Source organism: Emys orbicularis, chromosome 3 (assembly GCF_028017835.1).
Source record: "Emys orbicularis isolate rEmyOrb1 chromosome 3, rEmyOrb1.hap1, whole genome shotgun sequence".
In the NCBI taxonomy this organism is placed as follows: Eukaryota; Metazoa; Chordata; order Testudines; family Emydidae; genus Emys; species Emys orbicularis.
This window is the reverse complement of record NC_088685.1, coordinates 52813854-52881573: the sequence shown is the minus strand read 5'-3', so window position 1 is coordinate 52881573 and position 67720 is coordinate 52813854. Positions and strand designations below refer to the sequence as shown.

At 44.0% G+C, this 67720-nt stretch overlaps 2 protein-coding genes across 4 annotated transcripts; both read right to left on the bottom strand.

Moving 5' to 3' along the window:
- Window positions 1–28791: 28791 nt before the first annotated feature.
- Window positions 28792–39050, bottom strand: PTP4A1 (protein tyrosine phosphatase 4A1). 2 transcript variants are annotated; one of them, XM_065400538.1, is made up of 5 exons: window positions 38939–39050; window positions 36343–36435; window positions 34101–34231; window positions 31789–31863; window positions 28792–30182 (listed from the first exon to the last, which is right to left on the bottom strand). In XM_065400538.1, the coding sequence occupies exons 1-5, from the start codon at window positions 39041–39043 to the stop codon at window positions 29936–29938; spliced, it is 651 nt and encodes a 216-aa protein (XP_065256610.1). In that variant the 5' UTR covers window positions 39044–39050; the 3' UTR covers window positions 28792–29935. The 2 variants fall into 2 exon arrangements, with proteins under 2 accessions (XP_065256610.1, XP_065256609.1); XM_065400537.1 differs by having other exon boundaries at window positions 29983–30186.
- A 342-nt stretch (window positions 39051–39392) lies between these two features.
- On the bottom strand, window positions 39393–50624 carry LOC135875601 (uncharacterized). 2 transcript variants are annotated; one of them, XM_065400539.1, is made up of 2 exons: window positions 50378–50624; window positions 39393–39488 (listed from the first exon to the last, which is right to left on the bottom strand). In XM_065400539.1, exons 1-2 carry the CDS (start codon window positions 50414–50416, stop codon window positions 39393–39395), a joined length of 135 nt encoding a protein of 44 aa, XP_065256611.1. In that variant the 5' UTR covers window positions 50417–50624. The 2 variants fall into 2 exon arrangements, with proteins under 2 accessions (XP_065256611.1, XP_065256612.1); XM_065400540.1 differs by having other exon boundaries at window positions 39393–39485.
- Between the last annotated feature and the right edge of the window lie 17096 nt (window positions 50625–67720).

The following is a 67720-nucleotide window of genomic DNA, read 5'->3' as shown; positions in this document are numbered from 1 at the left end:
TGAATTGGTTCCCCTGCACACCACACACTGTGAATGGTGAGGGGAATGGATGATACTTAGTTTGACATAAATGACTATTAAGACATTAAAACCAAAATCTTTCCCATGTCTATTAAAATTGCAATATAATAATGTAATTTCAGCAGAATTAGAAATGGAGAAATCGTATTGTTCATTTCTGTATGCTTTCTGACTCCCTTTTGGGGAAGTCATGTATTTTTAAGTATGTCATTCCTGTCCTGAATGGTTCTACAGCTGTGTTAAAGGAAGGTCACATAATAATGGAAAATTTCCCTCTGTCCCTTTATTGATTTTCTATAGCTCTTTTTTCATACAGTCGTTATTTAGCTTTGTTACAATGACCAGTATAGTGCAAAGTGAAGATGGATTGAAAGGCTTGTCCTACCTGTCTGGACATATCTTGCTCATCGCTGTGGTATCTGAGCATCATGGTACCTGGTTTTCTTCAGGTACACTTTGAAACTGTTCTACTTCGCATCAGAAATTACAGCAGGTTATTTGATCTGTTGGCACTGTCCTTATCTTTTCTTGTCAGGCTATAACCTTTTAACCATCATTGCCTCATGAAGATATTTCCCACTGATAAGTAATGTGTTGCTATTATTGAGCTATCCAAAATGTAATGGTTGTCAGTACATTCTCCCCTCAGCGCACATGAATAACGATCAGCATTAATGGTAGTTATGCATGCATCCCTGAAAAGGAAAAAGATAACTCTGCTTGATTTATCTGCCTGTATCATAAATTTGAAATTAACAAAATCAAATTGTTATATCAAAATTTTAAAGCATAATAACTTTAAAAACTCTCTTCACCTGATCTTTTAAAGCAATGCCTCAAAACAGCTTCAGTCCATGACACAACCCATAAAAATCATTTCAATACTTGATTTAAAATTTGCAAATGATAATTACTAATTATTATTTTATTACAATAGTAACTCCAGTGGGGATCCATATTCCATTGCACTAAACACTTACAAATACATTTGGAGACCTGGCCCTACCCCAAACAGCTTACCATCTGATACATTTCTTTTAAACCTAAAATATTTAAACAGTCAAAGAAAGTGCTTGTTTAAATATGAAATGAGTCCTCCATCAGTTTCACTCTTCTAAAATACTTCCTTTTGCTAATCAAAAGGTTAATATTGTCACTCAATAACTATTTAAAACAACCTAACCTATGTTTATATTACACACACAAAAACTATGTTAAAAGAACAATACTATGGTGAAGTGCTCAAAAGTTAGAAAATGCTTGTGCAATCTTAATTCACCCCCTTTTGAGTTTTCTTTATTTATATGATCACACAGTATTTTTTCCACAGGCTCCCTACCTCATTCAGTGCACTGGATGAACAGTGCTCCTTTAATAAGCAGCTATTCAATATTTTATTTTCTTGTTCAATGATTGGCCCCTATGCTTTATTTACACTATTAATATTTTCCTCTGAATGCAAATTATTAATTTCCTCATTGGCTTTTCTACTGTGTTCATCAATACAGTATCTCAGTGCTTTACAACAGTGGTTCTCAAAGCCGGTCCGCCGCTTGTTCAGGGAAAGCTCCTGGCGGGCCGGGCCACTTTGTTTACCTGCCGCGTCCTCAGGTTCGGCCGATCGCGGCTCCAACTGGCTGCGGTTCCCCGCTCCAGGCCAATGGGGGCTGCGGGAAGCAGCGCGGGCCGAGAGATGTGCTGGCCAGTGGGAGCCACAATCGGCCGAACCTGCGGACGCAGCAGGTAAACAAACCAGCCTGGCCCGCCAGGGGCTTTCCCTGAACAAGCGGCGGACCGGCTTTGAGAACCACTGCTTTACAACATTAATTATTTTATCTTCACAACACCCCTGTTAAGTGAAGGTTTGGTATTATCCCCATTTTACATATAGGGAACTGAGGCACAGAGATTTATGTCAAAAGTGTCCTCTAATTTTTGACACCCAATTTGAGACAACTGAGACCTGATTTTTCAGAGTGCTTAGCATTCTATAGCATTTTCCATGTTCGAAGAACAGCTCCCATTGACTTCAGCTGCAGCTCTGATTGCTAAGTATTTCTGTAGAGCCAATCCTAGAGTCTCAAGTTGGGCACCTAGAAAATGAGGAACAAACAGCTAGTGACCACCTGTGAAAAGTTTGGTTAAAGCAACTTGCCCGCAATCACATAGGAACTCTGTGGCAGAGAATCTAATTCTCTAGGGCATTAACCAGAAGAGCATCCTCTCTCTTCAGAGACAACAGCCTCCTTTACTATACAACCCCTATTCATCCCCAGAGCAAGTCCATGCTATGCACTGGATGAGGCATGCATTAAACAGATATTGCAGCATGTGGCATCAGATTGATATCCACCTAGTTCACCAGCAGAATTGGAATCTTTAGATCCACCATCCAGACCTCAGTTCAATTGAACTATCAGAGTAAATGTAGGTTGTCATCATTAAGGCTGTGAGTTTGTCACGGAGGTCATGGAAGTCATGGATTCCGTGACTTTCCGTGACCTCCGTGACTTCTGCAGTGGCCAGTGCGCCTGGCTCGGGGGCAGTCTCGGGCCACCGTACCCCCAACAGCAGAGTTTGGGTGTGGGAGGGGGAAGGGGATTGGGGCATGGGACGGGGTGAGTCGGGCTCTGAGCTGCTCCCCAGAAGTGGAGACATCCCCCTTGCTCAACAGCTAGGCAGAGGCGTGGCCAGGCAGCTCTGCACGCTGCCTCCGCCCAGAGTGTTGGCTTCGCAGCTCCCATTGGCCAGGAACCGCGGCCAATGGGAGCTTCGGGGGTGGTACCTACAGGCAGAGGCAGCACGCAAAGCTGCCTGACCACGCCTCCGCCTTGGACAAGGGGGATGTTGCCACTTTCGGGGAGCCCCCCAGCCAGGTAAGTACCGCCCAGATCCCACCTCACCCCGTCCCGTGCTCCAAACCTCTGCCCCCTCTCACACCCAAACTCTGCTGCTGGGGGGAGGCGCGGAGGCAGGTAGGGAGCCTACTGGCTCTGTCTCCCCCCTCCCAGCACCAGCGGGGGTCCCAGGCCGCGTGCCGCTGCTGCCACCCCCCTTCCAGCACCAGCAGGGGTCCCAGGCCATGCACCACTATCCGCCCTCCCCCAGCACCCGGGCTGCCCTTCCCCAGCACCCATGGGTGCCCTGGGCAGCCCTGCCCCCCCAAGTTTTAGTCACAGGTATTTTTAATAAAAGTCAGGGACAGGTCATGGGCCATGAATTTTTGTTCACTGCCCATGACCTGTCCATGACTTTTACTAAAAATACCTGTGACTAAAACGTAGCCTTAGTCATCATCTGTGTGAACCAGCATTAGAGGGGGATGAAACACATACTTCGCCAATGGGTTTCACAGATAGTTCCTGACAGCAGAGGAATGGTGAAACTCAGGTCTGGTCTACACTGCTGCTTAAGTCAATGTAAGTTACATCACTCGGGTGTGAAAAAATCACACACACACACCCCCAAGCAACATAGCTTACATCGACCTAACACGGTATCTATCCCATGCTATGTCAGTGGGAGATGCTCTCCCGCTGACTTACCTTTTGCCTCTTTGGGGAGGTGGAGTACTAAAGCTGACGGGAGAGCGCTTTCCGAACTACTTATTGGGTCTTTACCAGAACCACTAAATAGATGCTGCTGCATCAATTGCAGCAGTAGTGATTTAGTGGGCCAGTGTAGACAAGCCCGTGGGAAGCTTGGGTTCCGTTTTAAGTTCTGGAGGGGGTGTTCTCTAGCAGTCACAGATCATTTCTACCTGATCCCTGCAAGCATGGCCCCTCCAACCTATCCTTCTCCTAGTCCTGTCTCTTACCCACAACTGGCTCTTTGTTCCATTTCCATTCTCCTCACCTAACCAGTCCCAGAGTGCACTCCTCAAGCTTCTCATACCAGTCCCAGTCTTCTTGCCCAACCAGCCCTTGTCTCCCAGTCTGGGCTCTCCCTCCAAGTCCCACTTTCCCCCCACTCCCAGTTCCCCACCCACATTGACTCCTTGCACAGCCAGTCCCAGCTCCCCTCTGCTCATTTGATCTGTCTCTCCCCTTCCCACTTCAACCTCCAGTCATCCCCCCATTACCCCTCTTCCAGGGCCCCTTGTCGTTAGTCTCTTTGCCCAGACAGTCTCTGTTTTCCCCTCACACCCCAGCTCCTAGTCAGATCTGTCTCTATATCCCCTGCTCATCCCTACTGCTTCCCAGTCTTCCCCCTTCCCCGGCCTAGCTCCTTGTCTGACCGCAGTGTCTTTCCCCCATAATCCAGCTCCCAGTCTTCCCACAGACTCCCAGTCCTAGTCTTCTTGCCCAGCCAGTTCCAGCTTTCCCAGTCCTCTTTCCCAACCAGTCCCAGGCTCTCCTTCCCCACGACCGCCAGGTCCCAAGCCTTGTCCAGCCAGTCACAGCCCCTCTTCCCATCCTAGGTTACCACTCCCAGATTCCTTCAGCCAATCTCAGTCTTCCCCCAACAGCTCCCAGTGCCAGTCATACAAGGGTGCTTGTCCCAATCTACCCTTTTCTTTCTGTCCCAGTTCAGCTCTTGTTCCCCTCTATTCAAATCAGTTTGATTCCTCCTCCACACTGCCTGGCCACCAGCGAGGGAGGAGAGAGGCAAAGGCAGGAGTGCTGGAACAATTTGTATAGTGGAGTTCTGAGAGCCACAGAACTAAACTGTAAACCTTGTATATGATGGAAACCACTTCAAGCCAGGGGTGAGGCAACACCTCCAGCACATCTAGTTCCAGCCCCTTTGAACACAGGAGCACAGTTTATTGCTCTGTGTTCTGGTGCCCAGCCTCACCATGGCAGCCATTACAGGGAAAGTCCTTCTGAGCCCCAGTAGCCCTGGACTGGAGTATGCACAATCTAGTCAGCATTAGGAGCTGTGAGAGATTGTGACTGCTCCAGCCCAAGGCTACACTGGCTCAGAAGGACTTTCCCAGGGTAGACAAGGCCACAGTGTAGACAAGGCTTTTATGTAGCTGCTAGACTAACTCCAGGCAGTAAACACAGCAAACAGCGACCTGCCTAAGTTAGCACTGACTTGACATCATGGGCGACGGATTCATCCTAAAAAGGGGAGGGAGGGGCAAGGCCCCACCCCCTCTGTGGCCCCTCCCCTACCCCTCCTTATGCCCCCGAGACCCTGCCCCCTTGCTAAGCCAGAAGCTGGAGCCACTCCACCTGCCCGGGTCTGGGGGACCCGAGAACAGCCCCTAGCCCATGTCCCTGCCCCCTAGGCCCTCTACCCATGGCAGGTGGAGGGTCCACAGCTCCCCACAACTGCCTGCACGGCTCTTACCCAGACCCGGTTCCGGCTTCTGGCCTGGCCTGGGGTGGGGCCTCGGGCGTCGAAAAGCCACAGCCGGGTCATGGATATGAGCCACCCGGGCAGCTCTGGGGAGCCACAGACCCTCCATCTGCCCTGGGCAGGGACGATGGGTGGCGGGGACAGGGGCTGAGGGCTGCTCTTGGACTCTCCCACCCTAGGCAGGTGGAGGGTGCACGGTCGGGGCCTTGGGAGGAAGAGGAGGGGCAGGGGGCAAGTGGATGCTCCAGGCCTGTTCACTTTCAAAAGTGGGAGGACCATGGCTCCTTCCCTCTCCCTCCCCCTCCCCCCCCCCGCCCATTCCAGTGCCCCTGCTTGGCATACCCAGTGAGGATGGAATCTTCAGATATTTTAAGTGGCTGAACTCTAGGAAATCTCTACTGAGCATGTGTAAACTGTGGTTTTTCAAAGGCTTGTTACCTGGGCAAATTTGGGTGAATTTTCACAGTCACATCACTGAAATTAAGACACTCTCTTGGCAAATTTCAAGTCCCTGCTCCAAAGTACAGGGGAGCTACAGCGTCTCAAAAATTAAAAAAAAGTCTCAAGATTTTTTTAACATGAGCAAAACAATACTTTTTTTCCTTGCCTCATTTTCAGAAATGGCTGAACTGTTTTGGGTGAAGTTTTCCACATACAAAAATTCAGCATAAGGCAGACACCTGGAATGGAAAAATCTCAGCCCAAGCCATGATAAGGAACTGAATAGTGGGTCTTATAGTGTTACCTTCACACTCCAGGGCACCCCCCTTTACCCAGTTCCTAGGGCTCAAGGGGTAACCCGGTTGATTTAGGCACCCACACCCTTTCCCAGTTCCTAGGACTCCGTGAGAAAGGCACCTACCCTTACCCAGTTCCTAGGGCTCAGGGAGTAATCTGGTTAATTTAAGTACTCACCCGTACCCAGTTCCTAGGGCTCAGGGCGTACTCTTCTGCGGGTTTGCAGGATCTTTTTACCAGTGAAAGAGCCTTACACAGTAATATCCTTATCCTCTATTTATTAACAATTACCAAGCAAAATACATACGCTAAGCATACAATGCCAAGCTCACTAATCCTGATCATGCAGGCAGACTTTCCCTGTTGTCCAGGCAAGGTTGTTCTCATCTGGGTTCTGGTTGCTGCACATCACAGTTGTGCAGAGGATTCTTAAAGCCGCTCTGATTTTAGGCTGTGTCTTAGGTGGGTGAGTTCTTCTTCCTTCAGGTCTTTCCTTCTTCTTATTATTCTTTTTCCTTTTCCTTTCTTTTTCCTTCCCAGCTGGTCTCCTCCTTGACCTTAGTTTATATAGTGAAACTTGAGTCCTGCTTAGCTATACCTTGACCAATCATTTTACTAAGATATTACAAAATAATTCTTTGACCAATTCTAACATACTGTAAAATAATTCTTTACCCAATCACCTTAGTTGATTTAAATCTTGTAAAATTAATTATGCAACAGACAGAAACAATCAAAGAATCAGACAGAGACCATAAAGGTAAAACAATAAAGAAGTAGAGATTTCACACCCACAACTGTTGGTAAGTTATTCCTTACCAGATGGAATGCTGTCAAACAAAGTTTTCTTTAAACATCTTAAGATCTGATTTTTTATCTGGTGATGGTGGGTACTGTTAGGAGGGGCACTTCTTAACAGCCCGATATTACATTGTTTTGATATAATTTAGAAGGAATGTGAGGATGTGACTTTCTGCTTCTTGGCTCATGGCTGTAGCTCATAGAATATCAGGGTTGGAAGGGACCTCAGGAGGTCATCTAGTCCAACCCCCTGCTCAAAGCAGGACCAATCCCCAACTAAATCATCCCAGCCAGGGCTTTGTCAAGCCTGGCCTTAAAAACCTCTAAGGAAGGAGATTCCACTACCTCCCTAGGTAACCCATTCCAGTGCTTCACCACCCTCCTAGTGAAAAAGTTTTTCCTAATATCCAACCTAAACCTCCCCCACTGCAACTTGAGACCATTACTTCTTGTTCTGTCATCTGGTACCACTGAGAACAGTCTAGATCCATCCTCTTTGGAACCCCCTTTCAGGTAGTTGAAAGCAGCTATTAAATCCCCCCTCATTCTTCTCTTCTGCAGACTAAATAATCCTAGTTCCATCAGCCTCTCCTCATAAATCATGTGCTCCAGCTCCCTAATCATTTTTGTTGCCCTCCACTGGACTCTTTCCAATTTTTCCACATCCTTCTTGTAGCGTGGGACCCAAAACTGGACACACTCCAGATGAGGCCTCACCAATGCCGAACAGAGGGGAATGATCACGTCCCTCGATCTGCTGGCAATGCTCCTACTTATACGGCCCAAAAGGTCATTAGCTTCTTGGCAACAAGGGCACACTGTTGACTCATATCCAGCTTCTCGTCCACTGTAACGCCTATGTCCTTTTCTGCAGAACTGCTGCCTAGCCACTCGGTCCCTAGTCTGTAGCAGTGCATGGGATTCTTCTGTCCTAAGTGCAGGACTCTGCACTTGTCCTTGTTGAACCTCATCAGATTTCTTTTGGCCCAATCCTCTAATTTGTCTAGGTCCCTCTGTATCCTATCCCTACCTTCCAGCGTATCTACCACTCCTCCCAGTTTAGTGTCATCTGCAAACCTGCTGAGAGTGCAGTCCACGCCATCCTCCAGATCATTAATGAAAATATTGAACAAAACCAGCCCCAAGACCGACCCTTGGGGCACTCCGCTTGATACCGGCTGCCAACTAGACGTGGAGCCATTGATCACTATCCGTTGAGCCCGACGATCTAGCCAGCTTTCTATCCACCTTATAGTCCATTCATCCAGCCCATACTTCTTTAACTTGCCGGCAAGAATACTGTGGGAGACCGTATCAAAAGCTTTATACACCTTTGAATGTAATAGTTACAGGGGAGTCGTTTCTTACGCAGGGGTTAGGTTCTGAAGTCAGCGCATAAGGCGAAAATCGCGTATAGTCAAAAGCCATTGATCACTACCCATTGAGCCCGATGATCTAGCCAGCTTTCTATCCACCTTATAGTCCTTTCATCCAGCATGTATTTCTTTAACTTGCTGGCAAAAATATTGTGGGAGACCATATCAAAAGCTTTGCTAAAGTCAAGGAATAACACGTCCACTGCTTTCCCCTCATCCACAGAGCCAGTTATCTCATCCTAATATGATTGCAGAAAAAGACCTCAGACCTTACAATACTGGGAAGTATTGGGCATCTTTAATAATAGGTGGTCCTACCAGCCCCATCTACATGATTATTTGTATTCTCTCACACTCTATCACCCCCGCCCCCTTTAATTTCTCACTCTTACTTTCTCCCACATTACACACACTCAACATCAATCTCTACAGCAGGGACCTGGCTGATTTCTGCATGCAAATGAAACAGACATTGTTGTATAAAAATCTCATAAGACTACAAACTTCTGACAGCAAAAGTTTCAAATGAAAATTAAGGTTAAAAATGAAGAAAATAGCAAGCTTACTCTGATTGCATGTTATGTTGCTACCAGGGCTGTCGATTAATCGCAGTTAACTCATGCAATTAACTCAAAAAATTAATTGCGATTTATCACAGTTTTAATAGTACTGTTAAACAATACCAATTGAAATTTATTAAATATTTTTGGATGCTTTTCTATATTTTCAAACATATTGATTTCTATTACAACACAGAATACAAAGTGTACACTGCTCATTTTATATTGTTTTTTATTACAAATATTTGCACTGTAAAAATGATAAACAAAAGAAATAGTATTTTTTAATTTACCTCATACAAGTACCATAATGCAATTTCTTTATCGTGAATGTGCAAATGTAGATTTTTTCTGTTACATAACTGCACTCAAAAACAAAACAATGTAAAACTTTAGAGCCTACAAAGTCCACTCAGTCTTACTTCTTATTCAGCCAATTGCTAAGACAAACAAGTTTGTTTACATTTATGGGAGATAATGCTGCCCTCGTCTTATTTACAATGTCACCTGAAACTGAGAACAGGCATTCACATGACACTTTTGTAATCAGCATTGCAAAGTATTTACGTGTCAGATATACTAAACATTCTTATGCTCCTTCATGCTTCAGCCACCATTCCAAAGGACATGCTTCCATGCTGATGATGCTCATTAGAAAAATAATGTGTTAATTAAATTTTGACTGAACTCCTTGGGGGAGAATAGTATGTCTCCTGCTCTGTTTTACCTGCATTCTGCCATGTATTTCATGTTATAGCAGTCTCGGATGATGACCCAGCACATGTTGTTTGTTTTAAGAATACTTTCACTGCAGATTTGACAAAATGCAAAGAAGGTACCAATGTGAGATTTCTATAGATAGCTATAGCACTTGACCCTAGGTTTAAGAATCTGACGTGCCTTCCAAAATCTGAGCAAGACGAGGTGTGGAGCATGCTTTCAGAAGTCTTAAAAGAGCAACAGTCTGATGCGGAAACTACAGAACCTAAACCACCAAAAAAGAAAATCAACCTTCTGCTGGTGGCATCTGACTCAGATGATGAAAGTGCACATGCATTGGTCTGCACTGCTTTGGATTGTTATTGAGCAGAACCCGTCATCAGCATGGACGCATGTCCTCTGGAATGGTGGTTGAAGCATGAAGGGACATATGAATCTTTAGCACATCTGGTACCATAGCTCCGGGGCTGGAGCACCCAGTGGGAAAAATTGCTGGGTGCTCTGCAACCACTGGCAGCTCCCCGCCCCAGCTCACCTCTGCCTCCACTCCGCCTCCTCCCCTGAGCACACCACGTGCCCGCTTTTTCCCCCTGGCTCCCAGCACTTGCGCCGCAAAACAGCTGTTTTGCGCGGCAAGCGTGGGAGGGATGGGGGAGGAGAGGGAACGTGACGCGCTTGGGGAAGAGGCGGGGCCAGGGCGGGGATTTGGGGAAGGAGTCCAATAGGGGCAGGGAGTTGGGGCGAGGACTTTGGGGAAGGGGTTGGAATGGGGGTGTGGCAGGGGCAGGGAAAGGGTGGAGTCGGGGCGGGGCCAGGGGGTGCGAGCACCCACCGGCACCGGGGAAAGTTGGCGCCTATGTCTGGTATGTAAATATCTTGCGATGCCAGCTACAACAGTGACATGCGAACGCCTGTTCTCACTTTCAGGTGACACTGTAAACAAGAAGCGGGCAGCATTATCTCCTGCAAATGTAAACAAACTTGTTTGTCTGAGTGACTGACTGGCTGAACAAGAAGTAGGACTGAGTAGACCTGTAGATTCTAAAGTTTTACATTGTTTTATTTTTAAATGCAGTTATTTTTGTACATAATTCTACATTTGTAAGTTCAACATTCATGATAAAGAGATCTCATTATAGTACTTTTATGAGGTGAATTGAAAAATAGTATTTCCTTGTTTTTACAGCACAAATAAAAAATATACTTTGTATTCTGTGTTGTAATTGAAATCAATATATTTGAAAATACAGAAAACATCCAAAATATTTAAGTAAATGGTATTCTATTATTGTTTAACAGTGCAACTTGATTGACAGCCCTAGTTTCTACATAAAACCATGTCTATTTCATCCCCATTATCACCTTTTTATCTAAAAGTTGAATAAAATTATGAAGGATAAAGGCAACAAAAGAAAAGAGAAATTTACTCTTTCTATTCCCCAGGAATGCGCTTAACAGTTCAGAGGCTTGTTTGTTTTCAAATGGTTGTTCTGGTTGGGGAAAGGCTTTTTTGAAAAGGTGTGTCTTACATTTCAGTTCAAATACAATCCAGCTCAGTCTAGTCTTTTCTAGCATAGAGTTCCAAAGCTGGGGTCAAGCTGCTGAGAATGCTGTGCCCCCAGCATCTAATAACCTAAGGCCATGTCTATACGTGCACTGATGCAGCTGCATCACTGTAAACTCTCCTGTCAGCTTAATTACTCCAGCCCCTGCAAGCAACAATAGGTATGTCGGCGATAACACTGTCCACACCTGCGCTTAAATCGGCATATTACGTCACTCATGGCTGGCTAATTCACACCCCTGAACAACATAACTTATGTCGACTTAAGTTGTAGTGTAGCCATAGCCTTAAGGTGGTTGCATTCAGCCCCAGAAACAGATACTTTAATCTGTAGGAGATGGAAGCATGGATCACGGTGGCTTAGATCCTCATCCAAAAGGAAAGGGTGAAGTTTCTGGTTAGTTGAAGATGGAGGAAAGCATTCCTTGATACTGTGGTAATTTGTATGTCCAGGAATAGTGCTGCACCTTGCATAACCCAGGGGCATTGCATGACTGCCAAGTCAGTGTTAATGCAGTGTTGTAGCTGTGTTGGTCCCAGGATATGAGAGAGACAAGGTGCGTGAGGTAATATCTTTTATTTGACCAACTTGTGTTGGTGAAAGAGATAAGCTTTTGAGTTACACAAAGCCAAGACCTATTGAAGAGCTCTGTGTAGATCAAAAGCTTGTCTCTTTTTCCAACACAAGTTGGTCCAATAAAAGATATTACCTCACCCAGCTTGTCTCTCTAAAGCCCGTGTTAACTTATGCAGGTTTCTGCTTGCTGTGTTCACTGCCTGGAGTTATCCTAGCAGCTATCTAAAATAGGGTTACCATATTTCAATAGTGCAAAAAGAGGACACTCCACGGGGCCCTGGCCCCGCCCCAACTCCGCCCCTTCCCCACCCCAACTCCGCCCCCTCCCCTGAGCACCCCACATTCCCCCTCCTCCCTCCCACCCTGCTGCTGCGCTGGGGAAGTTGCTTCGGCCCCCGCCGCGAAAGTTGGAGCCCGGGGAGGAGGCGGCTGCGCGCTCGGATGCCGCCCGCCGCCTCTGTGCCCCCGCAGATCGGGGGAGTTGTTAGTTTTCCTGCAGCCACTCGCACTCGGGGTCCCCCGAGCGTCTTTTGCCCGAGTGCGAGTGGCTGCAGGAAAACTAACAACTCCCCCGATCTGCGGGGGCACAGAGGCGGCGGGCGGCATCCGAGCGCGCAGCCGCCTCCTCCCCGGGCTCCGGCTGCTGCTGCGCTGGGGAAGTTGCTTCGGCCCCCGCTGCAGTGGAGAGCGGCGGGAGCCGGGAAAGTTGGAGCCCGGGGAGGAGGCGGTCCCCTTACCATGCCTCCCTATTTTCCCGGACATGTTCAGCTTTTTGGAAATTCCTCCCGGACGGAGATTTGAGGACCAAAAAGCCGGACATGTCTGGGAAAATCCGGACGTATGGTAACCCTACCTCTGACACTCACCTTTCCCTCCACTGGAGGGACTCCCCTGTCCATACCTGTCCCGGGGCCTTCCTTTAAAGAGGCATCCCCATATCAGCGGGGTCTACTTGGAAAAGATAATATTTACTCCCTTGTGTGGCTCAGCTGGGCTGTGACAATCCAACCAACCCATCATGAGTACTGTGAGAAATGAGGCACAACACTAACCAAGGCAGTGTCATTTCAGGGACTGTATGGGCCTCGAAGTTCAAACAAACTAGCTATATAAATTCATTTTCTTTACTGGCAAGCCAAATGGAAGTTTTTCTAGAAGGGTATTTTTAGAAATCTCAGTATAATGACAAATTTCAAGCTCAGTTAAATAACTTTTTTGTGAAATGATGCAGAGCACAATTAGTACAGAGATGTGAATAGTGAGAGATCCAAGCTGGTTTGCCTGATATTGTGTAAAAATGTGTGTAACTTTGATATAGAAGGCCTTGCCAAACTAATTATCGAAGCATATGCAACCATCATCGTAGGCACAGGTACTTAGCATTTGATTAGATGCTCAGAGCCGAAATCAGTATGCGGGAGCTGATATGAAAAAAGTATTTGGTCTTTAAATTTTCACTGTTGCAACAAACCATGTTCATGTGTCTTTTTTTACACGTACGACTGATCTCATGTAACAAAGTATAAATGCTGAGATTTAAAAGGAGCCACACATTTTTGGACTGGAATCCTTCCCTCACACACACTTATAATTGGGGATTCTGAGAAGAATGTCTAAAACTTAAATATTTTCACATGAATAATGTAAATTCATTTAGCCGCTATTGAAATAAATAATACTTTCCATTTCTGTAGCACCTTTCACATGAGGAAATTAAAGTCACTTACAACCATTAAGGGCCAGATTGTGAACCAATTACTCCCATAAGTACCCGCTCACCAGTGTGAATAAGGGGTTCACAACTATGCCTTACTACACTCTTGTGATGCATGTATTGTTATCTCCGTCTGCAGATGGAGAAACTGAGTAAACTTGCCTGTGTGTGGGATGAGGTCTGAGGAAAGGATGTAACTGAGAAGTACCTAAAACTTAAATCAGGTTCCTTTATAGCAAGATTATAAATATTACAAATTAAAACAAATTATTCCACCTAAAATGTTAAAGAAATAGGGCCAGATCTTTGGCTGGTGTAAATTGGCATAAGTCCATTTACTTCAATAGATCTATGTCATGATGCAAAATTTCTCTAATTCAGTGGTTCTCAACCAGGGGTATGCAAAGGTCTTCCAGGGGTACATCAACTCATTTAGATAGTTGCCTAAGTTTTACAACATGCTACATAAAATGCACCAGTGAAGTCAATACAAACTAAAATTTCATACAGACAGTGACTTGTTTATACTGCTCTATATACTATACCAGTGTTTCTCAATCTGGGAGTCGTGATTTATTTGATAATTTATATGGTAAAAATGAGAAAATAAGCAATTTTTCAGTAATACTGTGCTGTGATACTTGTATTTTTATGTCTGATTTTGTAAGCAAGTAGTTTTTAAGTGAGGGGTACTCAAGACAAATCAGCCTCCTGAAGGAGGTACAGTAGTCTGGAAACATTGACAACCACTGCTCTAATTGACCTGGATCAAGAATGTCTTTGTTTTACTTTCTATTTCTATAGTAAGGCTATTGGGATCTCAGCATTAAAATACAGTCTCAGAAGGATTTTTTGAATCATGTTTTTAAGAAATTTCATAAATGGACCACTGCACTTCCCCCAAATTAATGAGTCTGATGTTTCATTTTTTAAGACCGAAGGTCCCTGCATCTTCCAAGTATTAGAGTGAGTTGTTTTCCAGAAACGCAAAGGTGGAAGTTCATTAGCAATCTATTTGTGTGTAATACATTTTATAGTAACAAATAAAAAGGAAGTCACAACTGGTCTAGTCAAATTTGCTTCCTGCCCTCTAGTCAGGGACATATCTCCCTGCTGTCAACAGTTCTCTCCGGAAACAGCAAAAGAAAGATCCCAGATCAATCTATGAAACTGAAAAGGGTATTCCCAGAAACACTGAGAAAATGAATGCCAAGGGCTTTTGTTACACTTTACCAGGGAGATCAGGAGTGAATGCACCAAACCGAAAACTCACTGCTGCGGAAATAAACACTCAGGGCTAGACTCTGCTTGGAGACAGCAGAATCTGCTACCATTTGCTGCTCTGAGGTGTACAGTGCCTCACAGAGCTGGGGAAAGGAGGCAAGACCGTGGCTGGCAGTGCAGGAGAGAGTAAGGTGCATCGCTGGCCTCCCCTCTGAGCTGCTATGGTGCCGAGCACCCCCCTCGCTGGGCCCCCCAGGCGGGGGGTGAGGTGACACCCCCACGTGCCCCGGGTCCGGCCAAGCCACGGTGGGGTCCGTGTCCCTTTAAGAGTGGGGCTGGGCTGAGCCGAGCCGGCTGGGGGTGGCTCTGCTCCCCGCTGCAGGCTGATGCCGGAGCCTGGGCTGAGAACCAGGCTCGTCTCCTGCACCAGCTCCGGGCAAGGCTTTGCTGCGGCTCCCCCAGTCCCCCCGGTCCGAGCCGCCCCACGGTAGGGGCGGGTTGCATGAGGCAGGGCAGGACCCGGTGGGGCCGAGGGCTGAACAGGCCCGGCAGGGCGGTGCGGGGGCTGCTGGAGGGGGAAGGGGTGGCACGGCCTCAACCCCCTGGGGCTGCCTGCCCCGCGGAGGAGGCAGAGGGGCGCAAGCCGCAGCAGGACCCCAGCTCCCCGGGGGAGGGGATCTGGGGCCAGCCCGGGGAGGCACGAGCAGCCCCGGGGGTGCTGGGCGCGTGCAGGGCAGAGCCCTGGGAGAGCCCCAGCCCCGCGGCGGGCAGTGCTGCAGAGGAGGAGCCCGTGCCCCGCGGCGGACGAGGGGAGCCCCAGGCAGGGGGAGCCGGGCCGCCCGCACCCACCTCTCGCGGCCGCTCCATGCTGCTCCCGGTACCGCTTTCCGCCGGCACGGCTGCCCTGTCAGCCGCTTTTGGGTCTTTAAATAGCCATCCGGGGGGAAATCCCGGACATTTTTAGCTTTTTACAAATTCCCCCCGGACGGCTATTTAAAGACCCAAAAGCCGGACATGTCCGGGGAAACCCGGACGTATGGTAACCCTATCTAAAAGCCTTGTCTACCCTGGGAATATTTCCACCAACATTTAAAAAAACAATTGGAGCACTAGTGTAGACTTAGCTCTGGCAGTCAGAACTGTTTTTATAACTGGTTACATTACATCTGCTCTCAGTAGATTTAACTAAATTGGCTATAAAAATGGTACTGCCTGCCAGGCCTATCTACAGTAGTGCTCCAAGCAGGTTTTAAAACCAATTTGAATTTTTGAGAAAATCTCTATAATGCAGACTAGAGTTTAGGAAAAGTATCAATTGCTGACAAGTTATGTCTGAGCAGGTTTTAACCAGTTTCTGAAATAGTGCTGCACATAGTTTGTAGTTAAATTGTGTTAATCAGCTGTTCAATTGCACCCATTGCTGATGCCCATGTCAGCAATGGGTAATATTTGAGGTACACATAAGATTAGAGATCCCTTCAGCTTGCCATCTTGCTGCTGGTGCTGCTGAGATAGCAAGTATCTGAAGACCTTCCCCCCAAATCAGCAGTTCTTCTTCGAGTGCTTACTCATGTCCATTCCAATTAGGTGTGTGTGCACTGCGTGCACAGTTGCCGGAAGGTTTTTCCTTTAGCAGTACCCGTCAGGTCAGCTGTGGAGCCCCTTGGAGTCTCGCCTTCATGGCGCCGCATATAGGGCCCTGCCTACCCGCCGCCTGTCCAGTTCCTTCTTATATCTCCTGTAAATAGTTAAGAATAGTTTTTTAGTATTAGGGTAGTTTGAACCCTTGTTACCAGAGGTTCTCTCCCGGGGCTGGGGCATGCCTCGGTCCCAGGGTTTAAACCATGTGGGGAGTGCAAGAAGCTGATGAAGTGCCTGGGGGAGTCCCACCAAGTGGACAGGTGCAAAATTTGTAGAGGATTCCGCCACTGCACCAAAAGAGAAAGGGACCACAGGTTGAGGCTGCTGCTGATGGAAGCAGCTCTTCGGCCACAGTCGGAATTGAGCCCCATGGATGCGGCATCGGGCTCCTCGGCATTGGTGCACAGTGCACTGGCTTCAATCTGGGATGCAGCACGAAGGAAGGACTCTCAGGGTCAGAGACCCTCGGTACCGGCACTCCTCGGCACCAAAGACTGCTTTGCGGGCGGAATCGCAGCACCGTTCTCAGTTGCCTGTGCCACGCTGTAGCGGTCTCGGCCGAGGTTCGGCCCTCAGCGGGGCTGTGGGGTATCCCACCTCCTCGCTCTGGTCCGCCGTCAGTCCTGGTCCGGCGGTAGTGTGGGACAGCAAACACATGGTTAGGGGCTCAGGTCCTTAAGCAGGGGCTGAGCCAATAGTTCAGGAAAAGCCCCGGGCCCTCAATCAGGGCGGGGCAGCAACCACGCAGTCTGGGGCTCAGGCCCTTAAGCAGGGGCTGAGCCAATAGGTCAGGAACCCAGGCTCTTAAGCAGAGCTGAGTCAATGGGTTTGTAGCGGCCCAGGCCCTAGGTCAGGGCGGGGCAGCAATCAAATAGTCAGGAACCCAGGCCCTTAAGCAGGGGCTGAGTCAATGAGCAAGAGGTCCTAGCCTCTCTAGGCCAGGAGAAAGGGGGAGTCTGCCACCCAAGGAGTGGGTGGCAGGGGGGACACAGGCCCTCCCACTCCACTGCGTCCCAGCCCGGGGCCCTAGCAGCGGCGGAAACTCGCTGCTGTCAGTGGGGATCCTGGCTGCAACACACTGACATAGGCTCTGGCAGTGCTGCAGCCAGACTGGGGTCGGCTGCCCCCGGGCTACTTCCACACTCCCCCTCGTAGGGTACCTGGGCAGTACTAGTGTCCTCGGTGGTCTCCACCAGCATCGGTTCCTCCGGGTAGGTAGCGAAGGGTAGGTTCGGCTCCTCCTCGGGATAGCTGGAAAGGGGCAGGCTCGGCTCCTCCTCGGGATAGCTGGAAAGGGGCAGGCTCGGCTCCTCCTCGGGGTAGCTGGAAAGGGGCAGGCTCGGCCAGTCCTCCTCGGGGTAACGGGCGAGGGGTAGGCTCGGCTGGGCTGGTGAGTCCTCAGGCCGGTCGCGGCCTGCTGCTGTCTCCCAAGCGGGAGCTCGGCCACAGACGTCTGCTCTCTCCGGCGGCTTGTTCTCCACTGAGCTCTGCAGGCGGGCTTTTATACTTCCGGGTCGGCGCCGTGACCTCTGAGGGGCGGGCGCCGGACCCAGTGGCTCCGCCCACGTTGGTGTTAGGGGAGGTTCGGCCCTCAGCGGGGCTGTGGGGTATCCCACCGCCTCGCTACACATGCAAAAAGCACAGGAAGATAGACAGGGAGCGCTCCCCTTCTCAAGCACCAGAGCGTCAGACACCTAAGGGAGTGCAACCTATGCTGGGCCACTCTTCCCCACCTGTACAGCAGTCGGCCCCGGGCTCACAGCGGGACCTGTCTGACGCCACTGGTGGAGGGCCAAGTGGAGGACTTAGACCTTTCCTCCACACCAGAGACTTTCGAGGCAGTCAGGGATCTCATAGCCCTGATGGGTCTGCACTCTCCCGACCAGCATGAGAGAGCACTGGCCCCGAATCCTCCGACGCCGCAGAGACCACCGGTGCAGTCCAAGGGGAAACCGGCAATGACACGGCACCACTCTCCATCTCCCCGGCACCGATCCCCAGCACCAACGGGCATGGCGCCACCTGGGTCACCAACGGGCATGGCACCACCTTGGTCACTCCATCCTTGGAGTCCGATTCTGATGCAGAATCCTATGTGTTGCAAAGGAGCTGGAACTGGGGTCGGTGGCACGCTCAGACTGTGAGTATGGTGCAGACCTGTCCTCTGGTGCCATGGACAATGCAATGGCAGGTGCCAGCGCAAATGCCGACACAGTGGCCCTTCTGGACCCCTTGGGTGTACCATCAGTCCCAGGGGTTCGTCTCCGGGTGCTCCTTCTCGGTCGCATCCAAGGGAAGGGCTGTGTCCAGGACTAGGGACCCTTCATGGGCATCTGCCATGGCTAACGCATCCAGTACCTCCACCAGCACCACCTCTGGCACTGACACTGTGTCTGGCATCGGCACTGGCATCGCTACCACGGCCAGTGCCACAGAGGGTGGCTGACACCCAGTTGGGTGCAGCTACAGGGAACCAGGGCTGCTTTGATGAGTCGGACTGTCAGGAAGAATCCTCTCTGGCATGTGCCTTGTCATCATCTTCACCCAATGAGGCAGTGGCAGGAACCTCCTTGGGGCCTCCCTCACTGGACAGCAGAGCCTACCTGGAAGTCCTGACATGGGTGACACAGAATCTGGGCATCCAGTTGGAGGAGATCACTGAGATGTCGGACCCGATGGTGGACATTTTATCCCCGGTGAGCCTCACCAGGGTGGCACGTCCCCTGATTAAGACTATTCAGGAGAACACTACGACCCTGTGGCAAACTCTGGCCTCTCTTACCCCCACAGCGAAGGGAGTCAAGAGAAAATATTTCATGCCCTCCAAAGGTTATGAGTACCTTTATACATACACCCCACCAGATTTGGTGGTGGTGGCAGCGGACAACGAGCGGGAAAGGCATGGACAGCAAGGGCCTCCTCCTCAAGCTAAGGACACTTAGGAGCTGGATCTCTTCGGAAGGAAGATATACTCCACCAGAGGGCTCCAGCTTCGTATTGCAAATCAGCAGGCGATCCTTAGCCGCTACAATTTTAAATCATGGGACATGATATCCAAATTTTCGGATGTTGTCCCGACAGACTCCAAGTCCAAATTCTCAGCCCTTGTGGATGAGGGCTAGCTAAGTTATGACAAGGACATTGCTGCAGGTCACGCTGGACTCAGCAGACTCGGCAACTCGCGCCATGTCCTCAGCCATCGCGATGTGATGTTGCTCCTGGCTGCAGGCCTCGAACCTCCCTGGGGAGGTCCAACAAATGATACAAGATCTCCCTTTCGAAGGAACCACTCTGTTCTCAGAGAAAACGGACTCAAAGCTGCATAGCTTAAAAAACTCTCGAGCCACTCTGAGATCACTGGGGCTGCACATGCCCACCACCCAACCTAGACACTGTAGGCCTCAGCCTATGCCCTGGCTGTATCAAGGTCAGCCTCAGCAGGATCACAACCGCAAATGGGGCAGAAACCAGAACCGGTGTCACCAGCCTCAACCCCTGAACAACTGGGGTCTGGGTCATTGAGGCAACCGCCGGGCCCCAGGCAGGCCTTTTGAAGATGCGCCCGGGGGCAACATACCAACCCGAGGACTGGATCCCTGTGCAGGAGGTACGAACCCACCTATTGGCAGGAGCTGTGGAGGAGGTTCTGCTGGAGCTTAGGGGCAAGGGGTTCTACTCCCAGTATTTCCTAATACCAAAAGCAAAGGGGGGCCTCAGACCCATCTTGGACCTGCGCAACCTCAACAGGTTCATGAAGAAGCTAAAGTTTCAGATAGTCTCTTTGGCCACCATTATCTCATCCCTGGATCCAGGAGATTGTATGCCGCCCTCGACTAGAAGGACGCATTCTTCCACATTTCCATAATCCCGCCTCACAGGCGCTTCCTAAAATTTGTAGGGGGGGGGCACTCACTACCAATTCACAGTACTTCCGTTTGGCCCATCATCGGCATCTTGGGTATTCACCAAATGCATGTCACTCATGGCCGTCTTCCTCCAGAAAAGGCAAGTTCAGGTATTCCCATACCTTGACGACTGGTTAGTAAAGGGCCATTCCAGGACACAAGTGGATCAACAGGTCAGCTTGATAAGATCCACATTCGACAGACTGGGTCTCCTGTTAAACACACAAAAGTCAACGCTCCCCCACATTCAGAGAATAGAGTTCATAGGGGCGGTGTTAGACTCAAGGCAAGCCAGAGCATTCCTACCTCAGTCCCGTTTCCAGGCTATGCACTACATCATACAAGACCTCAGACCGTACCCCATAACCACGGCAAGGAATTGCTTAAAACTCCTTTGGCATATGGCGTCTTGCATGTTCGTGGTGCAACATGCGAGGCTCAGACTTCTCCAGGTCTGGCTAGCGTCAGTGTATTGACTGAGCAGAGACAGCCTAGACAAGGTAATCATACTTCCACCACAGGTTCTCGAGTCGCTTCAGTGGTGGCTTGATCCACAATTGGTGAGGAGTACATAGGGGTCACATTCTCCAAGCCATGCCCCTCATTGTGTCTGGTCACCGATGCGTCGGCAATGAGGTGGGGAGCACACCTCGGAGAGCTCAGAACTCAGAGCCTCTGGTCTCCAGCAGAGCTGTTGCTTCACATCAACGTCAGGGAGCTGAGAGCATTTCATCTGGCGTGTCAGACCTTCCGCCCTCATCTGGAGGGCAGATGCGTATCACAACAGTGATTTTTTATATTAACAGTTAGGGTGGAGCACACTGTTCTCCCCTATGTCAGTAAGCCCTCAAGTTCTGGGATTTCTGCATAGCACACTCGATATTCCTGGAGGCTTCCTACCTCCCCGGATCTCAGAACGAGCTAGTGGACCATCTCAGCAGGTCTTTTCACAATCACGAGTTGTCCATTCACCCAGACATGATAAACAACATCTTCCAACGGTGGGGAGTTCCCCAGATCTACTTGTTTGCCATAAAGGGCAACAGGAAGTGCCTTCAATTCTGCTCTTTCCTGAATCACAGCCCAGGTTTGCTGGCAGACGCATTTCTTCTTCCATGGAAGGACCACCTCTTCTACACATTTCCTCCTGTTCCGCTCATTCACAAGGTCCTCCTCAAGATCTGGAGGGACGGGGCCTCGGTGATCCTGGTGGCACCAGCCTGGCCACGACAGCATTGTTACACCATGCTGCTGGAGTTATCAGTGGAAACCCCACTCACCCTACCGTTAGTTCCAGACCTGATTGCTCGTCATCACGGCCAGCTCCAGTACCCCAATCTTGAGTCTCTGTACCTCACAGCTTCGAAACTGCGTGGTTGAATCTGCTAGAGCTCACATGCTCAGACCCCATTAGAGAGGTTCTTCTTGGTAGTAGAAAACCACCGACCAGGGCTACCTACTTAGCCAAGAGGAAGAGATTCTTGATCTGGTGTTCGCAGAGCCATATCCCTCTGATGTAGTCTTCAATTCCCTTTATCTTGGACTTCCTGCTAGAGTCAAAACAGCAGGATTTGTCACTCTTGTTGATAAAGGTTCATCTGGCCGCCATCTTGGCTTTTCACCCAGGTGAGGCTAGCCACTCTGTCTTCGCTAGCCCGATGGTATGGTGCTTTCTTAAAGGACTAGATAGACTATACCCTCAAATCCGGTGGTCAACCCTGGCTTGGGACCTTAACCTGGTACTCTCAAGGCTGATGGAGACTCCGTTCGAGCCCATAGCAACATGCTCACTGCTCTGTTATATAAAGTCGCGATAACTTCAGCCAGAAAGGTGTCTAAGCTCAAGGCCCTCACACTGGATCCTCCTTATACCATCCTTTAAAACGACAAAGTGCAGCTTCGACTGCACCCGGTGTTCCTCCTAAAGGTGATCTCAAATTTCCACACCAATGAAGACATATTTCTTCCAGTTTTTTTCCCGAAGCCTCACGCTAACAGCTGTGAGCAGAGGCTCCACTCCCTGGATATTCGGCAGGCATTGGCTTTTTATATTGAATGAACCAAGCTGTTCTGCAAGTCGAACCAGCTCTTTGTTGCGGTGGCGGACAGGATGAAGGGCCTCCCAATGTCCTCCCAAAGGATATCATCGTGGATCGCATCCTGAATCCGGGCTTGCTATGACCTGGCGAAGATCCCTGCCCCTGCACTGACAACACAGTCCATCAGAGCCCAGGCGTCCTTGGCGTCTTTCCTGGCCCAGGTCCCAGTACAGGAGATCTGTAGAGCTGAAACGTGGTCTCGGTCCACACTTTCCATTATGCTATTACCCAGCATGCCAGGGATGATGCAGCATTCGGCAAAGCTGAGCTTCAATCAACGATTCCATGAACTCCGACCCCACCTCCTAGGTGAGGCTTGGGAGTCACCTAATTGGAATAGAGCAAGCACTCAAAGAATAAAAAAAGTTACTTACCTCTCGTAACTGTTGTTCTTCGAGATGTGTTGCTCCTGTCCATTCCAAACCCACCTGCCTTTCCCTCTGTCGGAGTAATCCAGCAAGAAGGAATTGGAGAGGTGGCGGGTCAGCAGGGCCCTATATGTGGCGCCATGAAGGCGCGACTCCAGGGGGCTCCACAGCCAACCCGATGGGTACTGATAGGGGAAAAAGCTTCCGGTGACTGTGCATGCGGCACACACACACCTAATTGGAATGGACATGAGCAACACATCTCGAAGAACAACAGTTACGAGAGGTAGGTAACCATTTTCTCTGCACTGTGTCTTAATGGGTTCCACAACTCCACTGTGTGTAGTTCTCACATACCAAGTGAGGCTATTTGGCCATGATCCCTGCCTCCTCCACTGTCCTAATACTCCCACCCCCCGCCACCCCATGGTTTGACTGGTTAGAAATTGGTGAGGATTTGTTTATTTTTGGCTATCCCACTGTTATTTTATGTAATTTGGCCCAGAATCCCTCATGCTGTCAAACTTACTGCTCTTACAATTTTTCATATTAAGAGGGGGAAACATTCTCAATTTTAAAATAAACAATGATTTTTCCCTAGCTTTACATTCTAGTTTGATGGTGATCCATGGGTATCTTTATTAGTCAGTATCTTATTCACAATTTGTCTTGAAATGAATTTTTCAGTTTGGCTATTCAGCTGGCTAAACTAAAATAATAGATCAATTAGACTAGAAGGAACAGGACTGTGTAAGTAATTCATCTAGTCCATCCCTGCGATTAGACACCCCTGTAAACTAGACATACCATGCAGTAGACACCATATGCAGTAAACTTGTATTCTGAAGTTCTTAAAAGGCTCATGGAAAATCAGGACTTGGATTCCTAAACTATTTTCATTTATCAGACTCTCATAATTTTTGTCCACTTTCCATGTATCCTCTTGAGATGTTACACAATGGCCACCAAATCTTTCTGGTGAGGGAAACCGAATGAGTCTCCTTGGAAGTACTACAACTGGTCAGAGGAATCATTGCTTAGAAATATATATGCATATATGTGTTCAGAAATCTATTCCATAACTGCTCTATCAGAGGCAGGACTTATAGTAACACTGTTCAGCACTGACTGTGCTCCTCATTCTATAAGCTGAAAAGGCAGGGAGCTGCTAAATCATGGCCAGGCATAAGAAATATAGAATTCTCTTTGTATTTATTATACCTGTGTCCTATCCTGCCTCTGTTGGCTGAGACATCACACTGCCCTTTTTTCCAGAACTCAAGGGGGTGAGTGTGCTGCTTCCAAAGTACTCTTGGCATCTAAGGACTTGGAATTAAGAGAATGGGACTTAAAATGCTATCGACCATGTTTTTTGCTTATGGAATGCAAGCTGTAGGCCTTTCGAGGTGAAGTGGATCTAGAAAAGGTGTGTGGGGGTGGCGTGGGGAGGGGGAACAGTGGCATAAACTGCCCCCAGTTATGCTGCTGGAGTCTCACAGCCAGCTGGTTCAGCCCAGGAAGTGGAAGGGTATGACATAGAGGCCCATTGGTGGTTCACTATTCTGTGTCAGCAATTTGTGAGGCTGAACATACTCACTCCACCTCACATTCTGTTTTCATTATATATACCCGGTGGCACGTAATATATCATTGGAAAACTAACAACGTACTGATCATTAATACCCCATACATACATCACATGGGGATATGTACAAAGAGTTATAAATATATGCTAGAATTATGTTCTTAAAGTGTTCGGCAAGCAGTTCATAATAGTCTGTCTTAGATAAAGGAACGTATATTAGCTTATCGGACCAGTCGAGTCATCAGGCAGAGACAATGAAGGTATACAAAGCCATCAAACTAGCCAGCGGGGCTAGTTAACTATCAAAATTGGGGTGGGGTGGGGGGCGGGAGAAAGACTGCAAAAATTAACAGCACAGCTCCCTGGTGGACACAGCAAGCTGAGCCCACAGGAGGGCTTCTTGCCTCTTGAAGCAGAGTCAATGAACTTTGGGAAGATAGAAGAAGAAAAAGCTATTTTGGCATCCAACTCTTGAGGGGTTAAAGGGGCCAGAACTCCGGAAATCACAGAATGTTGGATCTTTCAACCAAGGAGGTTGAAGTCTCTGGGAACTGAATATGAGGCAAAGACAGTAATTTGCTGAAATTAAGTCTTAGAACCATGTTATTATTTTTGTTGCATGTAACCATGTCTATCATGTCTATGTCTATACTTGGTATCACTTAAGCCTATGACCTTTCATTTAATAAACTTGTTACTTCTACTATAAACCAATTGAGTGCTTTGATTGAAATAAAAGTATTTATCAAACCCCAGTTAAATTAATGTGCTGCTGTTTACTGACCCTTTAAAGGAGCAAACAACTTCTGTGAGTGTTGCCTGAGAGAGCTGGACATCACAGGGCAGAATTTTGGTGAAATTTGGGATTGGGCGGGGCAGGGTGTTAGGGTTACCCTGCAAAAAGTAACTGGGCAGTGGAAGCCAGGGTTGTGACCTGCATGCTTGCAGTTAGTGATTCAGGACTTCTGCACAGCACTAGAGGAAGCAAATTGCAGCCAGGAAGGGCTCATACTTTCATTGTTTATTTCACTTAAGTAAAAATCAAAAGCTTTTTGGACACTTACCTATAATAATACAGGGTTTAGTTTACTTTTATTGCATGGATCTGTTTGAATTAAAGATCTCCCTTTTAAGGTATAATTTTTACTGAGAAAGCAAGAAAAACAGTGTTCTCTTTGCAGTTATTCATTTCTACAGAGGAGTATAAGCTAAAGTGCAAGTATCCTACATTTGGAATTTTTCCTTCTCCCAGACAGGTCATGAATGTTGTTTTCAATCTCTGTCTTTCTTCTGAAACACAAAAAGCAGAGCGCACTCCATATTTGCAGGGGTATGTTCCTTATTCTGACCTGGTCTACATATTAAGGAAATTTGCATCTACACCTTTGTCTACATTGGTGGCAGCATGTATAGTACACACAGCTACATACCACAGTGAAAAGCAGGTTGCAGCTACATGTGTCTGTGAAAGGCTCTGGTGTGGGAGAAGGGCTCTGGCAGCACCAGGGAGATACCAGAGGCTTTCCCCATGTGTACACTGTTCTTTTTAGCAGTCTAGTGTCCTGCTGCAAGAGCCTTTCCCTGCTACCAGAGGCCTGTGGTGGGGAAAGGCTCTTGCAGCAGGACACTAGACTGCTAAAAAGAACAGTGTACACATGGGAGGCACTACTTGGCCACATAAAAGAGCCACGTAGGGTATATAATCCAACATTCGGGCATGCCTGTACCCAACTTGCCTACATAATACCTCACCAGCTACATTGCTATTTGTATCTATGCTAGGGATCATGCAATATGTACTCTACATACAGAACAAACCCCTCTTATAAATCTGCTTCACTTGCAGAAAAGCAGGACTTACTATAGCAAGCTAAACCATCATTGTCATCTGATTATGCAGCACTACCTACCACTGCACCACACCTACAGTGTAGTTACATTTGTGCACATTTCTTTCTTATAGATATGATCTCTAACATGCAAGTGTTTCCCTGATTGACACAACTGCTCCCTGCTCTGCCCATGTGAATCAGGTAGGGTATGACTGCTGACTGAGGGACAGGACTAAGCCAGCAATTTGCAGGTGTGCAGCATTTCCACGCCACCAGAGAAAAGTGAGGAAGTTGGAGTGAGGAATGATAGTCAGTACAGAGGGAGCAGAGAACAGAAGGGGTGAGGAAGGAAGTGACCAATCTCCCTCAAACTTCTCAGAATTTGGCAGCCCTGAAAACAAGAGATAAGTGGTATGAAGACTAGCTGGCAATTTTCAGATTTCCCAAAAGTCAGATTACATAGTAGTTTGAGTGGTTTTTGTCCTAGGTGAGGGGGTGGGGAGGGTCAGAGTTTTAAGATATACTTCCTACTCCTTTATATGATCTATTTCTACTGAACTGTATAATTTAGTTTTCTGTATAGTGTTCCTATGCTCAAATCATCTCATTCCTCTGCAAAACACACAGGTGACGCATCTGTATATTTGTGTAATACTTTCTTCGTTCTTGAAAGGATCTCGTCTTTCCTGACAATGCCATATTAAAATCACTTACCGTATATACTCGTTCATTAGCCCGTTCGTTTATAAGCCGACCCCCCAAAATGGATAGGTAAAAATAGCAAAAACTATATGACCCTTTCATATATGACCCTATATTTCAGGAGTTGGAAAACTTTGGCTCCTGGCTCATCAGGGTAAGCCGTTGGCGGGTCAGGACGTTTTGTTTACTTGGAGCGTCTACAGGCATGGAGCCCCTCAGTTCCCTGTGGCCGCGGTTCGCCTTCCATGCCTGCAGACGCTCCAAGTAAACAAACCACAATGTTGCCGATCCCTGATCTAATACCTTTGGCACGCGGCCCGCCAGGGTAAGCACCCTGGCGGGCTGGGCTAGTTTGTTTACCTGCCGCGTCCGCAGGTTCGTCCGATCGCGGCTCCCACTGGTGGCGGTTCGCAGCTCCAGGCCAACGGTGGCGGCGGGAAGCGGTGCGGGCCGAGGGATGTGCTGGCCGCCGCTTCCCTGCCTGGCGGGTCACATGCCAAAGGTTGCTGATCCCTGTATTAGATATTTAATTAAATGATTCCATAGAGCTCTTTGATGCGTCACTTTTTTACCAAAAATATTCGGCTTATGAACGAGAATATACGGTATTCTTTAGAACTCAGTTAATTTTCTATTTTCTTAAAGTTATTCTGTGTTAACTACTCTGGTTATATAGGGACTAACCCCTTCCTCAATGAAATCTTTCAGAGGTCGCTGTAGCATGGCAAGAATAGGTAAGAAATTGCTGAGACACCCATTTTATGTACATCTAAATGTTCTGATCTTCTTCCTTTATTAAAATGCAGAATACATACCAAATTTGATCAGTGCTTTAATTGTGCAGCAGAAGTAATGCATGCAAAAATAAATTACGCACTTTTTTTTTTTTTTTTTTTTTTAAAGCCAACAACAGGGAGAAATGGGGACATACATCCAAGGCTACTGTCAGAGACTAACTCAGGTGCCCAAAATTTATTACTGGTAAGAGCTTCCAGCTTCTCATCAGGATGCTATCTACATCACCACACTCATTTTGGAAACCTACATTTAAGCAGGTTTCAGTTCTGAAATATTTTTGGGGTACATTATTTGGGGCACAGCGTCAACCGTGTCAATGTAGAATTGTTTCAGATTATTCCTTTACAATTCTTTGATACACATTTTTCCAGTCTCAAGGGAACTAAGTGTTTTTATACAGAGCCATGTAGTGTTCTTTTACATTTGCAGTCATCTTTGCGACATGAGCTCTAATTTAACATTAAAGAAGCTACTTCAAACTTGATTGCTTCCTAAGGGCAAGTATTTTAATTGACAAAGAGTCCTGTGGCACCTTATAGACCAGGGGTTGGCAACGTTTGGCACGCGGCTCACCAGGGTAAGCACCCTGGCGGGCCGGGCCAGTTTATTTACCTGCTGACGCGGCAGGTTCGGCCGATCGCGGCCCCCACTGGCCGCGGTTCGCCGTCCCGGGCCAATGGGGGTGGCGAAAAGCGGCACGGGCGAGCGATGTGCTGGCTGCGGCTTCCCGCCACCCCCATTGGCCCGGGACGGCGAACCGCGGCCAGTGGGGTCCGCGATCGGCCGAACCTGCCGCGTCAGCAGGTAAATAAACTGGCCCGGCCCGCCAGGGTGCTTACCCTGGTGAGCCGCGTGCCAAACGTTGCCGAACCCTGTTATAGGCTAACAGACGTATTGGAGCATAAGCTTTCGTGGGTGAGTACCCACAGATGAAGTGGGTATTCACCCACAAAAGCTTATGCTCCAATACGTCTGTTAGTCTATAAGGTGCCACAGGACTCTATCGCTTTTTACAGATCCACACTAACATGGCTACCCCTCTGACATTTTAATTGAGTGTCAGTGGCAGCTATTTTGTATGAATGTGTGGTATACATTTATTAATATTTTTTTATCTTCTTACAGAAGTGAGAACACTTGGGTCAAGATAAACAAATGGATGCCTAAAGTTAAGCTCCTAAATCCATATTTAGGTTTTCTGATTGAGTAAACAGTTAAGTCTTAAAAGCCTCTATAAATATTTCAGCAGACTCACTAAGTGCATTTCAGTATTTATTTAGATGTTTAAGCTCTCGCACTAGATTTTACAAGCTGGTGAACACTGGCAAAATTATTTCTCCCACAGAACTATAACCACACATTCCCAAGACAGTATAAATATATGGTTGAACTAACATTAGTACACACCACCATTTTATCAATTACATAATAAAACAAATTATCAAGTATCCAAATATTAAGTTACGCAGCTCAAAAGGCATACAAAATATTACAGGTCTGCCCAGTTGATAGCAGAAACTCAAGGGGAAAACAAAACAAAAAACAAAACAAAAATAATCACACTTTCAACAAAGCAATAGTTGGTAAACAACTTTCAAGAGGTACAGTAAAAGAAATTACAAGATCTTCAGAAATTTTATGATTAAGAATTGTTTTAGCTACAATAACTAAGCATTTCTACATTTTAAAAAAATATTTACTAAAGTAAAGGGCATATTCTATACTTCCTGCACAAGACAAAGGCAACATTTTACTAGAAATATTAAATAGCCCCTCCCATCCTTTTCAGGCCCTCTGTTAAGTTGCACATGAAGTGCCAAGATTAATTTAAAATGTAAGGCTTTTTGTCAGGAGACATTAAAGACTGTGTGCTTCTGTACAATGTAAAGAATTATTTTCTACACGAGTAACCAGAGAATTGATGTATTTGTAAAATGCAGAGGTTTAGATAATGGAAGGAAAGGGTTACCGAAAGACACCAAAAAAGTCATTGTAAGTCTTAGTAAAAATCAAAGATTGTGGGAGACAAACATACAGTGAGAGCAAGCAGATTACCATATAGGCCCTATCCTCAATATTGAAATGATTGTAGGAAAAAGGACAATGAAAGGTCCAGATAGTTGTAGTTCATGCATCACAAGAACCACACTGTAATGTACAGAAAAAAATATAGATATTGTGCTGGGTTTTTTGGCACCTAAACTCTCTACACTTCACACTGAGACAGATTTTATTATTGGGAAATAGATTAATAAGACTCAACTACATGATTCAAATATAATTCAGTTGATACAAATTATGACCAAGGAGACATTTCAAAGACAGTATACAGCAAAACATTTACTAGTTCTCCAAACAGGAGGATATTAACCTACACAGACAAGTTGCATTTCTGCCATATTTTTAACCTATAAAGACTCCTAAGGAAGCTTCATTTAGCCTATTTATCAGCCCTACATGTCTTTCTGCATGTAGTTTGCCTAATTCTAGTTTCCATCCTCTAGCTCCAAAGCAGCAGCTCCAAGGCAGCCTGGCTTTACTGAATACAACAGTTGTTTCGGTGACCATTGGAGTCTTTAAAACGCAGACGCATTTTAGGACGATATTTCTCCAAATACAGAAGTTGCTTGCTATTAAAGGCTCCACGTCGCTTCCTAAATGACAGAGATAGTTGTTAGAAGAGCATCTTTAGAAATAAAACAAGGTCACTTTCTGAAATAAAATATATTTCCTGAAATAGGCTGACCAGATAACAAGTGTGAAAAACTGGGACAGAGGGTGGGGGGTAATAGGCGCCTATATGAGAAAGTCCCAAATATCGGGACTGTTCCTATAAAATCAGGACATCTGGTCACCCTATACTGAAATAACAACCTTCATGGGGGGAAAAAAAATCATTAAAAAACCCCCATTCTTTAAGATAGTTGAGGGCAAACAATAGTTAATGGCATGGTAACCAGAGCAAGGGAAATTTTTTTTTGTTTCTTTTGAAGTACCAAGTTGCAGTCACTGTAGTTTTTTGATCTTATGTAACCATATTGTAATCTCCTTTTCAGATAGCATTCAGAATTTGGTGCTTCAGCAGATGTACTCTAAGGCAAGGCTTAGGCACACTGAGCATTCTCCTGCATCTTGGGAAACCCTCAGGAGAAAAGTTTCATGTAGTTGTAGGCACTATCAAAGCTGTTCTTTTGTACTAAAAGAATGTTAACTACACTTGCTTAATACCTCATTGATAAATTCATTCAAAACACTAAGTTATTGGAAAAATTCCTCTACTTTGGAAAAAGTGTATTGCATTTGAACCAGAAGCTGGTGGTAGTGATAACAGCACATTCCATTTATGCAACCCTACAAAAAAGTTGCCACACATGTGGCCTTTTTAAGAATTTTGAACATATGGTTATTTGGAACCCAACTTTGTCAACCTTCATAGCATGGTTTAAGGCTGACCTATACAGCTTTTTGCTGGAGGTGGTGGTATACCAGTAGTATTCTGTTTTGTTTTAGGTGAGTACAAACCAGGAAGTTTGTGAAAATGGACACAAGACAGACTCAAATTAAGCTTACAAACATTAAGCTGTCAGAGTGTTAAACAAAACCAATTCAAAACTAGACTGAACTGTGGCAGCATCTCTCAAGTGTAGTTAAGATCAGAAAATTGGTAAGTGAAATCATGTATCTATATTTACTCTTGAACACGGTTATGAAAATGAGATTTACAATTCAAGAGGAATTGTTTCCAGCTATCAGTACTACAGATTCAACCTGAGTTCCAAGTGTATTATTTCTCTTGCATACCTGCCACTCTGCAGATATGACTAAGGAAAAGGATGTATTAAAGGTGTTCTGTTTGGAAGCTTATCTTTGCAATTATGAAGGCTAAAAAGTTTAAAAACTGAGAGCCTGAAGCCAACATTAACATTTCATATGGCTCATGTAAATACATCAAGTGGGTGGGATCTGGCCTATGGGCCACGGATTTAATGTCACTGATTTAAAACCTTTAATTGGTTTTTCAATATTACTTAGGAAATAAAATGTACTGTATGTTTAAATCTCAAAAACAAGTTTAATAGCACCATATTCTCTTTATTGTCCAGATTCCTACACAAGGGCATTGTGTATATGGGTTATATTTGATAATATATATTATATATATATAATATATATTATATCTATATTATATAGATCAGTCTCTCCTCACTATCTACTTTAGCCTTAAACAAATAAGCAGACACTAGTTTAATACTTACTGCCTTATAAACTGCACTGCGTCTTCATACTTCATTCCACATTCAATCAGTGCAAGGGCAACTAACACTGGAGCTCTGGAAGAACAAGAGAAATCTTTAAAATGTACATGGCAAAAGAGTCAAATTTTAAACCTCAGCAGATCCTTTTCAAAGCATATAAAATGGCTCTTCTATATGGATTTAAGTAATTTGTGTCTTCTTGATTATGACATAGTATACCAATTGTTTTTGAAACTACTCTAAGAAATTAGGAGAAGCAATATGTTAATGAGATTGACCAAAAGTGATATTTCAGGAGATGAAGGACTATGGCATGAGTAAAGTGGCTACATTTTTAGGTGTTCATATTCAGACTCTGCAATTTTTGCAAGAAATCTCTTTGGAGACCATGTTTTCCTCAGGTGAGTCTTCACTGACTAACTGACACTTTCAACCCATTTCCCCACTCAGTTTTGTCTAACAGTTGTAATGATCACAACTATTTAGAAACAAAACTTCAAATTTAGTTGGAGGTAATTCTTCTCAATGAAATCTATGCTCTAAAGCAAATTTTTAAAAGCAGCTGCAAGGTGGAATACAGAGAATACCTGAGAAGTCTTAACTGGTGAAAGTCAAATTATTTATGCCCGAATATCTTTAAACAAGAGACAATTTTTCCCAACTTGCCAAAGTGTTCTTCAGGTTGAGAAGTACGAGATATTTCAGTCCAAAGTGAAATGTTTTCACAGTTAAACACTCAAAAATACAAATTTATAATGGAACATGTAATTATGGCCAAGAAGTCACTTTTGTATCCAAGAAGTTGAATCTTAAGTAGTGAAGTCAAACAACTAATATTTGGTATTGCTGTCAAGGTTTGAAAGTCCACTTACATGTCAAAGATTTATGAGCAATTGCTGTTAACTTCTGCAGAATATGAACTCAATTAAAAAATAATGTCTAACTTACAACTGAAATGAGCCTTCAAAGAGAAATAGAATTCTCCACACTGCAGACAGCTCCAATGCTTGCTGATGCTGGATACTATCTTGGACAGCAGAAAGAAAAACTGACTAGTCTTATCCTTTTTCACTGTTATTCAAAAGACTAGGCAGTAACTGAAGCTGACAAGAATTAGGTCCATTTCACTCTACTATTGTCTGGGAAAGCTAAAAGCAGCAAACACACATGGGAGCTAGTCACCCGGGAAGACTTAAAACTCAGAGGCCTACACAGGAGGAGTAGAGCACCAGAGACACTCCCTCACAGCAGTCAGAAAACTTGAGTAGTAGACACACACAACCAGGAAGCTCTGGAGTGGGAAAGGAAAGGGAAAAAGGTATCCCTTCCAGTAGGCCAGAGAAGAAAGTCTTGAAATTTAATCATTCATATGATAGCCCATGACTAATAGGAATAAGATGGAGTCCCCAGAAAGGATCTAGGGACTGAGCTCTGAGACAAAAAAAAATCTCAACACTTACACTCTTTCCCAGCTACCGGTAGGCAGGTGCTTGATTCTCACCAAATGTTATCTCTGGACAGTGCCATCACCCTCCTTCTCACTATCCCACATCCATCTGTGGCTATAGTTATAAGTCCTCTAGCTACTAGGATTCTGGCAATATTTCCAAACAGGAGGAATGGAAAAAGATAACAAAAAAGGTGTGACACTGGGAACAACTCAGATACCTTAAGATCATTAAAGAGCCAGAAAGGAAATGACAAGAGCAAGGGATGTAGCTAGTTGAACTAGTCAAATAATACTATGAATATATTCAATAATTTTCACTGGTATTTTCTGAATAAATTATTCAACAAGCTTTTTTGTATTATTTGACCAGTTCTATATGCTGGTCAAGTACTATTCAGCAAATAGACTAAATACATTAAAAAAATTTCTGCTATTTGACCAGCTCTAGTAGCAAGTTTATATATTAAAAAAAAGGGAAAAAAAGTTGATAAACAAGGTTAAAGTTAGAGCATACTGCTGTTTTATTCCTTTAAGTATCAAGAAACAGTTGAAAAGGCATGAAAGGCATGAGAGCACAGGTATTTTCACACTATCTACTAGGTTTAGGGCTTGCCTACCATGGTGTTATTCTAGAATAGCTATTCTACTTTAAAATTCACACCCTACCGTAATCCAGAATAAGGGTTTGTATAAACATGAGAACTAATCTCCATCTCCCAGCCTATAAATTCCAAGTAAATTCTGAGGCTTGACTGCTTAGGACTTCTTATATTTCTACAAAGAAACATTTATGCTAAAGAATTGAAAAAGCCTTAGCTATCTCTGTTCCAAAGGGTTCTGATTGTTTTAAAGTTTCACTTACCTCCCAAGACCAGCAACACAGTGTACAGCAATACAACAACCAGGTTCTTCACGGAATTTAACTTTCAGGAGGTTTAGCCAATCATCAACAATCTGGTTGGATGGTGGAGCACCATCATCAAAGGGCCAATCCTAGAATGAAAGGCAAATTTCTTCCATATAAAGAATCAGATTCTACTATAGCTGGGAATATTAACCACTATGAGAAAGTAAAGTGGTTTCCTCAATTGTCAATCCATCCCTCAATATAACCCCTTAGTCTAAAGTTCCTGTCATTAGACTTAATGAAATATAGCTGAAAGGTATGATTTGTATTAGGAGGTAGTTCATTCAATTAAAGACTGATATCTCTGTCAAACACAAGTCGCTTTATTCTATGTTTACTTATGTTGGTTACTGGAATACAATAAAAAAGTTTCATGCATGTTAAATACATTATTTTCATTCTCTTGTAACGTACACCATACCTCCCCCTTTTTGGGAAATCTCATTTTAGTGGATAATACCCCAGGGTCAGTTCTTGACAAGTTGGCAATACAATACCAACAGTAAACTAGCTTCAGTGGATATGTATTTAAAGTTTTCTGAACGATCTGCTTTTAATAACTAAAGTGTATATTCACTTTTCAAAATTAAGGTAGCTAACTAGCTACTCCGCTCTCCAACTTTGAGATTTGTACATAGTTTCAAGAGTGTACAAAATCAGATGCAAAGAGGGATAAAACAGTGCTGCTAGCTTAGCATAAGCAATAAAGAAAAATAGGCTTTTCAATATGCATACATATGTAATAAAATACATCCCATTTTGAAGTCTACAGTATTATTGTTTGCACAGCAATACTTCATATGGCCCATCACTGTACTGAGCCATTCTCTGCTGTGCCTCAAACTCACACTGAAGCAATTTAGAGCAATATGTGGGGTTGCTCTGAACTACACCAGCTGGTAACAACCACCCCACTCACCAGCTGAGAATAGGCAGAGCATTGTAGCACTCTGAACAGAGGGTAAGAGGGATGTGTGGCCAAATATTCAGTGTTTCCACTGCCTAGAAATCCAAGGACTGCTCCACACTAGGGGAATTCTCAACATGAAGATTAGGTTGCCTTCTGGCACCTTTGCACTCCTGGAGCAGACATCTGTACTAGCCTTTCTGGTCTCAAATTTTCATCATTGCTACAGTCAGTTCAGTTCCTGCAGTAGCAACAATGGTGCAATGGTTTTTAACTTTTTACACAGAGACATACCCCTGCCACCTTTGTAACGAATATCCAACCAGAACTCATCTCCCATTTAGCCATATGCAAGGTCTTGACCATCTTGTCCCCAGCATCTGTTCATGTCACCACATTAAGAACCCACGGAACAGTGGAAGGGCTACTGTAGAAAAGACTTCAGGAAGTCTCCAAAGTTCGACACTATCATCTAACCATGCTCAGACAGGTCTTAACAGTTCTATACTTGGCACTGAGGCAGGTGCCAGTGCCATGTCTACATTAGCACACTCCACCACTGAACTGCTAGGGAGCTGAACCCGTGTGAGCAATTGCGGGAAATTTTGGCTGTGTGTGGCTCCCCAAATTCTGCCCTCTCCTGTTTTCGTAGCAGAACCATATCAGTGCCAATGTTAGGGGACCCTCTACTTCCACTTACCTTTGCCCCAAAGACATTAGACCAAATTTAGCCCCTAGATAAGTATGATATTCCTATTAATAAGCTTTTAATGCAAAAAAAAAAAAAAAAAAAAAAAAAAGCTAAACAAGCCCTGAATTTCCTGTGTTTATAAGCCAACTTTTGGGAAGGGATAGAGCACTATACTACAGTGCACACTGGTTATCTGTCCACCCTAAGCACTTAATGTTGCTCACACCAACTTAGCTGAAATAGTGTTACCAAGTGGATAATTATTCCAGAGTTTCCCTAGCATAGCCTGCACATTGTAAATTCCTTAGCATAGGCACATTATATTGTTCTATGTTTATTAAGTGCCATCTCCACCTACCAAGTACAGCTACTCAGGATGATTTGGGCTTTTAAGTGATAAGTCTCACCTTTCAACTCTTAATTTAAGTGCTAGGTTCTTCTTCTCCCCCCTGCCAAAAAAAAGTTGAAGTAAGGAAGCTCCATGAGAAATCTTAAAATTAAAGAGTTTAGGTCATTCATGAATTTGCAGCAGACATTAAGAGCTTGTGAATGTTACATGTCTGATAAAGCCTTAAAGTGGGTCTTTTTAAGCCACTCACCAAAACCTGAATGCCTTCTTTTTCCACTGGTGCGGTGTCATACGTGGCTTCACATACTCTTACTACTGTGGTAACGCCGTACTTCTTAAGTTCCTAAGAAGGAAAAAATTACCTTGTTTTACAATCAGCTGACGTGACTCTCTCAGTAAGGCAAAGCCAAAGTATTTTTTGTACTTTAACAGTATTAACATCTTTCGGAAGTTTCAATAAGATTCCCCTCTACCCACCCCCCAATTGTCTTCCATTTGGTAAACAATGTTTAAAGTGTAGCTCTTGTTATTTTGTTTACTTCATTGTAAATCAGCATCAGATGCTGATCCTTAAAAAAAATTCTCAAAATATAAAAAGTTTGTGAGTTCCTTAAATTGGTTCTACCTTTGGTAGCACAGAGTTCTAAACAATGCATTGTGTATTACAGTAATAACAAGAGGCTCCAAACACAATCAGGATCCCATTATGCTAGACACTGGACAGATTAAGAGATGGCCCCTCCTGTGAAGAGTTTACAATTTCAACTGGCATTTCCGTAGTTAGTTTTAAGACAATACGGGAAACACTGATATGCTTCTTCCTGTGACGCTTTGGGTAAATCACTTAATTTTTATGACTCAGTATCCAATCTGTAAAGCGAGCATATTACTGCAGAACCGATTATTTTAGCACAAAAGAATGAGCACTGACATTAATGTTACTCCCAGCTGGTCACTGCAGGAGTGCTGCTTGCCTACTGCCAGAAGCATTCAGTGTAAAGTTAGTTTTCACTGATTATCAAGTCAGTAATAATCTACAGTGAATGCTTCCAGACTGTCAAAAGGTAAAGAGTTAAATTACTCTAGTCATATTTATTCTTTATGGTATGTTAGGAGCTATGCTAAAAACAGATGCAAAAATAAATCTATATGATGCCACTGAATGAGAATTGCGGTTATTATTTTTAAAGTAGTTTTAGGGTTCCCCACCCTAATGTTTTAATCAAATGCAAGTACCTCCATCTCTGGGTTTTTATTACTCAGGAAGCTGTAGTTAGCCTTTCAGCTTTCAGCATTTTAGTTGTCTTTAGTTAAAGTAGGCTTCTGTTTGTAACTGGTCGTTATGGAAGCTTTATCTTGTATTGCTTTATGATAACTTTTTCTTTGTTAAGTTTCACTGTAATACATCTTCAGCTGACTCTGTTCTATAAATCACTCCCTGGGTAGCAAAAACTACAACTGCAAATAGGAAAATAGTCTTCATCTAACTAGCTTCAACATCCCCTGGTCACTATGTTCAGTACAAAGGAAACTAATGTGAAGAAAACACTAGGAGATATGGTTTTCTATGGAATGCCTAAGTGATAGCTAAACATTAAGTGATTTGGAATAACTGAGGTGTACACATTGTCAGCCTGTGTAACTCCATATTATGTTACCTCTTCTTCCATCCCAACTATTGTTTCTTACATTCATCTGTCTTTAAACTGTAAGCTCTTTGGTGGAAGGAACTTGTCTATTCCTTTGTTTGTATAGTGCCTAGTATGACTGGGACTTTTGAACACTGCTGTACTACAAAAGTAATGGACTCATAAATAATCCTGAACTAGAATTCCATGATGAAAACTAAGATAATGAGTAAATTAGTAAAAGAGCCTTAGCTTCATAGTAGATATGAATGAAGCACTGATGTTGCTTGCCTGTTAAGATTGTTTCTCTTATATACTCAGGATCTTATTCAGTGATTAAAGCACAGGAATGGGAATCTGATCTCGGTTACATACGTCTGCCAAAAGTTTCTTGCATGATCAGCAAGACAAACTGTGTCCTCTTTCCCACAAATGTAAAGCGAAGACAAACACCTACCACACTTTGAATTGAACTGAAACCATGTGACTTTGACCCTTTGGAAGGAAGACACCATTAATTGTATAGAAAGTGCATATACAGTACAGCTTGCAACCACATTGTCCTGGGCTGTGCTGTTACTTATGCAGGGCCAGACTTCCATGGGAAAACCCAAGTACTTCAGAAGCTATGCTAGTAACTTGGTATGTGGCACTTCTCCCTCAATGTCATTATTGAATCAGTGGCAGTGAAGAACTGTGCTGCTTAAAATGAGACAAAGCTAGTGCCCTTACTGACCACTCATTAACAACTTTTTCAAAAAGGAGGAGATAACCAAGACACAGTCAGGGTTCTGCATTGCTTCAGTTAGATCACATATTCTCTGCTTCCTGCCTGTTCTGCAAGTGTTTGTCGATGACAGCATCACTATGTTTCACTTCAAAAATGGATGAGGAATGATCTCCATATTTATAATTTGGAACTCTGTAAAGCATGCCTCATTGCTTGAAAAGTTTCTATATCAGTGGTTTTCAACTTTTTTTCCATTTGAGGACCCCCAAAATTTTTGAATAGAGATGCAGACCCCTTTGGAAATCTTAGACATAGTCTGCAGACACACACCCCCAAACCAAGGTTGAAAACTGCTCTATTAAGTCTTAAAGCAATATGAAGAGTAATTAAGAGTTAAGTTTGATTGGTTAAAACAAATTACTATTAAATATGAACTAGTCTAAGCATTACATGTATTGTAAATAAGCATTCCGTCCAACAGACCTTACCTCTATAAATTTGTTTAAGGTTGCATTGGTTGGATTGTGTGTGATAAGAAATCTCATGTTCTTGTAGGTGATTTCCACAGGAGCTGGGCGGTTCATTCGTGCCATATTAATTTAGTTAAAAAACATGCAACAAGATTGTGAAAGGATTAAAAAAATTCTAATACAGAAATTATGTAGTGAAACTGAAGTCTACTTCAATATACTCCACTTGAAAATTTTCAGTGCTGGCAAGTATGAAATTGGGAGCAATGGGAAATGAAATGAACCTCCTAACAAGAAGCAGCAATTCTTCAATCCAGTAATACTGAGGCAAAAAGGCAGTGCGCTGAGGTTTACCCCATCCAGGCTTGAACTCCTTTGTCAAATGCTCTGCCAATTTCAATTAAACACTTCTTATCCTGGTTAATCGCTCTTAGGGGGGCTTCTTGGTGGAGTAGTAATGAATTTCTACAGTTCACTTGTCTGCATAGAGGTCGTGCTGTGCCTGGCAGTAGTCTCCACTGCCCTTCAGAAACTCCATAAATGTGTGACCAAGAACACCACAGAACTGCTGTAAAGAGGGGAAGGAAATAAACAAAAACAAGAAGTTACTTCTGTCACTATCTTAAAGATCAAGTTACTTGAAGACACTAATATCTATACAAAAAAGTAGTCACTTGGAATATCTTACGATCTTGTACAACTAAAGCTGTCCTCAAAGAAATTACCTTTTTTTTTTTTTTTAACCCTAGGTATCACAGTAATACAAATGAGTAATATTTGGACTTCAGAATTATATTTGCAAAGATCAGGGTACAGAATCATATAACTGGAAGGAAAGATCATTTACTCCAGTCCCCTGAACTCATGGCAGGACAAAAACGGTATTTCTAAGTTAGATAATCCACCAACATTTTAAAAGTGCCATAAATGAGAGTTCTAACTAAACTTTTATTCAACAGTTGTATTTTTAGAAAAAGGTTACTTTTAAGAGCACCCAGAACAATCTGAAGATATTCTTGTCTTGATTTAAAAGCATATCAGAAAGCAGACACTGAAATTATATTCATTGGAGATTAGTGGATCTTTAAAGTCATTTTAACTTTATATACTGCAGATATTGGAAGCACTGTGCACGAGATACTTTCCAGTTTACACAGAATGCCCAACCCCCTACATGGAATTCACACCCTTTAAAGGATAAGGCAAAAACAGAAGACTTGTTACCATAACATATGTGCTTTGAGTGCAAGCATCACTAATTCCCATTCAGTAGAGCCGTTGTGAAACAGTGCCTATTACATAAATTCAAAACTTCCACGTGTGCTTCCATATGTAAGTATGTAAGAAAACATATGACCAATTAAGGTTTCCAGAAATAATATAGCATTTTAAAAGATAGGAAGATTAAAGTTGTCTAATGAAGAGTAATGTTGCAAGACGAACATATGCATTTCAACATTAAAGATGGAAGTCAGCCAGATTGGGAGTACACTGAAGAGAGGTCTAAAATTGAAGCGAGGCCTTCACGTTAGAATGGATGTACACTGTCAGTTTTGTGGGTACCTGCTGGATTTATGCCTGCGTTAGCCAGTTTTATTAGTCTAACCACCACTACTTTCTTCACTGCCAAATCATTAAACAAAACCCACTGGTTTTACTAGTTATAAAAATGCACAACAGGTCTACTAAAGTAGCATTATTCCTGGCCGCTACAATTGCTTTATGCTTCAAAGTGAAGATACCTTATGGTATATATTGCATTGTTGGGCAGCAAAAAGGGATGTAAGGATACCGTGAATGCTGCTTTGAAGCAAATGAGCATTCATACGCAAGCAGGGATACTTGAAAGATGTAGTAATGTCATTTAAAAAACTTCAGTTATTTCATACTTAGTTTACTGTGGAGTCTCATTGCAAGGATCCGCTTTGTGCCCAAACTACAACATTAACAATGCACGTAATGCTTTGCAGTTCTCTGTTCTACCGATATATAAAAGAGAAAAGGGGAAAGGAAGAACTGAGGGGGAGGTAAGAAAGTTGTAGAGCCACCACCAGATGACTATATTATCTAGAGGTGGATACAAAAGTGCAGTTTCCACCAGAGACAATGCCTCAGGAAGAACTCTAGCCATCTCCAAATTACTGGGCATAGGGAGGATCCAGGGATTTCAATCAAAGTCTAACCCTGGATCCTTCAAGCTACACATCAGCCAGACTATTAAGTATAAACAATGTGAATAAAGTTCCACCCTATTCACTGGAGCATAGGAGCTGTGTTTCTTCACCCTATCCAAAGTCTCCTTGATGATGTGATGGTCTTTGTGTTCTTCATTGCCAGAAAGATGGCATCTTAAAAACAAAACAAAAAACAAAAACAAACAAAAACACCCACCCACAGAGCAAGGTAACTAATGCATTAGCTATCTTGCTGCAAGACCACTATCTCTCATGGCCTTCCCAACATAAGCAGCATGAAAACTGACATGATTAGGAGTTTTACTGTTGTAAACGGGATACTGAATATCAAAAGTGACACAGACTAGTGTCTCAAAATAGAATTTCTGACTAGCAAAACTTATAGCAACAGAGGTACTAACACCATCTGCAGATTCAACAGGACTACAAAGCATTAGTTAACCTTCTGAGATATAGCTGAATATAATCTCCTCAACAGCTAGGAATTCAGGATTTAATGAAAGCTTGTGTATTGCAGAAATTGATGGTGTAAGTCATATTGTCTACTGTCAACAGATTTGAAGACTTGACAGAATAGACATACTCTATTGTTTAAACTGAGCCTTGTCTTCAGTGATTATACACACCAATGTCATGCATGAGTTTTCATATAAACACGGAGTGATATCAGGCTAGTTAGTGATGGGTCAAATCTATACCATATGTTACTAGTGGGCCAACAGAAAGCACCCAGTACTCCCACCCCCAACAATGCAAATGCCTTAAACATAGCTACTAAATACTAGCGTGGCTTCTACTGCTGCTCTTCTTGAGAACAGGAGTGTCTGCTGGGGCTGCAACAGTGGCCTGCATAACTAAGTTTGTATCTCTCTTCCCCAAAGGTATAGGAGGGCAGAACCCCTCAATTCCCTTATTAAAACCAGTATCTCAGATAAAGAGGACTGACTGACAGCATCCATCTGAAAGGTGGAACTGAGTAGCCTTGATAGTTAGTAATTAAAACAGTGATTGTAGCACTACCCTTCTGAACTAAACATCAAGTATTGTTGCTAACTCAAGGACACAATACATGACAAAAGTCAAGGGTAACTACATATCGCTGCTTTACACATTTTAGATATGGCAATGCTCTTAAAAGAGAATGTAGCTTGTGCTGTGAATCTGGAAGGAAAGGTTCAACAGGCATTTGGAAGCAGATAGATATGCACTGCCTCATCCATTCTGACATCCCCTGGGAGACGATAGCTTGATCTTTTAAAGAAAAAAAGATGGTGATGAAGAGACAAAACCACCCACCATAAGCCCCTGAAATATCTGAAGTGTTAAGTTTCTCCTCTCCTGGAGCAGAATGATGTTTAGGGAAGAAAACAGGTAAACTAATGGACTGGTGCAAATGAATTTCCAAAACCACTTTATCCTAAATTTAACATGACTTTGTCTCTGTGACAGTGTGTGCTTGGTGAGGGATGGAGGAAGCCAAAAGAACATGGAGTTGTCAAGCCCTCGTAGCTGATGTGATGGTTACTAAGTCCTGAGGAAGGTGGTATATGAATTGCACTGAGTTATCAGAAAGAGGGATTCATGAAGTCTGTAAGGACAATATTAAGATCTCATGCAGGTAAGCAAATAATAATCACATCAGAAATCTGGATGCAGTAGATGGTGAAAAATAATGAGTGAACAGATGAATGATATGCAGAGATTACTGCAAGGTATACTTTGATGGAACTGATTGAAATGCAGGATACAGTCATGGATCTTTTGTATAGGAGCCTCCCATGTGTCAAGATGATGCTTGGCTGCCCAAACTGACCATCTTCCATTTCAAGGAATAAGTTTTCCTTGTGGAAGGCTTTATAGTTTGTAGAAGAATCTCTTGCACTTGTAGAAAGCAGTCTCTATCAGCAGTACTCAACCAGCCAACATCCAAGGTGACAGATGCACTGACTTCAGGTATTTATGCAGCATCTGACCTTGATACTTCGAAATTATGTCTAAATAATTCTGAAGTCAGACCAGAGGCTTAATTGACCCCTCTGGAGAACTGTTAAAGAGCTATCATGATTAATGTGACTTTGTCCCTTCTGATCCCACATAACGCTCTGGGAATTAGCGGAATCGGACGGAAAGCACGAGACCATGATATAAGGAAGGCATCTTACAACAAATCCAGTCTCATGCTTCCCCTGGAACAAAAGATTAAGCATTTAGTATTACCCTTGGTGACCAACAGGCCTATCACAGGATGCCCCCCCACCCACAATGGTGGAATGTCAGCTCTATGATGGACTTCTTTGGTGACCATTCATGATTGACTGCCTGCTTAAGGAAGTTGGAGACTGTTGCTGACCCAAGGGAGGTAGAGAACTATGGGGATTATCCCACATTTATGGACATGGTGTCAGCACTTGTTGATGAACGAGTTCCTCTCTACTTGTTCATGTAATACATTGTAAATGTGTTTTCTAAGCTCTGGCCTACTAAATTTTGTAGCATGGGTTGGAATGTTTGTAGTTCCAGGGCATATATGTTGAGTCTCAAAAGTCCAGAAAGTGAGAATAGGCGTTCGCATGGCACTGTTATAGCTGGCATTGCAAGATATTTACGTGCCCGATGCGCTAGAGATTCATATGCCTCTTCATGATTTGGCCATCATTCCAGAGGACATGCTTCCATGCCGATGACGCTCGTTAAAAAAACAGTGAGTTAATTAAATTTGTGACTGAACTTCTTGGAGGGAATTGTATGTCTCCTGCTGTGTTTTACCCGCATACTGCCATATATTTCATGTTATAGCAGTCTTGGATGATGACCCAGCACATGTTGTTCATTTTAAGAACACTTTCACTGCAAATTTGACATAATGCAAAGAAGATACCAAAGTGAAATTTTTAAAGATAGCACTCAATCCAAGATTTAAGAATATGAAGTGTCTTTCAAAATCTGAGAGGCATGAGGTGTGAAGCATGCTTTCAGAAGTGTTAAAAGAACAACACTGATATGGAAACTAGAAAACCCAAACCACCAAAAAAGAAAATCAACCGTCTGCTGGTGGCGTCTGACTCAAATGATGAAAATAAACATGCGTCGGTCCGCACTGCTTTAGATCGTTATCGAGAAGAGCCCATCATCAGCATGGACGCATGTCCCTTGGAATGGTGGTTGAAGCATCAAGGGACATATGAATCTTTAGCGCATCTGGCATGTAAATATCTTACGACGCCAGTGTCATAAACAGACAGTTAAGGGTTAATTCCTCTTTTACCTGCAAAGGGTTAAGAAGTTCACATAGCCTAGCTGACACCTGACCAGAGGAACCAATGGGGGGACACGATATTTCAAGAAGAAGGAGGGAAGTTCTTCTTTTGTTCTATTCATTAAGTTCTGTGCCGGAGTGAAAAGATCCAGGAATCAATCAGGGTAGTGAGTATTAGAGAAGGAATGAATTAGCTTATGTTTATTTCCTTTTGTGACTGTGTCTTTTTGCATTAGAGGGATAATCAAATTGGGTTTTCTTTTGTGTAACTAAGGTTTTTGCCCAGGGGAACATCCTCCGTGTTTTGAATCTGTTGTCTGTGAGAGTAGCTTACATGCTAATCTCACAGAGATATTCCTTTCACCCTTTTTCTTTAATTAAAAGTCTTCTTTTTACGAACCTGATAGACTTTTCCACCAATTTCCTGGTGAACACCGATCCAAACCCCTTGGATCTTAAAACAAGGAAAAATCACTCAAGGCTACCCAGGGAAGGGTTATAGTACTTGGGAGGGAGATATTTGGGGGGGGGGAGGGGGGAGGAAGACAGTTCCCAAATAACTCAAACGGTTGTTTAAACGATTTGGTGGTGGCAGCATACGGATCTAGGCTGGTAATTAAGCGTAGGGGTTCTCATGCAGGTCCCCACATCTGTACCCTAAAGTTCTGAGTGCCTATGACAGCCGGCTACAACAGTGCCATGCAAATACCTGTTCTCACTTTCAGGTGACATTGTAAACAAGAAGCAGGCAGCATTATTTTCTGCAAATGTAAACAAACTTGTCTGTCTGAGCTATTGGCTGAACAAGAAGTAGGACTGATTGGACTTGAAGGCTCTGAAGTTTTACATAGTTTTGTTTTTTAATACAGGTTTTTTGTACATAAGTCTACATTTGTAAGTTCAACTTTCATGATAAAAAGATTGTACTACAGTATTTGTATTAGGTGAATTGAAAAATACTCTTGTTTTTTACAGAACAAATATTTGTAATCAAAAATAAATATGAAGTGACCACTGTACACTTTGTATTCTGTGTTGTAATTGAAATCAATATACAGTACAGACCCATACCTCCCAGTGCTACCTATTTAACACGTGAGACTCGTTAACACACGGTACAGGAACTTGCTGTGTAGCGCTACAGATTTGCTCACAAACTCACTGACTTAGAAATTGACAGGAAGTGCGGAGCGGAAACTTGTTGTATGTCTTTACCACGATGGGGGGGGGGGGGGAAGAGGGAGGAGCAGCTTTTTAAGGATGGTCCTTTGCCGTGGCAGCGTTTAAGGACAGTCCTTTGCTGCGGCAGTGCTGGGCCGCCGACCGGGGGGGAGGGGAGGGCAGCAACGTTCAAGCGCTGCCACGACAAAGGACCCTGCAGCGCTTTAAGGTCCCTGCCCCTTTTGACCCCCCACAGCCGCCGACAGGGGGGTGGGAGGGGTGGGCAAAGGGAGCAGCTACCCCAGGGCCGGCGATTTAAAAGGGCCCAGGGCTTCGGACGCTGCTACCGCAGCAGCGACATCCAGAGCCCTGGGCCCTTTAAATCAGCACAGGAACCCCGGGTGGCGCAGACCAGGCGGCCTGGAAGGGCTGGCTGGGGGATGCGGACCCCTAGCCCCACCCCTTCTGCCCGAGGACCTGCCCCTTCCGGGGGCCAGAGCCGCCCCCGCACCGGTAAGTGTCCTGAGTTACTTTCACCCCTGTGTAGTAATAATAGTGTTTTTATTAGATTACACATTTGAATTTATATTCTTGCAAAGCGCTGTTAACAAATAGGCCTGCAGTATTTGGGACGCTGTGAATACGTATGTAATCCTAGATAATTATACATGTATATATAGATATCTTAAGATATTTCAGCATGGCCCTCTTAACCCACGGTCGTGACGGCTTGACTCCCGACATCCGCACGTAAATGGGTCTGTACTGTATTTGAAAATGTAGAAAACATCCACAAATATTTAAATAAATCGTGTTCTCTTATTGTTTAATCACGCAATTCATTAATTTTTTTAATCGCTTGACAGCGCTAGTTAGCAGTCACCTGGGAGACTCAGGTTCCAGCCCCCACTCCAGTAAATGCTTAAGTATTTTATACAATATACAAAGTGGAACAGCTTCCACAGGAGGGGCTCAAAAACGCACTCCAGAATACCACATATCCCAACAGTTAGGGCATTCACCTGGGAGATGGGAGACCTGGGTTCAAATCCCTGCTTCAGATCAGGCAGGGGGAAACTGAACTCAGGTCTCCCAGGTGCTGGGTGAATGCTCTAACCACTGAGCTACTACGTAAAAGGGCAAAGCACCACTTCCACTGGCTCAATTCCGGGGGGACTCAATCCAGTAGACATGCTTTTATGCAGACTCTGGATCATGCCCCACAGACAAGATAAGCAGGTGAATGCCTAGTCTGTAAATCCTGCCGGAGTTCAGGCATGAGTTAAGTGGCAGTGCACCCGCCCACCAGCAGAAATTTAGACACCTAGGGAACTTTAGCAGTGGAAATGTATGCACCTACAGGGTTAGGCAGTATCTGAACAGCGATTTTATCAATACCAGTAGAACCTAAATGTTGGATTTGCATGCAAGTATCCCCTACCCCGAGGTACCTTTAAACTAGAGAAGTCATGTCTAATCAATGTCATCCTGAAGAAAGGGTAGACAAGGGTACCCCTTAGTGAATGTTTTCTGGAACTGTAACAATGAACAGGAAACTAATTTAGTTCTAATTTGCTAGCAAGACAAATCACTACTAGGTGAACACGGCTACTTATGGGTTCATGATGACATAGACAGTAAGAGGGAACGGAAGAATGGTTATCGCCACCATGCCTTTAGGAAGAGAGGCATGGGGGACTAGGCCTGCACCCTGCATGACTGGTCCCAAACACTGCTGTTCAAAAGATTTCAATCTTCATGTAACCAAAGAGTGTTATCCATACTGATGTACATGAAGAAGAGATACCATCCATGCTTTTCAGTCATAAAATCGACCTATTCCTTGGAAGAAAACTTGTCCATATATCACTTCAAGCAGATGGTTCCTAGTGTCTGGAACACAACATACTATATGCTGGAAATGCTCAAGGAGGAATGATGTTCTTGTGGTTAAAGTATAGGACTGAGATGGAAGATTGCCAGACTTTCCTGAATGCCCCCATGTAGTCAAGCCCTAATTCGAAATTACTCCTTTCCTCTTAGTTGTCCAGTGCTTCCTGTCCACTTCTCCAATTGTAAAATTATTCAGGGCAAGGACTGTTTTTTGTCTTGTACAGTATCATCTAAGCATATTATTGATAGTTAAACAGCAAACGACTAGAATCCTGTTAGCTTAATTAAGCAGCTTCCATCCTTTTGAAATGAAAACATGTTACACAGACATGGTGATATATATATTTGCAAATTCATGAACCATAAATCTTTGTAATAGCAAGATTCTGTTTCTCAAGATTTAAAAAAATAGAATTTTTGCCTATCAAATACTGTATTATTTCACTTCTGTTAAATTAATAGTTAAACTGCACATTTGAATACACACACATCTGAGGAGAATTATAAGCATAGCCCCTTAGCAACATGGGTTGCATATGTAATGTGTAATTAATTAAATCTTAACTAAAATGTGTATTGCTGATATAACAGGATAATTTGCTGCATTAATTTAGAATTAATTAATAACCAAAAAAATTTTTTTTCCCCCCCAGATGTTCAAAGCAGTGCACTATTTAGTGAAGAGTCTGTAGCTGGGGCTCATTTTGAAGAGAAGAATGGATTTTGTTTAGTTGTGGTCTGTGGGTCAGAATATAAATTCAGTACTCCCTACATACCTCAATCCACAGCAGATCTCCTTTTGACGTCAGAGTGAGATAGCACAGAGACCAAAGAGAACAGAGCTTTTCTTTTACAACTAAAAGTATCTATTTAGTATTTTATTGACACATTCAGTATCACTCACTGAGAAAATATGCTCTCCTCTGGTCTGCTGCTATTTCTGCTCTTGGTTTCCCCATCTTTTAGGTCCTTCTCTCTAAATTTCCTTCCCTCCCAACCCTTTTCCCGTTCCATCTGCTAAAGGAATCAGCAATGGAATAATTAATGTTGCACACTTAAGTGTCATCATTGGGCTTCCGCGTTGACAGCCCAATGAGATTAGTAGATGAAACAGGTGGAATTATGACTGCTGAGTCATTGTTTCTGTCAGTGTGCAGATTCAAGTAGACATAACACAGGAAGGCTCCCTCTGGAGCCATGAGAGCTAAAAACACTTGTGTGACATATTAGGATTCTAATTTGTTTTCAAGTCAGATATTTGACTACCTCTATTGTTTGTAAAAATAATACAGCTGGTTCGCTATCAACTGACACGTGTGCATAAAGTGTCACTGCTTTGACTTTCAAAGATTACCATCTGCTAGTTGCTTAGTTTAGCTTTTGCCCTCCTCCAAGCACTCCCTCTCCCCCCCTTCACATGCTTTCCCTCTTTACTAGTGATGATACTTAGTCTCTCATCAGAAGTCTTAATTAATTAATACCCTGGTGAAGTAGCAAATATTAAAATATTGTCCATTTTACTGATAAGGAAATGGAAGCAGAAAAATTAACTGACTCAGTCACAGTAAAGACAGACAAAGCTCCTGACACTAATCTTTTCATTTACTCACAAGACAACCCACCCTGACATCTCTTGATACCAGATACAACTACAACAGTCTCAGTCAAGTTACCAGGTACATTCACAGTAGATGTCTAACCAACATGCTCTGTAATTTTCACTCCATACATCTGAAGAAGTGGATTTTTTACCCACGAAAGCTTATGCCCAAATAAATTTGTTAGCCTTTAAGGTGCCACTGACCCCCTCTTTGTTTTAACCAACATTGAGCAAGTCAGGTATTTTTGAGTCTGCAAAGAAGCTACTGGAAGTTGACAATGCACTTATGAAAATACCTATATTAAGCCTTGTTTTAAACATGTATATCTCGACTGACATCCCCTCTCAAAGCAAAAGAATACAAATAACAAAGGGGTTCCAAAAATCTAGTCGGAAGTAGACCAGCTAGACACTTCAACAGAGAAACAGGCCTCATATTTCTTGGACAAAGGAGTGCTACACGAGGTGTCAGTGGCTCTGGTTTCCCAGCCTGACGCAGGTACGTCTCTAACAAAGGCAGTTACTCGTCGGGTCTGAGCGGGGTTATCCATGGACCTGGCAGTAAGTTGCACACAGCCACGAGTGACCCACGTCACGGCTCAATCGTGACTTTCTAGCGGTGCCCCCCCCCTCCCGCGTGTAGTGAGTCACTTTCCAGCCCTCGGCTCCCTGCGACACCGCCCGGCCGGCGGACGCCCACGCCTCGTCCTCAGACAAGCTTCGGCTTGTCTCGGCGCTTTCCCAGCCCGGGTCAGTGTGAAACCCCGGCCATTCACCCCGCCCTGGTACCTTCCACACCAGGAAGGGCACCGGGGGGCTCTCTCCCCCGGCAGATGAAGCGCGCCAGGCGGGCCGCACGAGGCGTCCAGGGGACGAGCTGGGTCGATTCCAGGCTTGAATCACGCTTCAATCAGGCTCCTGACACGAAGCCATTTTGCCACCCGGCCCCGGCGGGGAGCGGCCGCTTCCCGGGGCTGCGGGGCGTTGGGCTCGGCCGTTAGGGATACGGAGAGAAAGCAGCGGCTGGACACGCACCGAGGGGAGGCGGGCGGGGCCGGCTGCAGCCGCGCTCACAAAGCGGCTTTGTGTCGAGCCACCGCCTTGCCCAGGAAGAGAGCCGAGGGTGGGGGGGACCCAGAACTCCGCCATCCCCCTCCTCTGCTGCCGGCCCGGCCCCGTCCGCTGCTCCCCGCCGGGGAGGAGCCACCGCCCGGCGGGGAAAGGACTCAAGGAGCCGCCGGAGCCAGCAGAACAAAGAGCCAACATGGAGGAGTCGGGAGGGGGGCGAAGCGCGGGCGGCCCCGGAGGCGAGAGCCGGGCACACGGGCGGGGGCGGCGGGACCGGTACTCACAGGAAGATGGTTACTCATTGAAGACTGTAGCCTGATCATACAGCCGGGGTGCGGGCGCCACCGCCGGGGGCAGAAAGAGCAGAACCAGGAGGCGCTGGAGGCCGGGGAGCTGGCGGAGGGGATGCGGCGGCGGAGCGGCGCTGGACCATACAGCTGCGACGGCGGCAGCAAGCGGGCAGCTCTGCAGAGCGCGGTGCCAACGCGGACGAAGCTGCACAGGAGGGGAGGGGACCCGCCAGCGCCGCCTTCCTCCCGCACAGGCGTTTCGTGACACACACACTGCTCCGTAACGGGCGTCGCGCACCACCAATCAGAGCTGTCGCTTGGACACCAGGGGCGGAGCCTAAAGTGGAGAGGCGGGGGTGGGAGGGTGTCGAGTGACGGAGGCAGCCGGTGAGAACCGGTTAGTGAATGAACCAGCGGCGGCCGGGTTGGGAGCCCGGGGGAGTGGGGGCCACGGAGGGGCGGGAGCGGGGAGCCCAGGAATTGCCTCATAGCAGGGTCAGAGGAGAAGTGGTCACTGCAATGCCTTGTGTCTCCCTCTGACTGGCCAGCCCCAGCTGTTCCAGGGCAAAGTGCTAGGAAGCCTCTACTGGCCTGACCCGCCCATAGTGGGGGGCTGCGCTTCACCCACACTCGGTGGTGGTGGTGTTTTAGCGCCCGTCTAAAAATATCCTCAGCCCTGCGCCAGCTTGTCTCATGTACCTGAGGCGGAGGGTGAATTGGAGCTGACTGGGAGCGGGCGGAGGCAGCTCAGGCAGGGGTCAGTGGAAGGGCTGGGAGGGAAACACTACGCAGGGAGGTGGCCGGGGGCTGGGTGGCAGAAAGGTCATTTTACTTTGGTGCCTTTTAGCTAACAAAGGGGTAGTTACAGTCCCTGCGCAGCCACTGGGTGTCAGAGTCCTGATTTTTTTTAAGAAGCCTGTGCTGATCCCGTATGTGAAGAACCATAGATCTGCAGGTACGAGGAGAACATCCTGCATTTTTATAGCTTCTTTACTCCTGAAGGAACCCCCAAACTGCTAATGAACTAATAAACTATACAGAGAGATGGCTTCATGCAGCACTAAAAAGCAGCCATCTCTCCAGTGATATTGTGGGAAATACCTTTAGAGAGACAAGATGGGTAAGGTAATATCTTTTAATTGACCAACTGTGACATCACTAAATCATGTTACTGATAGAGGAATGTGTAGCACAATCCGTAGCTAAATACCACCAAGCAGGGAAAATACCTTAACATACCTTTATGTGTGCCAACTCCACCTTTATACATAATTGCCTATTTTAGCTTCATGGTTGCTTCTCATACTGTTCCAGATTAAACTAGTTCAGCCCTCCCTCATCTGTAATATGAAGGTGTGACCTGCATAACTTAGTTCCCAGCATATATGAGGCTTAATTTTGGACTAAGAAACCAGACTGCTTAGATTTGTGTTTAAAACTCTGTATTTTCCACTGCATTATCCAATAACTCAGTTGTTTTGCCAGTTTCCCTATGTAGTACTATCACCTGTGATGCTCTACCAGTGAGAGCATTAGTACAGAGAAGGCTTTGGTGGCCCCTGGCACTTTAACAACTGTGTCATATAGACCTGTTCAGACCAGGGTTAGACAATGTGATGATTAAAAGGCCAGCGTTCACCGGAAGCACTTTCCCACTGTTGCCACTCCATTGGTGGTAGTTACAGTCGGAAATTTTAGGGGGGAAAAGATTGGAGTAGACACAGACACTCTATATCTTGGGTAAAAGTCTGAGGAATTCAGGGTAGAGTCCCGGGAAGGATTAAACAGGCCCTATCCTATGCTGTTTTCCCTCTAACAATACAAGCTTTTGTTTACTATTTTCACTACACATTAGACTGATCAGGGCTTTAGGGATCAAGTTACTTTCTTCCTTAGTATGTTCCAGCACTGTTACGGTATTATGGTAGCTTATACTATAGGTAAGGGTCACTGGCTATTCCTTTGAAAATCCCTAATTCCCAAAGAGGAAGGGGTTAACCCACACAAATATCTACTGTTGGAACTATTATTATGTATTATTTTTGTTATAGTGCTGGGGAGCCCTAGTCATGGACCAGGACCCCATTGTGCTAGATGCTGTACAAACACAGAACAAAAAGACAGCCCCTAGATTTTAGCATTTTGTCAAAAGATGGGTTGTGCTATTTTAAAAATGAATTATTATTTATTTATTATTTGTGTAGAGTAGCACCTGGAGGCCTCTGTCAGGATGGGGTTTCTGTTGTATTATGCACTACATAAATAGACAGCTACAATCTATGTTCCAAGTACAATCTGAGGTCTGGTCTACATTTAAAAGGTTGGCATAGATACAGTGGTCAGGTGTGCTGACCTAACCCCCAGTACAGACATGGCCTAGGAATGCTTCTGTCAACGTAGCTACTTCCAGGCCTGGAGGTAGATTATCTACAGTGAGGGGAAAACCCCTTCACCTCACGGTAGGAAGCATCTAATGGCTTTTTAAAAAATAATGAAATAAAAACATCTCAGCTGTACCTGGCTTTTCCTGAGCCTGTACTTTCTTGTTGATGTTGCAGAAGAAGTGGATCTTGGAGGGATTTGAATTAGAAGACAGTTTGGGAAGTGCATTTCATGCATATTCATAGCATAGAGGAAGGTGCAAAAATACATTTTGGAGGATGCAAGTGACCACAGCTAATATAATTTATGGAACAGAGCAGGTTTGAGTGAACTGAAGTGTAGAGAATGTGGATATCAGAATGGGTGGTGAGAAAGAGGTTATAGTTATGTTATTCAAAGACAGGAGATGGCGAAGGCCTAGACAAAAGTTTGATTAGATCTTAGAGACATTATGGATAGGGCCCTACCAAATTCATGGTCCATTTTGGTCAATTTCACGGCCATAAGATTTTAAAAATAGTACATTTCATGATTTCAGCTAATCTGAAATTTCACAGTATTATAATTGTATTTGATGCATAAACTTCATAAAAACTACTGAAAAATTTGTTTGCTATTACATTATCTTTTACATTGTGTATATCCCTGTGTGGTGGGGCGGCTGCCCCACGCCCGGAGAGGGTGGGCTGCGGCAGGCCTGGGCGCCTGCGTGGACGCGCAGCCAATCCGAGGAGGGCTTACTGGGAGCCAATCAGAGGACAGATTGGGGCCAGCCAATCAGGGCCCAGCTCAGCCATATAAAAGACTGCTCAGAGCGAGAGCAGTCTGTCTGTCCCAGGCCTTCAGAGGGGAAGGTCTGTCTCCAGAGCTGGGAGGCCAGCACCACGGACAGCGCAGTGCAGGCCAGCTTTAGAGGGTAGGAGAAGGCCCTACTCCGTAGCCTGCCAGGCGGCAGGTCGGGAAGGAGAAGGCCTAGCATGGAGAAGGGCCGTTGGGGAAGTGGTCCAGAGGAGTAGTCAGAGGAGGAAGGAGAAGGAGGACAGCAAGACTGTCGCCAGAGGGCCTCTGGACCGGGACTCAGAGTAGTGGGCGGGCCTGAGTCCCCCCCCCCCCCCTTCCCCTTTATTGTTCTATTGGGCCATACCCTCAGCCATAGGCCGCAGGGAGCGGCCGGCCGAAACTACACCAGATCCTTGACCGAGGGGATCGGACTTGCAGGTGTAAGACTGTGGGCCATCCAACCTCCCCCGGAAGGGGGTGTGAATGAACAAGGGGACACTGTCGGAGGACAGCGTTCCAGAAGAGGACGCGGTGCGTTGGGAGCAACGCGAGTCTGGGCGCCAACTGAAGGCGAGACGACAGGCGGGACGCCACCAGAAGGGGGCGCTCTACCGGATCGAACCAATTCCCCGAGACGACCGGTAGGAGGCGCCACAGTGGTGAGCCCCAACCCTGTCACACCCTATAATTAAGTTACCTATCAAACATGATTGGAGCCGTGGAAATGTAAATGAAGAAGAGTGCTAAACTCAAAGCAAGGGCCATTCTGTTTGACAATGGAAATTCACTGGCCCACATGGATGAAGATATCATTCAGATTTTCTTCCATGAGCAGAAACTACAAATACTGATTCAAAGGAATAATCCTTATCTCTGACTGTTTGAACTTTTATAGGGAAGATACCAAATTAAACTGGAGATCCCCAGAAACATCTGGATTCCCTAAAAAGACTTTAGGGAAACTGAGAGATTACTACATCTCTGCTATCATTTTGGATTTATGAACTTTGACTCACCTGTTAATGTATTTTACCTGCTTTAACCTCTCAATAACTCTCATTTCTTTTCTGAGCTAATAAATCTTTAGTTAATTTGTTAGAGAATTGGCTGCCAGTGTTGTTTTTGATGTGAAATCCAGAGGACCATATATATATATATATACACACACACACATTATACCAGTATATTTCGGCATGCAGACAAGACCTTATTTACTGTAGGATTCCCATTCAAGATAGATTCCTTTTCAAGACTCAAACATTTTACAATTATAATATTATATTTTGAGGACAGATTGATTTTTTTTTTTCTCACTCTGGGAGGTGGAAGTCCAAAGCATGCTTCTTGCTTCATCATCATAAGTATATTAGCGTCCCTGCGGCATGGAATGATGAGGTAGAAAACTGTAGGATATCAAGATTACTAACATGATCAAACAATGCTGAGGAAGTTCACCTATTTCTGTGCACTATGTGGCTGCTGCTCGTTTCAGTAATAACGTGTAGTGAAATGTAAACTGGACCTTTATAATAGGAGTAATTGACAGCAGTTGATGGGGAAATTTAAGATTTTCTTGCATAATGAAAACTGTTTCAGTTGACGATGACAGTGACTTAATAGTATGATGATATATATCGTAATAGATTATTTCCTCTCCCCACATCAGAGGCACTGGGCCTCTTTTGGGTTAAGCATTGTATAAAAGCATCTAAACACAGAGCTGAGGGGCCTTTATGATACCCTCAAATGAAGAAACAAAGAGGCTGAGCACATATTAAATATACAGAGGATAAGTAGATTTGGTTGTCATTTATTCAAGATCAAAGTACAAGCACCCCAAAAAGTGACAGCACTCCCGTCCAGTTTTTTTTTTTACTATTAACATTTGATAAACATGTCTGGTTTGATAAATTTAAGTAGTTTCGTTCAATTTAATAAAATCATTAGAAACAACACATTCTGGATGGTGGAAAGAGGTTGATTCAGTAATATGGTAACACCCTGTTAAATAGAGGATTTGATTATTATTCTATTACTCCATAAGATTTCTTAAAACAAAATAAGCTCATTTCAATTATTATAATTTTGTTTCTGATATTTACATAACAATGATTTGTAAACTTGTCATAATATCCTAAATAAATAGTTTTGGGGCTTTTTGAAAAAAAGAAGAGATAGTGTATAGATCAACTTCTTTATCCATTTTAACCATACAGGGCCTGATCCTACAAGCCCTCTATATGTAGAATTCCAATTGAAATCAATGGGAGTTCCTCAGCAGCATATGAACTTTACACCAGCGTAGTCAATGTAGCTGTCATAAACTACAGCATCTCCTTCCATTGCTCTTCACAGTGAGAAAAGGAACCAAGAATTATATAGTCTATGATAACTGGTTTTGAGCTCCATTAAATGTACTTTAAATATAGTACATATTTATGTTTATTTCAGGACACTTTTGAAAATTTGGCCTTAAAATGATATGCCCAAATTCACACAGCAAGTCAGTGGTAGACCCTATCCTCTAAAAGAACACAGCTGAAATTTTCTCTGGTGTGAAAATTTCAAGGCGGATGATACATATTGTTAAGAACACTTTGGAATGTCTTGCTGAGAAACTTGACAATGAAAGTTGTGATACAGGAGGGTCAGGGAGCAGTGATAGAGGGGAAATATATAAACCCAAGACTAATTAAGGCGTGGTTCCCTGGAGACTAGGGAGGGTGGCTACAGGTTAATTGGAGCACCGGCAGTCAATTAAGGCCCTGTCAGGAACCTAATAAAACCCCCTGCTTCAGGCAGTCAGAGAGAAGGAGGAAGGAGAGAGGACTGGAGCTTGGAGGTGTGATATGAGGCTTGAAAGATTAGAGAACTGAAGTAAGGGAGACCCTGCCCTAGCAGGGGAGGGAGACTCCCTTCCCCAGCATCTAAGGACCGAAGGTACCCCACCCAAGGAGGAAGAGAGTAAGAACCCGCAAGGGTTGAGAGGGGCTGGGGCTCAGAGTGAGGAGCAAACCCAGACCCCTCCCCCTGCTTCCCTCCTTTACCACCTTCCTGGGCCACTAGCGGGGCCCTCGGTGCCCCAAGAGCAGGGGCAAGGGGTGGCATCTTAGCCCCCGCCAAGAAAAGCGCAGGACCCACCTAGGGTGACCAGATGTCCCGATTTTATAGGGACAGTCCCGATATTCGGGGCTTTGTCTTATATAGGTGCCTATTACCCCCACCCCCGTCCCGATTTTTCACACGTGCTGTCTGGTCACCCTAGACCCACCATACTAACATCGGCCATCTTGTCACAGAGTTTATTGCAGGCCTACAAAAACATGTTTCAGTTGAAGAGTGTCTTCTGTATATTAACTCTTGGAACCCTTGTTTTCAGTAAACTAAGCAAATCTGAAGATTCATATATTTCTCCTTGCAGTCAGTGATTTCCACACAGGTACCCAGTCTAATCCCTTTCTTGATGTTTAATCCTTTCAGTGCTCCTCATGTATCTCAGTGCTCTCCAACCTGCTGGATGTAGCCACATTTTCCCCTTCTAGACAAATGGCCTAACCCAAAACGCTATACAGTTGGATAACTCTCTCAATATAGCAAATGCCCTGGCATGATCTTCCTCTTGAAGCCTTCAGAGCCCCTTGCTATCTCCTCATGATGAATTCTAGAGCTTAATCCTCTCCTCACAACTGTCAAACTCTGATATAGTTCAGAATAAGGAATTCAGAAAATCCAAGATTATGTTCACAACAAAGGCAAGAAGGGTGAAACAGCTCTCATTGACTTCAATAGGGACAGGATTTCATCTAGTCTCTCATAGCCTGTTGTAGATAATTGACACACCAAAAGAAATTGTACAAAGCTAGGAAACCTATGTTGAAGAAAGAAACTCACATAATACAGAGAAGATTAATTTCAACTTCTTAGATGCAAATAGATAGAAAAGTTGTTCCACAGTCCTTCAGAGTAACAAAAAAACAGTGACACAGGGAAGTAGGCACATGTTTTAATTCCAGAACACATCTAAGAAACATGCCACAAATTAAGATTCAATTTTGGGAGCAGGAGACATACTGAAAATATCAGAAATCTACACAAACTACAGTCTGAGAACAACTTGCGTTACAAACTTTGACAGGAAAGGATTTGAAAGCAGACACATCATATCGTTCAGTGGGCACAAAATCAGAACAAAGCCTAGAACTCTTTGCCATCAATGTTTATGCTACCATAAAGAAATCCATGAGCCATACAATTTAGGAAGCTGCTTTTCAAAACTCTATAGCAATTCAGCAAGTCCAGCCTTCAATAGAAACTTCCAGAACCAGTAACCTTTTGAACAGGACAAAAAGGTACAACAAAACACCTCCAGTAAATGGAAACTCAGAAGTCACTATGTTCATAGTTATCAATACTGTTGTTTACAAAACTCGCCACAAATACTGTTTTAGTGTTTTGTGTTTTCACATGTTTGGAGAACCACCTCACTTTCTACTTTTGATGTGCTGTTGCTACCCTTTATTAATAAAACAGCATATTTCCTATTTTAACATTATTAATTTCAGACCACATCCTGAGGTCCTTATCTAGTTTTCACTCAGTCCTGATGGGAATTTGACTGAGTAAAAACTGAGTAAGAACTTCAGGAGCTGGCTTTTAGACAATTTAAAAGATGATGGGTAAAGTTTTCAAAAAGTGCCTAAGTGACTTAAGAGCCTAAATCCTATTTTCAAAAGTGAGTTAGAGTTAGGTTAGACACTTAGGAGTGGGATTTTTTGAACATTTTATCCCACAGATATTTATAACATTTCTGAGCAAATCCTGCACCTCCTGCTGTTGATGTTGATGGCCCATTAGGCAGTGGGAATGATGCAGTTCTGCTGTGTCTGGAAGGAGCCAGGATGTGGAGAGCCCCTACAGGTCATCTCCTAGATGTTTTTTCTTGTAGACTATGGTGAAAGGATTAAAAGACAACCTGTTACAGCTCAGTATATATCACAATGGATTTCTGACTGTATCAAGCTCTGCTATGATCTGGCTACAGTCTCCTCCTCCTCTAAGGACAACAGCCCATTCTACTGAGATTCATTCCACTTTGACAGCCTTATTCAGCAACATACCTATAGTGGACATTTGTAAAGCAACAATGTGGTTGTCGGTATGCTTAGGCTCTTAAGTCACTTAAAAAATCTCTAATGCTACTGCTGCTGTGTCAGACATGAACTTTTGATGTTCCTTGGACTAACCAATCATCCAGATAAGGAAAATTTGAATGCTGGAACAACAGAGATGGGCCACTACCCACTGACATATACTCGGTGAACAGCCTTGGGGCTGGGGATAGACCAAAAGGCAATAATATAGCGCATGTTCCCAACAGCGAATCAAAGGTATTTTCTGTGGCCGGGATGTACCACCACATGAAAGTATGCATTCCTGTAAATCAAGGGCAGCATATCAGTATCCAGGTGAGGTAAAATAGACATAAGGGAGATCATCCTAAATTTGATTTTCTTGATGAACATGTTCCATTTTCTCAAATCCAAAGTGGGCGTGAGACCATCTTTTTGGGGTAATTAGGAAATAACCCTTCCAGGGGCTGGAGTCTGCAGAATGTCTAAGAGTTTGTGCAGATTGTCCTGCACAACTTCCAGCACACCTGGCAAAGCGGCAACCCTTCTTATAATATCTTGAAAGATATTAAATTCTTCTGGAGGAGGTGAAGACTCTAAGGTGCCACAAGGACTCCTCGTTGGTTTTTTTAGAGTTGAAGTAGTTGACCAATAGGAAAGATGAAGGCAGCGGTCTTGACAGCACTGCCGGAGCCGGGGTCAGTGGTGCCACTTTAGAACCAATGAACACAGATGTTTATGAACAAACTTTGACTCTGTACCGGAGGACTTTTTAGATGATTTGTCCCAGGTGTGGGAAGAAGTATAAAACCTATGCAGTCTATCAGCCTCAGAGGATGAAGAAACGTTTTCTGCATCAAGAAGGCAACAGGAGAAGAACAACGTCTCTTTTCTCCAGATATAGGTTTTCGGGCCAGAGCAGCTGCGAGTGCACTTCTCAAAGAAGATCTCTCCATCCTCATGTGGTCACGGTCAGATTCTGAAGAGAGACACATTGCCTTCTCTAGCGAACAGACTCTGCCGTGGAATTCCCTTGACTTCTTTGGCCTTGCTGGGAAAGAAGTCTGTATGGGGCATTTGTACCTAATTTGTTCCTTCCCCCAAACAAATCAGATACTTTGAGTGTCTATCACGCACAGGTATCACAACACTGCAAGTGGTACACTGTTTAAATTTTGGGGATCTGTGCATGGAAAGAGAGACATGCAGAGCACAAAGCATAAAACTATCTAATCAAACTACAACAATACAAACTCTGAAAAACTATGTACCATTTTTATTTTTAAAGCTGGTTACTCAAGAAAACCAAAGCTCTAGAGCAACGAGGAGCTCCTACTCTTGCTGGGGTGGTAAGAAGAAACTGAAAGGGAGGCAATGGCCACATCCCTTTTATACTCAGCTCCATGCACAAGGATAGCTGGGGCACATGTGCTGCCCACTGGTACTACTGGGCAAGATTCTATTGCATTGGCACACATACAATTATAGTGGAATGTAAATGGTGCACAATCACTCGAAGGAGAAGTAAGATTTCTACACGAATTTGTAATACTTCTTGCTATCTGTTTTGTGTTGGTGTTTCAGATAGTGCTAACGATTCCACATCCACACATTTTGAGATCAATATGATGATATCACGGGCAACAAATGTGAAAAACTGACATTTTTTTTCATGGTAACAACTGACCAATGATAATGCAAACATAGCACTGAAAATAAAGCAAAAATTCTAAAATAGGCACAATAATGCCTTTCATCACAAATTATACCCACTCTGAAATGAAGCTCCTGGTAGAAAATGAGGAACATTGTAATCTGTTGAAACTAGAATTTTAGGTAAACAAAATGTCATTATCCAATTTGCCAGCACATCAGGGATTACACTCCTACTTTTGTCATAAACTAAAGTGCCATTGTCCCGTTCATCATTACCAGTGGTTAGCACCTCACTTTTATATCTTATCTGAAAGACAGCATCCCAGTACCATCTAACATCATATTGGGAGATAGATGTTCAGTTCTGACTCAGAGTACTAACCAGACCTACCTCCATTTAGCTTGTGAGTTTCTGATGGGGTCACAGCACAGTGATATGGCTGTAGATGCATATATTCTCTCTTCAGATAGAAGGTGGATGCAATGTATGTGAATTTCCAGAGAGCACAGTAATTCTCCCTCCCCCCCACCTTGTAGGACTTCAACACTTTTTAGTTGGTGGCTCTGAAGCTGAAGAATAGCATAACATTTATGACCTTAATAACTAACTTCACATGTACATTAATTTGAGGGCCTAAGAAAATATAGGCCCAAATTTTCGAACATATGTGCCCGAAGTTAGACACATGTATCTGTATTTCTTTTCATTAATGGGACTTGTGCTCCTTAATCCCTAAGGTACATTTGAAAGTCCCTTCTTCTATCCAGATCTCCTGAGACCCAGTCTGGTACCTTAATCATGAGACCACCTTATTCACTTAAATGGAAAGCATTAGCTTTCAGCATCTCTGAAAACCAGGCCACTTATTTAGGTGTCTAAGTATGGACTGACATCAGGCATTCAAGTTTGAAAATTTGGCCCAAGGCAGCCATTACTTTTGGACATATATATCTGACTAGTTCATTTGTCACATAAAAAGGAATAGGATTCTGAATTATTTAAAAATGGCTTACATTTTACTTGTTGCCTATACCTTATATGGTTGTAGTATTGTTGGTTTGACTCACTTATCTTACTTAAGAATAAATAACAACAATATTTAAAAAAGAAAATGCAGAGGCAGAGTTGTGGGTCTCTGCTACCATTTGCTTGTACTTCAGTGACAATAATAAAATCTCTGACTAGCAATGTGACAGAGAGGACATGCTTCCTCTATCATCTTTTTTGTGTAGACAAGTGAAATCCTAAAACTTTCATTTTGTTAGTGAAAAATCATTGTATAATCAATCTCTGCTACCTCTAAGCCCAGAACACTCAAGGTTCATTTCAAGCCTAATTTTGATTTTGTCAGAAATCACAGTGACAATATTTAGTGGACACATCTATTTGCATGTGAATATCCAAGGGTATTGTCCATTTTCTTTATTATTTTCACCATATCCTCAGTAGATCAGTTAACTCAAGTTGTACAACTTCCAGGTCTGAACAAGAATCCTCAATGCTGGAAGTGGAAAAGATCTGATACTTTAAAAATCAAACATCAAATTAGTCAAGTGCAAACTCAGCACAAGAGAGTTAAAAAGGTTCTGACTTACCTCTTGATTTCCACCCTTAAGCAGACACCAATCTTTGTTTGCTCTCTGTCCCCAAACTACTTTTGGGCTTGATTTTCCACTTCTTTTCATCCTGTGAAGTCATTTACACCTGTTCATTGTGAATGCAAAATGGGTGAAACTGTGACCTAATTAGAATGGTATCACTTTATACCTATTTTGCACAAGTGTAAATATATACAAAAGATGCAAAGAAGTGGAAAATCAGGCCTTTGGAGTCCAATTCAGCTTCCAGTGAAGTAAATGAGATAACTCCTTTAACTGAGCATTTACAAATCCCAGGCTTCAAAGGCCTGGATGTAATTTTTTTATCAACCCATTCTTTTTGGCTAAAATTTCTGGTTGCTGAATTAGTAAGAATGAGGAACAGTAACAATCCAGTATTACAACAAGTTATGTAGCATAATGAAAGAACAAAGAGCCAAAGGGTTAGAAATTGTATTAATTTCAGAGGAAAGAGGGACTAGTCCTGGAGCTGAAGTTCTGGAGCCACAGTTTTTTTTACTGTAGCTGTGAGGAGGACTCTGTGTTCTGGCTATTGGCAGACTGCACCCAGCAGAAGGCAATCTGAACATTTGTACTTCCTGGCTTCTGCTCTTAAAGGGCAAAACCCAAGTTTTAAAATGCTCATTTAAAAAAAAGTGTTTCCAACCCTACATGATTTTCAAAGAAGGGATATTACATGTGGGTTTAAAGTAATTTGGTTTATGCTTTTTAGTGCTCTTTGAAGTGTATTTTAAAACTGAAATACAGGTTTAGAGACCACCATTTTCTTTCCCAAGATTTCCAGTTCTTTGATGAGATAGGGAGATAATAGAATACTGCTTATTGATTAGTATCTTTTGAAATCTCCCTCTCTTTTAATGTAAACTTTTTTTGCTGCCTTTTGCTATAAGTAGACAAAATATAACATTTTCTGATTTCTATTTAAGATCTTTTTAAATCAGCTGTCCATATTAAATATAACATTTAAAAAACAAGTTTAAAGTAAGTATTGACAGATGAATTAGGCTGATTAAATAGCTTCTTGTCAACATCCATGTCTGTTGGACTCAGATGCATTTGGACTCTGCCCACTTCTTGCATCCTATTGTTGGCAGTACTCAACCACCTGTTTGGTTAAAGATCTAGGCTTGCTGCCTTGGAGACTTAGTTTTCAAGGTACAGTGCTCCATTTTTTTCCAGGATAAAATATTAGGTTGTTTCTGAAAGTTCTTTCAGTTTAAAATAAATTTTAAATTACTACATTATCTTTACTTTGTTTCAGATATGTTTTCATTTACTTACATTTTGTACAGACTTTTCATTGAAGTCAATGGGATTACTCATGGTCGTAGCTACTGTGATCCAGGGACCTCTTGGTGCCAACAGACAGAGGGGACAGGGGTGTTACAGGGATCTCCTGTGTCTGGTATCTACATACAAGTTTGCCAAAGATTGTCATGTAAGGTCTCTGCTGAAAGTGTGTGTCACACTTGTCCCCACTGTGAAATGTATGTATGGATATTATATAAGTAGTGATGTACATACACTGAAAATTATGTTCTTAATGTCTGTGACTTGGGGATTGTCACCAAAACAGGAGATGCAAGTTTCTTTCAGGCAAGAGATGTTTATCTGTCTGGTTACATGTAAATTGAGTATTGTATGGTTCACAATGGATGCCCATTTACAATCTGAGCAAAATGCTAATGAAGGGACTGTGAAATCTTCCAGAAAGGGAATTTACAGGAAGAAATAAACCCAGAGGAGATAGTCCTGTTTTCAAGTGAAGACAATGGATTTTTGGACTGTAACTAGAGGTACAAAGCTGCATCCTTTACTGAGGGGACAAGCTGAGAGTGTGGCTTATGAAATGGAAAAGAGATTGCAGCCTACAGGGTTGAAAAAATGCTGATGAGAAAAACTAGGTTCTAGAATGTGTGTGAATGTTTTATTTTGTATGTAACCATTTGGTCCCATTTATTCTACTCGCTTCTTCTAAAGTCTCTGTTCGTTGAATAAATTTCTTGTTTTTACTATAAACACATCTGGGAGTTGAGCAGAGTGGTGGTCCTGACATGAAACTGGTAAACTGGTGTGTACTATTCCTTTGGGAGTAAAGGATATGTGAATTCTATGAATGCCCAGTGGAACGGGGGCTTGGCATTCCAAGGGCACGCTTGGAGGACTTGGCAGTTGGAGTGTTCCTATCATTAATCTGGAAAGAGAGAGTCCTAGAAGGCAGTGGTTGTATTGCCAGAGGCTGGTAGAGTTGGGATACTAACCCACAGCAGGCACAGACAAGGCAACCTCATGCTAAGGGCAGGTGGTAGCAAGGTACCTCACAACCCTAGGTAGCCCCAGGGAGCATCACAGCTAGAACATGGGGAAAAGAAGAGGCCTGGTAGTCATTCCTCTCTAGTCTTAGATGATGCCATATCCCAGAAACAAAAACGTTTGAGTGCCTCCATATGACCTGTGAAGCAAAGGACAAAAGAAACCTAGGACTCATAGTGTCTACAGATATCCAGCTCAAGACATTGTTTTCTAGAGCAAATAATAGACCTCTGCTCATCATGGTGTTGAAATTCCCTAGGTTTGTCATCCACAGCAGGATTTCACATAGATAATGCCCAGGATACATTAGCAGTCAATCAATTAATCAATCAACCAATCAACTATCACCCCACATGGAAACCATAGGTTTCACATATGCCACCTCTGTACTAACATACCATGAAAACTAGAAATTTTGATTTAAAAAGTAAGCTGAGATTCTTACAAAATAAAATCACTTCAGGAGCTAGTGCTTTAAGAAAAACACCAAATAGCAAACAATTTGCTTTGAAATTGCAACAGCTGGCAAAACTGATCTTCATGCATGACCAGTCAAGAAAGTCCTCTGAGACAATGCAGCTTACAAAGTGTGAGACAGAGTGCATGAGAGGTGGCCATAAAACATTTTTAGTCCAGAAAGTTCAGCCCCTGGAATGGTGCAGCAGCAGCTACATGCCCATTCTTCTCAGAGATCTCGCTGTGCTGGTGTGATAGCCCAGATAGCCTCTGGAGGCAATATGATGGCATAAGTGGTCAGGAAAAGAACCTGGCTCCTAGTCCTGTGCACCATTCTTAAACCTGCATAGCACAGAGGTAGGAATAATGCCTCTAGATCTGATCTGAGAGAATGAGCTCACAGATGGTCCATGCTACACCTTTGGAAAATATATGCCTTGTGCTCCCCCACTAATACCAAGAAGGGGAAGATCCACAATTATTCCTTCATTCTGCTCAAATGTGCCCCCTCTATAGCACTCAACAATGTCAGCACTGTGAGCACCCCTAGGGGAGTGCATGCAGTCATATGCCTTCTTCATGGGTGAGGGTGCTTGGGAAGCAATAATTTGTCTCAGATGATGAGCAATCTGATGAATATCAACGTCACCCTTGTAGTTTATTGTTTAGCAAATGAATTACTCCACTATTTTGAATGAGAGAAAAAAATAAACAAGGGAAAACTTGCCACCTGTACTGCACTGTCTGTCTGTGACAGATTGACAGTTATGTCCTGAATGCTCCTATTGGCTCAGTTTGGAGTCTGAGTGATTCACATCGCAGTTAGAGTTCATCTTACTCTATGTGGTACTAAACTCTGCTTATTTCTGTACAGTCAACATTGATGCAAAAAAGATAGCCATTACATTCTCCCACCCTCTGTCTGCTCTTGCCACTGTGGTTCATTCAGACTTCACCAGACACACAGGAATTGCACTTGTAAACACAAAACTCTTCCTCTGTCTAAAGTGGTAGTGAAATGTATGTGATGAATTATTGACACAAATACTTGTTATCAAACACTTGATGGACAGGCTTAAATGAAGAGAGCCGTTGCTCACAGGAACTGGCTACAGCAACTGCATACTGATGGTCATTATGAGGATTGTGTAGGTTAAGCAGTCGTTTTTCTAAATGGGGATGTGCAGGAAAGCCAAACAGGACTTTGAGGAGTTTCTTCATGTTATAGAACTACTGGACAGCAGTGGGAGTTAATAGCCATGTCCACTTGAGTTAGTCCATTCTTAGCATGGAGGACATTGGACTCCATTCCTTCACGCTGTATGGTCTTAGGCTAAGGGTTTCCCAAGCAAGAATACAGGGGCACACAGGAACAAACAGTATGCTGAGAAACCCTGGGCCAATGAGACAATGCTGTCTGGGCACAGGACTGGACCTACTGGAGTCTTCACTAGGCTTTTTGCAGGTGGAATTGTCTGGGGTAGCTTTGCTTTCCTTTTTTGCCATCTCTATGTAAGATAAACAGGACTTGTATTCTGAATAAAAATAGAATAGGAGAAAAACAGATACACAGCTTCTTGCAACAGGAAATTGCCTTACTGCAAAGTTCTAAAATCTGCTGCTGCTTGGCCAAGGGACAACACCATGTTTAGGCTTTTAAAATCAGTACTACATACACAACTCTCTCTATCCGACATATGTTGGCCAAATAATATCTAATTTGGTAGCACTTCTCCTCAGGGATGTCAGATCACGTGCAATATTTACACTCTATGAGCCAGATTCTGGATCAAAGAATGTGTCTTTGTGTTTCTCCCCGGCATAGGATCAGCACCTCCCATTGCCCCCAACCTTAGGGACACTGTGTCCCCAGGGGAAGCAGGAATAGCATAATACCTGTTCCTTTGCTCCCCAGAGTACAAGGGCTGTAATTCTGCTTGGCTTTTACTTGGGCCATAGGTGTGGGGAAAGTCCCACATCCTCCATCACTCACTAGATACCAATGTACATATCAGAAAGAATCTTCCCTGTAAAAACCTAAATGCCACTTTAAGGGAAAGCTAAACAAGATTCTTTTGAAATCCCAAGGGTTCTGGGCTGAATATACCTTAATCTGATTCTAATTTTACATTAACAGTTAACAAATCATGGCCACAAAATCCTGGACAAGTGGAAAAAGACAAAGTTTACATGTAAAGCATATACTTTGAATGCTACTGCCACATAAATAATAATTACAGCCCACAAATCAAGCAGGATAGTTCTTATCACTAGTGCCATCCTGTTAGCTTTATGGCCTTTTACCTGCTTTGGACAGAACACCACAAGTGTTTATAAACTGGAAGTTGAGCACAAGGAGAGCTTTGTGTTCTCTACGTATAATTATAGTGTCAAGGACAGTAATCCTGCACTTAAAGTGGAGGTGGAATTTATAAAGCCCTATTTTCATTTGTTCTTAATGGTTTCAGTTATTCTGGGGACTGAAATATCTCATACTTACACATGCCCATGTGATTTCTTCCAACCTGTCCCCCCCAAAATAAAAGGTTTTAGAAAGTCTGATTATTTTTGAGAGAAGCAAACTTGGGACTGGTCAAAAGTTGGATGGGAGATGCACAGTGAGAAAAAGGAGTCTTTAGGAGCACAGAAGGGTAAGGTGTCTTGACTGTATTCTCTGGTTCACTACGTCCACTTTGTGCTGATTGTGCCAGCTGCCCCCTACACTTGGGAGAAAGAAAAGCAGGTGCATGTTGGCAGTGTGGCAGAGTGGATCTCCCCTATACCCAGTTCTCCAGTGTTGTAAGGTCACCTTGTGTCAGTGGCATGAGTTACAGCTGCTTTTCAGCAGCTCTAGCTTATGCCAAGGCACAGGATCAAGGGGTTGCAACCAGCTCCCTGATGGCTTCCCACATCACCATATCCAAGTTCTAGAGGCAGATGAGAATTTGGTCCTTGTATCTTGTACTGGCATTTTGTTATTTTCCTGCTATGACTTTTCCTT

Bases quoted from the DNA above. Each gene is read 5' to 3' on its own strand.
- PTP4A1 (XM_065400538.1), bottom strand. From the start codon at position 39,043: ATGGCACGAATGAACCGCCCAGCTCCTGTGGAAATCACCTACAAGAAC. The intron at 36,436-38,938 runs GTAAGGTCTGTT...TTTCCTTCTTAG, and splicing joins CCTTAAACAAATTTATAGAG to GAACTTAAGAAGTACGGCGT. The intron at 34,232-36,342 runs GTGAGTGGCTTA...CTTTCATTCTAG, and splicing joins AAGAAGGCATTCAGGTTTTG to GATTGGCCCTTTGATGATGG.
- LOC135875601 (XM_065400539.1), bottom strand. From the start codon at position 50,416: ATGATCAGGCTACAGTCTTCAATGAGTAACCATCTTCCT. The intron at 39,489-50,377 runs GTGAGTACCGGT...CCCTCTTTACAG, and splicing joins CAATGAGTAACCATCTTCCT to CAGTTCTGTGGTGTTCTTGG.